This window comes from Sciurus carolinensis, unplaced genomic scaffold, assembly GCF_902686445.1.
Source record: "Sciurus carolinensis unplaced genomic scaffold, mSciCar1.2, whole genome shotgun sequence".
NCBI lineage: Eukaryota > Metazoa > Chordata > Mammalia > Rodentia > Sciuridae > Sciurus > Sciurus carolinensis.
In genome coordinates this window covers 283,757-355,845 of record NW_025920217.1, presented here as the reverse complement: position 1 = coordinate 355,845, position 72,089 = coordinate 283,757, and the positions used below count along the sequence as shown (strand labels likewise).

General features: G+C 37.1%; 3 pseudogenes; 1 reads left to right on the top strand and 2 right to left on the bottom strand.

Annotated features, from left to right (window-relative positions):
* Positions 1-29,549: 29,549 nt before the first annotated feature.
* Positions 29,550-29,889, bottom strand: LOC124975148 (renal cancer differentiation gene 1 protein-like; annotated as a pseudogene).
* Positions 29,890-34,520: 4,631 nt separating this feature from the next.
* On the bottom strand, positions 34,521-69,492 carry LOC124975147 (coiled-coil domain-containing protein 138-like; annotated as a pseudogene).
* Positions 41,314-41,952, top strand: LOC124975150 (THAP domain-containing protein 1-like; annotated as a pseudogene).
* Positions 69,493-72,089: the final 2,597 nt, after the last annotated feature.

Genomic DNA, 72,089 nt, shown 5'->3' with positions numbered 1-72,089 from the left:
AAACAAAAAGTTGGTTCTTTGAGAAAGTAAACAAAATAGACAAACCCTTAGCCACACTAACAAAGAGGAAACAGAAGACTCAAATTACTAAAATACATGATGCAAAAGGAAATATCACGACAGACACCACTGAGATACAGAACATAATGAGAAGCTACTTTGAAAATCTGTATTCCAAAAAAATAGAAACTACCGAAGACATTGACAAATTTCTAGAGACATATGCTCCTCCCAAACTGAACCAGGAGGACATTCATGATTTAAAAGATCAATATCAAGCAATGAAATAGAAGAAGTCATTAAAAATTTACCATCCAAGAAAAGCCCAGGACGAGACGGATTCTCAGCTGAGTTCTACAAGACCTTCAAAGAACTCATTTCAATACTTCTCAAAGTATTCCAGGAAATAGAAAAGGAGAGTACCCTACCGAACTCATTCTATGAAGATAATATCACCCTCATACCCAAACCAGAAAAAGACACATCAAGGAAAGAAAATTTTAGACCAATATCCTTGATGAATATAGATGCAAAGATCCTTAACAAAATATTGGCAAACCGTATCCAAAAACATATTAAGAAAATTGTGACCACAATCAAGTGGATTTCATTCCTGGAATGCAAGGATGATTCTACATTCATAAATCAATAAACGTAATCCATCATGTCAATAGACTTAAGGATAAGAATCATATGGTTATTTCAATTGATGCAGAAAAAGCTTTCGACAAATATAACACCCCTTCATGCTCAAAACACTAGAAAATATAGGGATAGTAGGAACATACCTGAAAATTGTAAAGGCTATTTATGCTAAGCCCATGGCCAACATCATTCTTAAAGGAGAAAAACTGAAACCATTCCCTTTAAAAATCGGGAACAAGACAAGGGATGTCCTCTTTCACCACTTCTATTCAACATTGTCCTTGAAACTGTAGCCAGAACAATTAGGCAGACTAAAGAAATTAAAGGGATACGAATAGGAAAAGAGGAACTTAAGCTGTCACTATTTGCGAATGACATGATTCTATATTTAGAGGATCCACAAACCTCCTCCAGAAAACTTCTAGACCTCATCAATGAAATCAGTAAAATAGCAGTCTATAAAATCAACACGCAGAAATCTAAAGCATTTTTATACGCAAGCAATGAAACAGCTGAAAGGGAAATGAGGAAAACAACTCCATTTGCAATAGGCTCAAAAAAAAAAATACTTGGGAATCGATCCAACCAAAGAGATAAAAGATCACTATGATGAAAACTACAAAACATTGAAGAAAGAAAAATTTTTTTTTTTTGCTGTGCTGTGGATCAAACCCAGGGCCTTGTGCATGCAAGGCAAGCACTCTACCGACTGAGCTAGATCTCCAGCCCCCTGAAGAAAGAAATTAAGGAAGAAGTAAGAAGATGGAATGATCTCCCATGTTCTAGGATAGGCTTAATTAATATTGTCAAAATGGTGATACTACCAAAAGTGCTATACAGATTCAATGCAATTCCAATTAAAATCCTAATGATGTACCTTACAGAATTAGAGGAAGCAATCATGAAATTCATCTGGAAGAATAAGAAACCCAGAATAGCTAAAGCAATCCTTAGCAAGAAGAATGAAACAGGTGGTATCGCAATACCAGAACTTCAACTATACTACAAAGCAATAGTAACAAAAGCAGCATGGTATTGGCACCAAAATAGACAGGTAGATCAATGGTACAGAATTGAGGATATGGCACACACGCAAATAAATACAATTTTCTAATACTAGACAAAAGTGCCAAAAATACGCAATGGAGAAAAGATAGCCTCTTCAACAAATGGTGCTAGGAAAACTGAAAATCCATATGCAACAGAATGAAACTAAACCCCTATCTCTCACCGTGCACAAAACTCAACTCACAATGGATCAAGGACCTTGAAATCAGACCAGAGACCCTGCATCTTATAGAAGAAAATGTAGGTCCAAATCTTCACCTTATTGGCTTAGGATCAGACTTCCTTAACAGGACTCCCATAGCTCAAGAAATGAAAGCAAGAATCAATAACTGGGATACATTCAAACTACATAGCTTTCTCTAAGCAAAGGAAACTATAAGCAATGCGAAGAGAGAGCCTACAGAGTGCTAGAATATCTTTGCCACTCATACTTCAGATAGAGCGCTAATTTCCACAATATATAAAGAACTCAAAAAATTCTACACCAAGAATACAAATAACCCAATCAACAAATGGGTTAAGGATATGAACAGACACTTCACAGAAGAAGATCTACAAGCAATCAACAAACATATGAAAAAATGTTCACCATCTTTAGTAATAAGTGAAATGCAAATCAAAACTACACTAAGATTCCAACTCACCCCAATTAGAAAGGCGATTATCAAGAATACAAGCAACAATAGGTGTTGGAGAGGATGTGGGGAAAAGGTACACTCATACATTGCTGGTGGAACTGCAAATTAGTGCAGCCACTCTGGAAAGCAGTGTGGAGATTCCTTAGAAAACTTGGAATGGAACCACCATTTGACCCAGCTATCCCACTCCTCAGCTTGTACTCAAAGGACTTAAAATCAGCATACTACAGAGATACAGCCACATCAATATTCATAGCTGCTCAACTCACAATAGCCAGACTATGGAACCAACCTAGATGCCCTTCAATTGATGAATGGATAAAGAAACTGTGGTATATTTATACAATGAAATATTACTCAGGTATAAATAATAAAATTATGGCTTTTGCAGGCAAATGGATTAAATTGGAGAATATCATGTTAAGTGAGATAAGCCAATCTCAAAAATCCAAAAGACGAATGATCTCACTGATAAGCAGATGATGACATATAATGGGGGGTGGGAGGGGGGCAAGAATGGAGGAAGGAGGGACTTTATAGAGGGAAAAGAGAGGTGGGATGGGTGGGAAGGAAGGAGAAAAATAATGGAATGAATCAAACATCATTACTCTAAGTAAATGTATGAATATGCAAATGGTATGCAAATGGTATGCTGTTAATGCATGTACAAACAGAAACAACATGTATCCCATTTGTTTACAATAAATTAAATTAAAAAAATAAAAAATAAACAAAAAATCTTTGATACCTTTGAAGGGATACACGCAATGTATATGTAAATTACAAAGTCTAATAATGAAATGAAGTCTGAGAACTTGACCATCAGACTTAAGGAACTGAACAAGGGCAAAATTATTGAAACACCTTTCTTACTTCTCCCAGATTCCATACGCTCATCCAAGAGATAACACCTAATTATCTATCTTTTCTACTCTGTATATATTCCTATGATTTTCAATTTTACATAACTACTTAATTTGGATAAGGGATGCCCATATAACTGGTACAACATTATTTCTTGGTGTGTCTATGACGGTATTTTCAGAGGAAATTAGCATTTCAATTGGTAAACTGAATACAGAGTTTCACTCTTACCAATGTGGGTTGGCACCATCCAATCCACTGAAGACTTGAATAGAACAAAAAGGCAGAATAGTGAATTCACTTTTTGTGCTTGAACTGAGACATCCATCTTCTGTCCTTGGTCATTACTGCTCCTGGTTCTCAGGCATTTGGATTTGGGACTTACACTACTGGTTCCCCTGTTCTCAATACTTTAGACTCAGACTAAATCATGAGACCTACTTTCTTGATTCTATATATCATGCAAATGATAGACTATATAACCTGTTGGATTTCACAACTGAATCAGCTGATTAATATAATCATATGAATATATTATAAGAAAAATAAAATGAGTATTTAAATTTGTATAATAAATCTCCTCATATCTCATATTTGTTCTGATTCTCTAGACAACTTTGACTTGCACGATGTGATAATACTAGATGTAAGCACTATTTTGTTATGCTTTTATTTTAAATATTTAAAATATTACTCTTTTGCAAAAAAAAAAGATACACTGGAGTGAGATAAGTGACTGAAAGTCATATCCTGGATCTCTCAATTCTTCAAGTTCATTATTTTCCCCTCTGAAAATGGTTTCCAGTGTTCCTGTTTCCTGAGAAAATAAGATGGGAGAGTGATTCTATTCTCAGTGGAAGGGGCTGGCTTCAGGCATGGCAGGTGTGAAGGAATCAGAGGTTCCAGGCTCCCTAGGATCACACACATTGTATCATTCCCCAGAGGCTTTATCCAGGCATTGGGCCGCCTGGATGTTGATGAGTGGCTTCTGTGACATCGTGCCTGTACCTCAGACAGCGCCTGAGGTCACAGAGGGGCGGCATGAGAGCTCAGTGGCATCATGGATCCCATGGCAAACCGGAAACGCTTCTGATCCTGATGGCTTTCAGATTGAAAAAAAGTGCCGGTTGCACAGTGATGGTAAGAGGATAGAGGAAGGTAGCCAGGGCCATGGGCCTGATCTTTCAAGAAATGGTATCCTAACCTGATGATCCAGTTGAAGTGCACCTATGGGTTTTGTGGTGTGAAGGCGAGCAAGACAGGAATGACTACAATTCCAGCAGGACAGTGAACCCCGCTGAAACCTGAGAGCTCCCAGTACACTGCAGCCCTGCTAAGTGGTGCTGTACTGGTTTGGCCACACTGGGCATCATGACACTGAGGTCACCTAGCTCCTGCTGTGGGTAGGGAGCCCCCAAGATATCTGGGAGACCAGGCAGTGTCGGAGAGCCACAGGAGGTCATGTGTTCACTCAGCTTAGCACCGGCCCCATTGGCATCACCCTCCAAAAAATCTCCTCCAGGTCTGGGCACACCTGGCATTTGGCCGAGCCAGGCAACTCAACTAGGCCCAAGGAGCCACACAGCATGATGGTTGCTGACATCTCAGGCCAGGGGAGTGTGCAGAACAGCTCCCTGACTTAGGTGCTCCTTGAATTGGTAAACATCACTGCCTGTCTTGTTGGTTGCCACTCATTTCTGATATAGCCCTAACAGGAGACAGCTGGAACCTGGGGAGTTGGTCTTTCAAGTGCAGGTGTGTGGCTGCTCTGATGGCTCATGAGGATTCCAGTGAGTCCCTCAGTCATCATGTTGGAAGGAGTACAGGGTGGACATGCTAGGCAAGGAGAGATGTTCTTTGCTCACTCCACTTGCCAGGGCCAACCACCTTGGTTGCTGCCTTACAACTGGACTGCATTCAGAATTTGTCCTGCCATGATTTTTCCTCATGTTTTCAACTAACCTTCAGAAGCAGAAATATCCAGCCCATCTCTGTTCACCCAAGGGTTCGTTCACTTGACAAGACTGTTGCCACTGTGGCACAAGGCCCACTGAGAAATGGTCAAGAGTTCTATTATCAGCCCTTGGAAGATGCAGAGCACAAGCCAGTGGATGAAACAAGAGCCTTCTCTTGGCATGGGGAACACATTTTCATAGGGCAGAATACCAGAGGTGAAGAGGCATTGGGCTGAAAGAGGAATGGCACAGAGTTTCAAGGCTGAATACTCTAAAAGGAAGAGTAAGGACATTTGAGGGGCATGAGAAGTAGATGGGTGTTGGTTTTGAAAACCAACATCAATGAAGGGACACTAAATAAATGTGCATTCCTTAAGGTCTGTGTCCCAATTCCCGGATATTTCTGTAGTTTCAATATACCATTCAGGTACAGTGCCAGGTCATTGTGTGGGCAAGCATCATGATTGACCCTGATTCCCTTTGCTGATTACTGGCTTTTCCTGTTGCTTGCAAGCCACACCTGATGATGTATATGCTGATTTTAGATTTTTCAGCACAAGACCTCTGAGGAAAGGCTTTCCTTTCATCGCACTCTCTTCTCCATTGACCTTCCATGTAAATGACTTCACATTGCAATATGCAGCAGAGAAGCATGGCTCCAGAAATCCTGAGTTCACCTCAATATCAGACATTTAGTGCAAACCCTCCTGTTGAAAAGCAAAAGTGAATACCCAATGGAATGGGCAAATCCTGAATATCAAAAAAGGACATGTTAAAGAACATGCAGAAGTGTGATAGTCTTTAGTGAGCAGGAAGAGTGTATTCTCAAACATCTTCAAATTGAAGCATCCTTATTATTTGCTGGACTGGCTATATCCACTGCCACCCCGCCAAGTGCCTAGTGTCTCTGCTTTCCCTCTTTCAGTGTGACTTCTTTCCTATGGGCTTCTTGTGTCATTCTTGAGCCTGCAAAGCACGAGCCACTCATTTTCAGAACCCTGGTGCACATGAGAACACCATAACCTTCAGCCAATTCTGCACTGCATCTGCTCAGATCCTCCAAACAAACTAACAATAGTCTAGAAAAGAGATTCATTCCTCTTTACACTGGACCTCCTATGATACAGGGAGACTATGTTGCACATTGCCCAGCTCCTCCTGAATGCTCTGTTGACATTGGGATGTCATAAGATGGTCGAATGAATCCCAAAATCATACAATTGAACTGCAATTCATTTGCAACCCAATGCCATAGAAAACTGAATGAGAAAAGCAAGAGCCAAGGCGGCTGTCTTTGGTCCTGACCTCTTCCTTTTCCAGATGACATTGAGTTTGACATGAAATGTGGAGAGCAATTCAAGTCCCCTTCTGTTGCACAGCATGTGGAGTGTGCCCACGAATCCTGATAATTGGCAAAGTCTTGTGCAGTTGTTGTTTTGAAGTTCCTGACATTTGCAACCTGGTAATCATCACCTTCTTGAAGAACTTGCTACTGATATAACCCCATGAGCTTGGTCGTGAGAAGGAGCTAATGGATGATTTCTTGTGAATTGACTGATGTCAAGTGACATCTTCTGCTAGGAAATGAAGGTGAAGGAGAAAGCACTACTATGTTTGAGCACAGCTCCATGCTGAATGTCTGATTGGAAAAGGCTTGGGTGTCCAACTGGTTCTTTTTCAACTGTACCGATTGAGATGACAAAAAGAGAAGAAAAGGTGAGAGGATGGCATATTCTGAAGTCTTTCTGTCTGACAGACTGGGGAAGGACTGGAATCATGGTCATTCTGTATGCTAGGTGAGCACTCTCCAAGAGGAGCCATCTCTTCAGCTTCCCAGGAGCCGCTTTTTGGTACCCTCTAGATCCTCTTGTGTTCTGACTCTCCAAATTCTCTGCTAACAACCCAGCCCCAAACAAAGCCACCAATTTCCTTAGAAAATCTTCATTTTCCTTTCCTCAGCAATCCTGCAAGGAACCTATTCCTGTACATCAAGACACACAACCAATTGGTGTCTTGTGGGGAAGAGTTGATCCCTATCTATTGGTGGAAGAAAAGGTTTGTAGCTGAGCACTGAGCAGAGAATGATATCAGTGAGCATGGAGGCTGGGAGGGGGGATGCAGAAGGAGTGGCAGGCACATGTGAGAATCAGAATATGCTCAGGTTGTCATTATGAAGGGAAACATTGGGGATTATTCACACCTGGATCCCTAGCCATTCTAATCACAAACCGCTCACTTCTTCCTCACTCCTCTTTTTCCTTCTGCCATTTTCCTTGAACAATTTCTAACCAGGAGATATCTAGGCAAAAGGCACAACCCAGTGGAGGTGCTGGATCTTGCCAACAATCTTATTTATGGATGAGGGATAAAAAGTTATTTCTCATGGGCAAACCCTTTTTCAACACCTGAGGGAATTCCTCAGGAGCTCAGCTAGAGCCTGTCAGTAAATCTAAAGAGGAAAGAGGAAGTGGTGATGTGTCACCAGTTCTGGGGTCCCAGTTTCAATATTTGCTGGCAGGAAGAAAACACAAATTCCTCATGCAATCTCCACCTGCCACTTCTTAGCTTTGTAGCTCGCTCTATCATGATACAGTGGAGTGAGATAAGTGGCTGAAAGTTATATCCTGGATCTCTCAATCCTTCAATTTCATTCTTTTCCCCTCTGAAAATGGCCTCAATTTCAGTTTACAGTGTTCAGGTTCCCTGAGGAAAAAAGATGGGTGAGCGACTCTATTCTCAGTGGAAGGGCTGGTGTCGGGCATGGCAGGTGTGAAGGACACAGAGGTTCCAGGCTCTCTAGGATCACGCACATTCTCTCTTTCCCCAGAGGATTTCTCTGGGCATTGGGCCTCCTGGATGTTGATGAGTGTCTTCTGCGACCTTGATCCTTCACCTCAGACAGTGCCTGAGGTCACAGAGTGGCAGCATGAGAGCTTGGTGGAGTCATGGTTCCCATGGCAACCATAGATGCTTCTGATCCTGGCAGCTTCAGACCAAGATTGACAAAAAGTGCCAGCTGCACCTTGATGGTAAGAGGATACAGGAAGGGAGCCAGGGCAGTGGCATGATCTTTCAAGAAATGGGATCCTAAACTGTCAACCCAGTTGAAGTGGAGCTATGAGTTTTGTGGGGGGTGGCCGAGCAGGCTGCGACTGGATATGGTTCCAGCAGGACAGGGTACCCCACTGAAGTCTGTCAGCTCGCACTAAACTCCAGGCATGTTAGGTGGCAGTGTTCTGGATTTGCCACAACAGGCATCATGACAGCGAGGTCCCTAGCTCCTGCTGTGGGCATGGAGACTCCACGAGGTCTGGGGGACCAGGCAGGGCCGCAGGTCTGCAGGAGTTCACGTGTTCACTCAGAACCTGCCCCATTGTCATTGGCCTCTGAAAGAACTCAACCTGGCATGGGCACACCTGGGATTTGGCCGAGCCAAGCAACTCAACTGGGTCCTAGCAGTCACAGAGCATGATAGCTGCTGACAACTCAGGCCAGAGGAGCATGCAGCTCAGCTCCCTGGCTTAGGTGCTCCTTGTATAGGGAAACATCACAGCCTATCTTGTCGGTTGCCCCTCCTTTCTGAGATAGACCTAAGAGGAGACAACTGGAACCTGGGGAGTTGGTCTTCCAAGTGCAGGTGTGTGGCTGCTCTGATGGCTCATGAGGAGACCAGGGAGTCATTCAGGCATCATGCTGGAAGGAGGATAGCGGGGAGCTGCCAGGCAAGGAGAGATGTTCTGTGCTCACTCCACCTACCAGGACCAACCACCTTGGCTGCTGCCATACAACTGACCTGCACTCAGAGTTTGTCCTGCCTTGATTTTTCCACATATCTCACAACTAACCTTCAGAGGCAGAAATATCCAGCCCATCTCTGTTAACCCAAGTGTTCTTTCCCTTGACCAGACTGATGCCTCTTTGGCACAAGGCCCACTGAGAAATGGCCAAGAGACCTATTATTAGCCCTTGTAAGATGCAGAGCACAAGCAAGTGGATGAAACAAGAGCCTGCTCTTGGCATGATGAACACATTTTCACAGGGCAGAATTCCAATGGTGAACAGGCATTGTGCTGAAACAGGAATGGCACAGAGCTTCAAGGCTGAATACTCTAAAGGAAGAGTAAGGACCTTTGAGGGGCATGAGAAGCAGAAGGGTGTTGGTGTTCAAAACCAACTTCAGTGAAGGGACACTAAATAAATGGGTGTATCTTAAGGTCTGTGTCCCAATTCCCAGACATTTCTGTAGTTTCAATGTGCCATTCCGGTACAGGAGGTAGTCAGGTCCAGGTCATTCTGTGAGCAAGCATCATGACTGGCCCTAATTCCCCTTGCCGATTCCTGGCTTTTTCCTTTTGCTTGTAAGTTACACCTGATGATGTATATGCTGATATTTAGTTTTTTCAGCACAAGACCTCTGAGGAAAGGCTTTCCTTATACTGCACCCTCTTCTTCTTTGACCTTCAATGTAAGTGTTTTCACATGCTGATATGCAGCAGAGAGGATAGGCTCTGGACATCATGTATTCACCTCAATATCAGACATTTAGTGTAAACCCTTCTGTTCAAAAGGAAAAATGAATACCCAATGGAATGGGCAAAACCTGAATATCAAAAGAGGACACGTTAAAGAACATGCAAAAGTGTGATAGGCCTTATTGAGCAGGAGGAGTGTATTCTCAAGCATTTTCATATTGTAGCATCCTTATTATTTCCTTGATTGGCTATATACAGTGCCACACCACCATGTGCCTAGTGTCTCCACTTTCCCTCTCTCCATGCAAGTTCTTTCCTATAGGGCTTCTTGTATCATCATTGAGCATGCAAAGCATGAGCCACTCATTTTCAGAACCATGTTGCACATGGGAATACCATATCCTTCAGCCAATTCTGCACTGCATCTCTTCTGATCCTCCATCCAAATTAACAATAGTCTAGAAAAGGGCATCATTCTTCTTGACACTGGAACTCCAATGATACTGGGAGACTAGGTTGCACATTACCCCAGTTCATGTGAATAGTATGAGCAGGAGCTAACACGTATACATCCCCAAATCATACAATTGGACTTCAAGTCATTGCAAACCGATGCCGAGGAAAACTGAGTCAGAAAAAGTGAGGGTCAAGTGTGGCTGTCTTTGGTCTTCACTTCTTGCTCTTCTGGAACATATTGAGGTTGACATGGAAAGTGCTGAGCAATGCAAGTCCTCTGCAGTTGCACAGCCTGTGGAGTGTCCCCAAGAAGACTGGTAATTGCCAAAGACTATTGCAGTTGTCATTTTGATGTTCCTGCCATTTGCAATCTGGTGAGCATCGTCTTCTTAAAGAACTTGCTGATGATATAACCCCATGAGCATAGTGGTGAGAAGGAGCTAAACTATGAGTTGCTGTGAGTTGACTCATGTCAATGACCATCTCCTGCTAGGAAAATCAGGTGACAGGGAAAGCACTGCTAAGTTTGAGCGCAGCCCGTTGCTGTAAGTCTGATTCGAAAAGGCTTGCATGTCCAACTGGTTCCTTTTCAACTGTGCCGAATGAGTTGATGAAAAGAGAAGAAAAAGATAAGAGGGGAGAGGGTTGACATATTTAAAAGTCTTTCCATTCTCTCCCTGTCTGAGGACCTGGGTTGGGACTCGAACCATTGTCCTTGCACATGCTTGGTGAGCGCTCTCAAAGAGCAGCATTCTCTTCTGCAATCCAGGACTCACTTTTAGGTACCCTCTAGATCTTCTACTGTGCTGACTCTGTCCAATCCTCTACAGAAAACCCAGCCCCAAATAAAGCCACCAAATTCCTTAGAAAATCTTCATCTTCCTTTCCACATCAATACTGCAAGGAACTTTTCATGCACATCAAGACCCACAATCAAGTGGTGCATCCTGATGGGAAATGTTGATCCCTATGTATTGAAGAAGAAAAAGTTTGTAGCTGAGCACTGAACAGAGAATGATGTCAGTGAGCTTGGAGGCCATGTTTGGGGAGGCAGAAGTAGAGCAATGTATATGTGAGAATCTGAATATGCTCAGGTTGTCAGTATGAAGGGAGATATTGGGGATCATTCACACCTGGATCCCTAGACATTCAAATCTCAAACCACTGACTTCTTCCTCACTCCTCTTTTTCCTTCTGGCATTTTCCTTGGACAATTTCTAACCAGCACATATCTGGGCAAAAGGCACAACCCAGTGGAGGTTCTGGATCTTTCCCACCATCCTATTTATGGATTAGGGAGAAAAAGTTGTTTCTCCTGGGCAAAGCCTTTTTCCCCAAATAATGGAATGCCTCAGAAACACAGTCAGAACCTGTCAGTAAATATAAAGTGGAAAAGGGAAGTGGTGATGGCTCATGGGGTCTGGGGTCCCAGTATTGATATTTGTTGGCAGGAAGAAAACACAAATTCCTCATGCAATCTCCACCTGCCGCTCCTCAGTTTTGTAGCTCACTCTATCAAGATAGAGTGGAGTAAGATAAGTGGCTGAAAGTCATATTCTGGATCTCTCAATCCTTCACCTTCAATCTGTTCCCCTCTGAAAATGACCTCATTTTTTGTTTCCATTGTTCCTGTCCCTGAGAGGAAAAGATGTGAGAGCTACTCTATTGTCAGTGGAAGGTGCTGGTGTCAGGCATGCAGGTGTGAAGGGCGCAGAGGTTCAAGGCTCCCTAGGATCACGCACTTTCTCTCACTCCCCAGAGGATTTCTCTGATTCTTGGGCTCCCAGGATGTTGATGAGTTGCTTCTGTGACATCACGCCTGCACCTCAGACAACGACTGATGTCACAGAGGGGCGGCATGAGAGCTCGGTGGCATCACGGTTCCCATGGCAACCAGAGATGCTTCTGATCCTGGCGGCTTCAGACTGAGATTGAAAAGAAGCGCCAGCTGCATGGTGATGGTAAGAGGAAAGAGGAAGGGAGCCAGGGCCAGGGGCCTGACCTTTCAAGAAAAGGGATCCTAAACTTTTGACCCATTTGAAGTGGATCTATGGGGTTTGTGGGGCGCAGCCTTGCAGGCCGGGGATGGCTCCGGATCCAGCAGGACAAGGTACCCCCCTGAAGCCTGACAGCTCGCACTATACCTCAGGAGTGCTATGTGGCAGTGTGCTGATTTGGCCGCATCGGGCATCATGACAGCGATGTCTCCTAGCTCCTGCTGTTGGCAGGGAGCCCTCAAGAGGTTTGGGGACCAGATAGGGATGGAGTGCTGCAGGAGGTCATGTGTTCACCTAGCTTATGTGGGCTCCATCGGCATCATCCTCCAAAACCACCAATCCTTGTCTGTCTACATCCAGGATTTGGCTCAACCAGACAACTTGTCTACAGTCCTAGCAATCACAAGGCATGATGGCTGCTGACAGCCCAGGGTAGGGGAGAGTGCAGCGCAGCTCTCTGGCTAAGGTGCACCTTGAATTTTGAGACATAACAGCCTGTCTGCTCAGTTGCCCCTCCTTTCTGAGGTAGACATAGCAGGAGACAGCTGGAACCTGGGGAGTTGGTCTTTCAAGTGCATGTGTGTGTCTGCTGTGATGTCTTATGAGGAGACCAGGGAGTCATTCACTCAGCATGTTGGAAGGAGGAAAGTTCAGAGCTTGCCAGGCAAGGAGAGATGTTCTGTGCTCACTCCACCTTCCAGGGCCAACCACCATGGTGCTTCCTTACAACTGGGCTGCACTGGGAATTTGTCCTGCCATGATTTTTCCACCTGTCCTGCAACTCACCTTCAGAGGAAGAAATATCTAGCCCATCACTGTTCACCCAAGGGTTTATTCCCTTGACCTGACTCCTGCCTCTGTGGCACAAGGCCCTCTGAGAAATGGCCAAGAGTCCTATTATCAGCCCTTGTAAGATGCAGAGCACAAGCCAGTGGATAAAACCATAACCTGCTCTTGGCAAGATGAACACATTTTCATAGGGCAGAATACCAAATGTAAACAGGCATCAAGCTGAAAGAGGAATGGCACAGAGCTTCAAGGCTGAATACACTAAAAGGAAGTCTAAGGACCTTTGAGGGGCATGAAAAGCAGAAGGGTGTTGGTGATAAAAACCAACTTCAGTGAAGGGACATGAACAAAATGAGTATTGCTTAAGGTCTGTTTACAAATTCCAGGATGTTTCTTTAGCTTGAATATATGGTTCGGGTACAGTAGGTAGTCAGTGCCGGGTCATTCTGTGAACAAACATCATGACTGACCCTAATTCGCCTTACAAGTACATCCATGCCCCTTGCTGATTCCTGGCTTTTTCCTGTTGCTTGTAAGGAACAGCTGATGATGTGTACGCTGATTTTCAATTTTTTTCAGCACAAAGTCTCAGAGCAAAGTCTTTCCTTACACTGCACCCTCTTCTCCATTGACCATCAATGTAATGACATCACATTAGGATATGCAGCAGAGAAGCATGGCTCTGGAAATCATGAGTTCACCTCAAAATCAGACTTTTAGTGCAAAACCTCCTGCTCAAAAGCAAATTGAATAGGATTGGAAAGAGCAAAGGTGAATATCAAAAGAGGACACGTTAAAGAACATGCAAAAGTGTGATAGGCCTTAGTGAGCAGGCTTAGTGTATCCCCAAGCATTTTCAAATTGTAGTTTCCTTATTATTTCCTGGACTGGCTATATCCACTGCCACCCCACCAGGTGCCTAGTGTCTCTGCTTTCCCTCTTTCAGTGGGACTTCTTTCCTATAGGGCTTCTTATGTCATTCTTGAGCCTGCAAAGTATGAGCCACCCACTCCCAGAACCATGGTGCACATGAGAACACCATATCCTTCAGCCAATTCTACACTGTATCTCTTCACATTCTCCATCCATATTAACAATAGTTTAGAAAAGGGCTTCATTCCTCTTGACACTGGACCTCCAATGATACTCAGAGACTAGGTTGCACATTCCCCCAGCTCCTCCTGAATGCTATCAGCAGGAACTAACAGGTATGCATTCCCAAATCCTACAATTTGACCTCAATTCATTTGCAACCTGATGCCGAGGAAAACTGAGTGAGAAAAGCCAGGGCAAGGGCATTTGTCTTTGGTCATCACCTCTTGCTTTTCAGGATGACATTGAGATTGATATGCAATGTGCTGAGCAATGCAAGTCCACTTCAGTTTCATGGCATCTGGAGTGTGCCCAAGAAGCCTGTTATTTGCCAAAGACTAGTGCAGTTGTCATTTTGAAGTTGCTGCCATTTGCAACCTGGTGAGCATTTTCTTCTTGAAGAACTTGCTGATGATATAACCCCATGAGCATAATCGTGAGAAAGAGCTAACCTATAAGTTGCTGTGAGTTGACTCATGTCTAGGAACATCTCCTGCTAAGAAAAGCAGGTGACTGGGAATGCACTGCTACCTTTGAGCACAGCTCCATGCTGAAAGTCTGATTGGAAAAGGCTTGCGTGTCCAACTGGTTCTTTTTCAACTGTGCCAATTTATTTGATGAAAAGAAGAAAAAGATGAGAGGAGTGTGTGTTGGCATATTCAAATATCTTTCTGTCCCTTCCCCACCTGAGGATCAGGTTGGGGACTCGAACCATGGTCCTTGCACATGCTATGTGAGTGCTCTCCAAGGGGAGCTATCTCTTCAACTTCACAGGACCTGCTTTCATGTACACTCAAGTTCCTTACTGGTCTGACTCTTTCAAATTCTCTGCAGACAACCCAGCCCCAAACACAGCCACCAAATTCCTTAGAAAATGTTCATCTTCCTCTCCACAGCAATCCTGCAAGGAACCTTTCATGCACATCAAGACCCACAATCAAGAGGTGCTTCCTGAGGGCAAATGTTGGTCCCTATCTATTGAAGGAGGAAAAGGCTTATAGCTGAGTACTGAGCAGAAAATGAAGTCAGTAAGCCTGGAGACCGGGTGGGGGGAAGGCAGAAGGAGAGGCAGGCATATGTGAGAATCTGAATATGCTCAGGTTGTCAGTATGAAGTGAGATATGGGGGATTATTCACACCTGGATCCCTAGCCATTCGAATCACAAACTGCTGACTCCTTCCTCCCACCACTTTCTCCTTCTGGTATTTTCCTTGGACGATTTCTAAACAGAAGATATCAGGACATAAGGCACAACACAGTGGAGGTTCTGGATCTTGCCTACCATCTTATTTAAGGATGAGGGAGAAAAAGCTGTTTCTCCTGGGCAAAGCCTTTTTCCCCAAATGAGGGAATACTTCAGGAACACAGGCAGACCCTGTCAGTAAATCTAAAGAGAAAAGGGAAATGGGGATGGCTCATGGGGTCTGGGGTCCCAGATCAATATTTGCTGGCAGGAAGAAAACACAAATTCCTCATGCAATGTCCACCTGCCGCTTGTTAGTTTTGTAGCTCTTTCTCTCAAGTTTTAATGGAGTCAGATAAGTGGCTGAAAGTCATATCCTTGATCTCTCAATCCTTCAACTTCAATCCCTTCCCCTCGGAATATGGTCTAACTTTTGGTTTCCATTATTACCATTCCATGAGAGGAAAAGATGGGAGATCTAGTCTATTCTCAGTGGAAGGAGCTGGCTTCAGGCATAGCAGTTGTGAAGGGCACAGAGGTTCCAGGCTCCCTAGTATCATGAACATTCTCTCTTTCCCCAGAGGATTTCTCCATATCTTCGGTCTCCTGGATGTTGAGGAGTGGCTTCTGTGACCTCATGCCTGCACCTCAGACAGTGCCTGATGTCACAGAGTGGTGGCATGACAGCTCGGTGGCGTCAAGTTTTCTATGGCAACCAGAGACACTTCTGATCTTGGCGCCTTCAGACTGAGATTGAAAAGAAGCACCAGCTGTGCAGTGATGGTAAAAGTAAAGAGGAAGGGAGCAAAGGTGAGGGGCCTGATCTTTCAAGAAATGGGATCCTAAACAATTTACCCAGTTGAAGTGGAGCTATGGGGTTTTTGGGGCGGAGGCATCAGGCTGGGGATTGCTTTGGGTCCAACAGGGCCGGGTAGCCCACTGAAGCCTGACAGTTCACACTATACTCCATGCCTGCTAGGTGGCATAGTGCTGGTTTGGCTGCACTGGGCATCATGACAGTGTGGTCACCTAGCTCCTGCTGTTGGCAGGTAGCGCCCATGAGGTCTGCTTGTCAGGGACAGCTGATGACGTATATGTTGATTTTTAGTTTTTTCAGCACAAGATTTCTGAGGAAAGGCTTTCCAATGATACTGGGGGACTAGGTTGCACATTCCTCCAGGTCCTTCTGAATGCTGTCTGTCAGAGCTAACACGTATGCATCCCCAAATCATACAATTGGACTTCAAGTCATTTGCAACCTGATGCCGAGGAAAACTGAGTGAGAAAAGCCAGGTCCAAGGGCGACTGTCTTTGGTCCTCACCTCTTGCTTTTCTGGATGACATTGAGTTTGACATGGAAAGTGCTGAGCAGTGCATGTCAATTTCAGTTTCACAGCATCTGGAGTGTGCCCAAGAAGCCTCATAATTGCCAAAGACTCGTTTAGTATAATTTTGAAGTTCCTCCATTTGCCTCCTGGTGAGCATCATCTTCTTCAACAACTTCCTTATGGTATAACCCCATGAACATAATTGTGAGAAAGATCTAACCTATGATTTCCTGTGAGTTGACTCATCTCCACGATCACCTCATCTTAAGAAATGCAGGTGACCATTGAAGCACTGCTAACTTTTACTGCAGCTCCATGCTGAAAATCTGAGTGGAGTAAGCTTGCATGTCCAACTGGTACTTATTCAACTGTGCTGATCCAGTTGATGAAATGATGAGAAAATATTGAGACCTGGGAGAGTTGGCATATTGAAAAGAGTTTTTTTCTTTTTCTTTAAAGAGATGGGTTTTTGCTTGACTTCCTTATGCATACCTGTAATCCTAGTGGCTTGGGAGACTGAGGCAGGAGGATCTCTAGTTTAAAGCCAGTGTCAATAATACCAAGGTTCCAAGAAGATCCTGTCTCTAAATATAATAGAAAATATGACTGGTATGTTGACTTAGTGGTTGAGTGCCCCTGATTTCAATCCCTGGTACTCTTCCATCTTTCCCCAGGAAATAGAAATGTTGTCTTTCTGTTGCCCAGTCTGGTCCTAAACTCCAAGATTTAAATGATGCTCTTATCTCAGCCTCCCCCATAGTTGTGACTTGCAGGTGCATGCCACTGCACCTGGCTATTGAGATTGTTGTTGTGTTGGCAAGAAGGGTGCTACAGATCAAATCCAGAGCCATATGTGTGCTAGACAGATGTTTGCTCTACCACTGGTCTACATTCACAAACAGGACAGCATTTTAATGACATACTATTCTTAAGTTTTTAATGAAAATAGTTATGATTCAGTGTCCTGAATAATGAAATATTTGTATAGTTTCGTGAAGATGTTTCATCTTAAACTTTCCATAGCAACCATTTTTACTTATATTAGGCCATGACTTCCATGTGATTTTTATATATCAGTAGATGTCCCAAATAGTTGAGAAATTTTTCCTGCTATCCCACACTCTACTCAAAGAAAATGCCCCAGCCACTTAAAAAAAAAAAAAAGATTCAAGAAAAAGAACGGAGCTGGGGCTGTTGCTCAGTGGTAGAGCTTTTGTGTCAGATGTTTGAGGCACTAGGTTTAATCCTCATTACCATATAAAATAAATAAATAAATATTAAAAGAAAAGAAAAGAAAATGACCCATTCTTAGGTTGTGCTTTATACAAGGATGGTTGTATGCTTTATTCTCTACCATAGGCCCTAACTTTTTATTGGTGGTCATAATTGATTTGATCAGGTTAAGAATTTGTTAAAGAGTCAGCCATTTTGTAGTCCTGCCAATGACCTAGGTGATTTGATGATGCCAAAATGGGAGGCTGGTTATCATATCTCAGATATTTGATGTAAGAATCCAAGAGAGTCAGTGAGTAATTACTAGGAAGTGGGGAGTAGAAGCTAAAAAAGACTCAGGTATTAAATGTCATTGTCACAAGGTGGAGGAATTGAGACAGATGTGATGGGGTACTTCCTAATGCTGAGGGCTGATGAGGCAATCCAGTTTTTAGGGTTGTGCTAGATCTTAGAACTCTCTAATCTCTGATGCCTAACTGTAGCTTTCCTGGGTGGTTCTAGGGAGTCATCTGCTGAGATTTCATTTGCATTTTTACCTCTTTCTGTCTTATGTATTTCTTTCCCTGTCCCTTTCCTGAACAAGGGCCTTTTCCTTGTGACTAATAAGGTCCATCCTCCTCTTGGACCTTCTAATTTCTGTATCTATACTACTAACTCATCTCGCACACATGCTTCATTTTTATCACCAGTCATTTGCTGAGTATTTTCACTGAAATGACTTACTCTCATCTCTCCTTTAACATATTCTAAAGAGAACTAATGATCTTTGTTTTTGTTATTGTTTTGGTGCTGAGGTTCTAACCCAGAACCTTGTGTGTGCTAATGAGCAATATCCCCAAGCCCAGAACTAATGATTTTTAACCTAAAATTCATACACATTCCCTATTTTAGTTTTGTTTGTTTGTTTGTTTGTTTTGAACTGGGCATTGAACTCAGGGACACTTAACCACTGTATTTTATTTAGAAACAGGGTCTTACTGAGTTCTTATGGCCTCACTAATTTGCTGAGGCTGGTTTTGAACTTCCAATCCTCCTGCCTTACCTCCCAAGTCACTAGGATTGCAGGCATGTACCACTGTTCCTGGCCCCTATTTTAGTTTTTAATATCACCATCCTCCCTTTTATTCAAATTAAAATTTTTAATATTATTTTTCAATCTCCATTTTCTTTGATCCTTTTTTTCAAGAAATGTTTAAAGAGGTTGAATAAAATTTGTCTATAAAATAACTAGTGCTGACATTATTCTTTTTTTAGGTACCTCACGATATCTTGTTTAGTGGTTGGCATATTGTGATTGGTTCTTAAGAATATTTGAATCGAATTATAATGAGAATGAAGAAATATGCTAGAAAACAAACCAAGTTGAAACTGATTTTTGGACTTAATCATTTTCCTAGTTCTTATATTGATGAAAAAGTCTTGGTCACACAACAGTTGGATTCTTTTGATGAGTTTATTCAGGTGTCTCTTCAAAGAATTGTGGAAGATGCTCCACCTATTGACCTACAAGCTAAAACTCAACTTGCTAGTGGAGAAGTCAAAGAATTGGTAAGATGCTTATTCTAATAAGTTACATGGATAAAAGATAGCTTGAAATTTCAGCCCTGCTTGCACTGTGCTTAAAGGTTAAAAGTCATTAAGAGTTTTTAGCAATGTACTTACAGCATCTTTAGTCAACTTCTGATTTTTTGTTACTAGAGATGTGTTTTTGTAAGTAAGTCAAAACCCTAATCCTTATGCAGATGGGGGTATTTAATTTTTGGGAAGAAGGAACTCAAAGATGAACAACTAAGAGAAGCAAACCAGAAATAGTTACTTTAGATAATTTTACTTTTTGTCTCTTCCCCCCCCTTCCAGTTCTGGGGATTGAACCCAGGACCTTGTATATGCTAGGAAGGCACTCGACACCTGAGCTATGTTTCAACCCCTCTTTATTTTATATTGAGTCACTCTTTATCATTGAAAAGGCTGTCCTCAAACCTGGAAACCATCCTGCCTTAGACTTCCAAGTAGCTAGGATTACAGGCAGTGCCATCATGCCTGGATAAGAAAAAGTGTTAGGAGGACTTTTTCTCCTGATTTTTGTTTATTACATGGGATGCATTATCATAACAATATGAGACTGAAAAAAGGAAAATCACAAGCTGAATGTGGGGGTGCCTGTCTGTAATCCTAGCTAATTCAGAGGCTGAGGCTGGAGGATCTCCAGTTTTAGCCCAGCCTGTGTAAGAAGGGGAGACTGTACTCAAAGTACAAATAAAAGACAAAAAGGAAAATCATCAAAACTTATTAGCCCTTTTTATTTTTTCAGTTCTTTAAAGTTTTATTCACATATGTGCATTTTTTAACATTGTTAAAATTATAACTTTAAATTATAACATTCTTAAATGTATGATTTTAGTTTTATATAATGATTGTAAAGTCCAAAATAATGCATTGACTGTTCCCAGTTTTAGAAATGTAGAGAGGCAGCTGTGGGATAATGTTGGACTTTGATTAACAGAGAAAACTGTAAAGCAAAATGAGGTAGAGTTAGATAGTGGGGAAAGTGGTTATTTCTAGCCATTTCAGTCTTATTTCTCCATAGGTTATATTAAGATGGCTGGTTTGTTTTCATTCTAATTGGACATGCTACACAGAATTTTGCTCTTAACAGCAAAATTAATTGACTTTTCAGGGACTGTGATGGGAAAAGAAACATAAGATTTTTTTATCATTTTATTCTTCATGGTTTATGCATAAATAGAGAGAATAGTATAACAGCATATTCAAAGTTCCAGTAGAAGTGATCTGTAAAACTTAGTTATCAGAGCTTAATAGAAAAGAAGAGCAGAGTAGAAAAAGGCTTAGGCATTTCCACAAGAAAGTATTTGATGTATTTGGTTTGAGAGTGGGATGGGAACCACTGCAATCAACCTCTAAATTTTAGTTTATCTTCCCCCACCTCCCACCCCATAATACTAGGTATTTAACCCAGGGCCTCGCCTATGGTGAGGCAAGTCCTCTACCACTGAAGCTATATTCCCAGCCCTCTTTATTTCATTTTGAGATAGGGCCTTAATGAGTTGCCCAGGCAGTCTTTGTCTCAGTCACACAAGTAGCTGGGATCACATGTGTGTGCCACTGCACCCAGCCCAGTTTCTGTTTTTGGTCTTATTGGATGATAAGATGGAGCCAGATTGTCAGAGATTTTGGATGATGTGAGGAATTGTTAAAAAATTATCAAAGAATATGCATAAAGCATTATTTAAGAAAGATCACTTTGGAAATGGTATTTACTTGAAAGGGAAAGAGGCTGGAAGTAGTTGAAAATCTTAGAATAGTCTAAGATAGTTTCCTAAACTAGAGCGATGATGGAAATAAGGAATGGAGGGTTCCTTCCCCTTGGTTCAATACTCCTACCAATTCTCTTTTCCCTTTATCTATTCCAGCTTGAGAGCCTTGGATATCAATAATTTTCCCTTAGGAAAGGGCTCTGCTTAGTTCCATCTTCTATGAGATTTTATGTAGAGAGAAATCCTGTATCTATTTCTCTCTGAAGAGTTATATTCATGGATCTTGTTTAGTTAGGCAGCAGATGTTTAATTGAGAACTTTTTGTTTGTATTTTGCTGTGGGCTGAGCTATAGTCAGCCAGGATTGGAAGTGCTTAGTACTTTATACAGAATGAGAATGATTAGGATTTCTCTTTTGGTGTGTGTGTGTGTGTGTGTGTGTGTTTGGTAATGGGAATTTAACCCAAGGGTGCTTTACCACTGAGTTGTATCCCAAGCCTTTTAAAATATTTTGTACAATTTTGAGAGAGAATCTCACTAAGTTGCTTAGGAGATTGCTAAGTTGCTGAGGCTGTACTTGAACTTGCCATCCTCTTGTCTCAGCCTCCTGAGTCACTGGGGCTATAGGCATGCACCAATGTGCCTGCCCTTTCATTTTTTATTTTTTTGGTTGTTTAATGGAAGAGTTAGGTTTATTTTTTCTAATATTCTATTGATTAAATTTGAGAAGTTCTAAATATCAATTTATTTTTGTTCTCTGGTCATTTTGTACTTTTGACCTTAACCAGAGAGAGGGGTATGAAATTGTATAGATCATTAATAAAATTTGTTTTGACTGATATAAACCTGTATGCAGTTTTTATGTACCTATGGCATATTAAGTCATTTTATTTCTACCTTAAGAAAGCAATTAGGTGTAAAACTATACATATATGTAGTGTGTATGTTGACTTTGAAGAGTCCTCATATCAATAATAGACTAATTTTGCCAGTTTGAAGAACTAATTTTACTTAAAATATTAATGTCATTTATTAACATCAGAATCAATAAAGTGTTTATGGAAAAAATTATTTGCCCTTTCCCTGTTTCTTGTTTAATTTTAGCCAATGTATTTGTTGAAATTTGAGCAAATTTACCTCTCCAAACCTACCCATTGGGAAAGAGATTGTGCTCCTTCACCAATGATGCCAAATGAGTCAATATTAAGAAATCTCATGTAAGAAATGTATATTTTTTGTCATCATTGGTTACTGAAATAGAATTCAGAAAATATATGTTAACCAGGTGAGGATTTATGTTTTAGCAAATACCCTACTATTGCTCAACTGTGACCTACTTCTATTTTCAAAGGTATTCTGCTCCACTTTATATTTATATTACAAAAACAGTCATTAAAGAAGGTGAAGAAAACTTCAGACTCAGCATCAGAAAACTTTTATAGGAAAAATTGCAATTATGTTGCATTCAACTTGCTGCCTGTTGAATGACTTAACAGATCATGATCTTTGTGAGTTAAATGAATGTCCCTTGGACCCTGGTGGCTATTTTATTATTAATGGATCAGAAAAGGTATAGTAACATTATTTTAAAACATTACAAAATGATAGTTAAAGTTTAAATTATTAAATTTGAAATGAAAAAGTAGACTTTCATACAGGGTGACCAGAAAGTGGATTTAAAATTATTTATGGTGTGACAGCTAAACTTAAGCTTTATTTAGAAGAATATAACATAAACTAGCATTTCATCATTTGTTAGAGTTATATATTTTTACAAAGCATTTAATGCAAAATGGAGTTTGCAAAGTTCAAGAATTGCTATTTCTCTGCAAACCTTTATGATCAAGTTAAATTAAGGTGCACATTTCACTCTTTGTACTTCAATGACCTTTTGGTTTCATGGCTATAACTTTCTTATTGCCCATATTGGTTGATTGCCCAAGAGAAAATGGCAACAAAACACAGTCTATGTGTTTGCCAAAAGGATTCTAAATTTGCCTCCACAGGAGAGTGTAGGTCATGTCTGGAGAATTCTTCCTGATCTACTAGTACTATATGGGTTAGCATGCTGGCAAGAGCAGGGCAGGTACGGTCTGGGATATGATGTTTTTTTTTTTTCATTCCTTTGTGTCTTGTTTTGCATTCTTAGTCAAAAAAAGCTTCTCTGGGGCATGTAATTTGTATTATGTGTTAGGTATTATTATTATTACCATGTAACAGATTACTTCAAAAGCAACATTTATCATCTTGTAGTTTCTGTGGATCAGGAATCTGGGTGCAGCTTAACTAGGTCCTCTGACTGAGGGTCTCTCATAAGGTGATAGTCAAGGTGTTTGCCTAGGCTGCAGTCATCCCAAGCGTATTCACATGGTTGTTGACAGGATTCAGTTCCTTACTGGCCATTGGACAGTTTCAGGTCTTTACTGGCTGTTGGTTGGAAGCCTCTCTGTTTCTTACCATGTGGTCCTCTCCATTCAGTAGCTGACACAGAGAGCAAGCACAAAGAATGATAGAGTCAGGCACAGTGACACATGTGTATAATTCCAGAAACCTGGGAGGCTGAGGCAGGATGATCATAAGTGTGAGGTCAGCCTGAGAAACTTAGCAAGACCTTGTCTCAAAAATAATAAAGGGGGGAGGCTGGTGCTAAGGATGTGGTAGAATGCCCACAAAGGCCCACATAATCCCTGGTATGGGGAGTAGGGTCTGGCAGAAGAGCTAGAGAGTATAAGCAAGATGGAACCACTCTTTTACAGCTTACTCAGGAATTCTATCATAAGTTTTATTTTTCTTTGAGGTACTTGGGAATGGACCCAGGAGTGCTCTACTACTAACTACATCCCCAGTCCTTTGGAAGAAATTGGAAAAGAGAAGCTTGTATGTAAGAGGCTCTTTGTTAGTTTTGAAGCGGTATTCAAACTAGAAGGTACTTCATTATTTTAGTCAGTTTTTTTTGCTGCTGTGACTAGACTGACCAGCACAATTGTAGGGGAGGAAAATGTTGGGGACTTATGATTTCAGAGGTCTTAGTCTGTAAATTTCTGGCTCCATTCCTCGGGGCTTGAAGTGAGGCAGAACTTTATGGCAGAAGAGTGAGGCCAAGGGAAACATCCTACATGGTGATCAGAAAGCAGAGAGAGAGACTCTACTCACCAGATACTCAAAACCACACCCCTAATTCCTGCCTCCTCCAGCCATACCCTGCCATTTCAGTTACCACTCAGTTAATACCTATCTGGATTAATTCACTGATTAGGTTAAGGATATAACCCAATCATTTCTTCTCCAAGCCTTGCATTGTCTCACATGTGAAGTTTTGGGGGACATCACATCTAAACCATAGCACTCACAGATTGGCTCTGATTTAATATTTAGTTTTTATTCTGTATTTACCTTTTTCTATATTTGTCTATTCATGTCCTTGCTCTTTTACTGCTTGTCTATTTTTTTCTTCCCAAGACACCCCAACCCCCAGGGAGGAGGGGATAGAAAGATATCAATTGTATTTGTATTCTTTGTCAGTCAAAAGTCATTTTCAAGTGTGGTATTTATTTAATTCTTAGAGGATCTTGACAGGCAGATGGATGAGAATGGAAGTTCTATATGGTTTAAATGACCAGGTTGTCTGAAAAATTATTAACTTACTTAAGCAGTTTTGAAAAGAATTTGTAGGAGGTTCCTCAGAGTATGGGGAGACATGATTTTATGACATATATGAACTTAAATGGTTTGCTTGCTGTCTCCCATTTTTGGGGGGATTTAAAAATTTTTTTGTTTGTTTGGTGGCATTGGGGATTGAACTTAGAGGTACTTTAACACTGAGCTATACCCCTCTCCCTTTTTATTTTTTATTTTGAGACAGGGTTTTGCTAAGTTGTGGAGACTGGTTTGGACTTCACCAAGGCTGACCTCAAACTTATGAACCTCCTGCCTCAGCCATCTGAGTAGCTGGAATTTAAATGGTTTTCGTGGTGCTTTTATATTTCTCTGAGCTCTTGTATATTTGTGTTCTAATGGTATTTTATTTTTCTAGGGTGCAAAAAAAAGTGCTATTGGTCAGCGTATCATGGAAACTCTACCATATATCAAGCAAGAAGTTCCCATCATTATTGTGTTCAGAGCATTAGGTTTTGTGTCTGATAGAGATATCCTAGAATACATTACTTATGATTTTGAAGATCCAGTGATGATCAAAATGGTAATGTGAATACAGAATATATTCATAGTGTCTGATAAGAAATTTAGAGGTACTAACTTTTGCTAACCTTAAAACATAGAAGAGCTGGGCATGGTGGTGCATGCCTGTAATCCCAGCAGTTCCAGAGACTGTGGCAAGAGGATGGCAAGTCCAAAGCCAGCCTTGGCAACTCAGTGAGACCCTAAGCAACTCAGCAAGATCCTGTCTTTAAATAAAGTATAAAAAAATGACTGGGGGTGTGGCTCAGTGGTTAAGTGCTCCTGGGTTCAATCCCTGGTACCAAGTAAACAAACCCTAAAACACCAGAAATGGGTGCTGAAGAGCTATTTGACTGTCACAAATTTCATGTGTAGTGAAAGTATTCCCTGTCTAGTCCTCTCTGCTGACAGTTCCATACAAAATAGACATGAAAAGTAGAGACAGTCAAAAGTTCAATGGCAGCCTCATGAAGAAAGCAGTAAGAAAAATTATAAAAGTACACTAGTCTAGTGTAATTTAGTAAAAAGGGAAAATGAGTAGTTGATACCTTTATTTCTTTTTATTTTGAGGAAAAGAAAAATCTTTTTATTTTGTAGGAATTTCAAACTTAGAGAACAGTTGCTAGAGTAGTGCCAAGAATTCTGTATTCTTCACTCAGATTTAGTTGTTAACTTGGCTTCATTTGCTTTATTATTCTATCTATACATACACATGACTTTTTTTCTGGACTATTTGAGAGTAAGTTAACAGGTATTATGCCCCTTTACTCCTAATACTTTAGTCTTTTTCCTAAGATCCAAGATATCACTTACATAATCATGGTATAATTACTAAAATCAAGAAATTTAATGTAGATGTAACAGTATGAATATGCAGATCTTACTCATGTATTTGCTAGTCATATTAGCTAGTTCTTCCCCTCACTTATGTAGGGGATTGAATTCAGGGACATTATACTATTGAGCCACAGCCTCATTTGTGTGTATGTGTGAGTGAATGAGTGAGTGAGTACGTGCAGTGCTGGGGATGAAGCTCAGGGCCTCGAGCATGATAGGCAAGCATTCTACCACTGAGCCACATACCCAACTCCCATATCTTTTGTATATTTTGAGACAGCCTAGCAAAGTTGTCTAGGCTGACCTGGAACTTGGAATCTTCCTGCCTCAGCCTCCTGAGTGCCCCACCACACCCAACTCCAACAATATTTTTAATAGTATTTTTTTTCTTAGTTCAGAATACAATTCAGAATCATTCATTGCATTTTTGTTGTTGTTGTTTATTTGTTTTGGTACCAGGGATTTAACCCGGGAGTGCTTTACCAGTAATCTACATCCCCAGTCCTTTGAGATGGTTCTTCTAATTCTAAGGTTTTTATAATTCCTTGATTTTCTAAAAACACTTACATATTTGATTAGGTTTATAGGAATATTTGGCATGTTATTAAGTTAAATGAGAGCTGACTCATTTTGAGGTGAAAATATGAATTTGAAAATTTCTATATAAATTATTTAACAGGTTAAACCTTCTCTTGATGAAGATTTTGTCATTCAAGAGCAGAATGTTGCATTAAATTTCATTGGTTTAAGAGGGGCAAAGCCTGGCATTACTAAAGAGAAAAGAATTAAATATGCAAAAGAAGTCTTACAAAAAGAAATGCTTCCTCATGTTGGTGTTAGTGATTTTTTGAGACCAAAAAAATATATTTCTTGGGATATTTTAAATTTTATTGTTTTAAGTTCTCTACTAAGATATAGTTGAGATAGAGTGTTTTTCTTAAAGCTAAATGTAAAGAATGATGTTTTCTGATAAATATTATTGGGGGATAAAACAAAAACAAATGCTTTTTTCACTTCTTTTTTCTTTTTTTTAAGATATATGGTTCATAGGTTACTTCTAGCCACTTTGGTACAAGAGAACTAGATGAAAGAGATCACTATGGAAACAAAAGATTGGATCTTGCCTGGCCACTACTTGAGTTCTTTTTTAGAGGGTAAGATGTTACAGAAGAAATTGTTGAAATAAGATTGATTATAGATTGTTTCATTACACTTGGAGTTTGTAAACCATCTTGGTACCATATTATGTACCTCTGAAACTTCCTATGTTCTCTTTGTTACTTGCTCAGATTTAGTTTGTGTTCATATCTGGGAATGATGTTTGTAAGCACAGTGTATTTCTTGTTTATGTTTGTTTCTTTATATTTTTTAATGCTAGGATTGGACCTTGGGATCATTTTACCACTGAACTGCATTCCCAGTTCTTTTTATGTTTATTTTGCTAGCTGCTGAGGCTGGCCTTGAACTTGTGATCCTCTTCCTTCAGTCTCCAAGAAGCAGGGATTATAGGCATGTTACACTGTGCCCAGCAGTGCATATTTTCTTTATTCCTCTGGTAACCTTGAGGAATGTGTGAGAAAATAATACATTGCCTTGATTTTCTTTGTTCTTTTTTTTTTTCTTTGCAGTGCTGAGGATTGAACCTGGGGCCTTGTGCATGCAAGGCATGCACTATAACACTGAGCTATATTCCCAGCCATGTGTTGATTTTCTAAGTGCTGATACTGAAATTTTTATTAGTCTTGTTTTGTATCTTCTCTTAAAGTATACACACCTGAGCTAGAGGAAAATGTATGAAAATGTTAGCAGTGATCATTTCTTTGAACATTGGGATTTTACATTTTTTTTTCTTTTTTCTTTTGGTACTGAGAATTTAAGACAGGGGACTTTTACCACTGAGCTATATCCCCAACCCCTTTAATTCTTTGAGACAGAGTCTTACTAAGTTGTCCAGAGCATTGCTAAATTGGCTAAGGCTGACCTCAAACTTGTGATCCTCCTGTCTTAGCCTCCAAAGTTGTTGGGATTATAGGCATGCACCACCACACCTGGCTTTTCATTTTTTTCCCTACATTTATTTATTTATTTATTCATTATTATTATTATTATTATTATTATTTGCTTTTAATAAGTTTATTTTTGTATATTTTAAAACTGCAACTTTCAGAAATTTAAAAGAAAAATATTTTTATGATACTGAAATGAGCATCTCTTTGGTATAAAAATCACACAATATGTGTGATCTTGAACTAAAAAAAAGAAGATCTATGATGTAATATGCTGAACAAAACTATTCTTTGCCCATTCATATGTCCCCTTGCATTGACCCCACTCTGGAGCTTAGGAATATACTTCTGGACACATCTCCATATCTACAAAGAATTAAGATGCCACATCATATATGTTTAAAAAATTATAATAAAGTAGAGCATCAAAGTTGGCTTAATAGTTGACACATGACACAAACCACCAAAAAGCAATATAAGATACAGGACACATAAAATAGAACACTGTCACTGAGATCAATACATCATTTAAATTTGATACACTGGAAACAAAGCAATTTCTTTAGAATTATTATGTAAATAACTTGCAACTTAGTACTGAGTCACAAATTTGATAATGTTTATTATTTATTTATTTATTTATTTATTTATTTTTGCGGTGCTGGGGACCGAACTCAGGGCCTTGTGCATGCAAGGCAAGCACTCTACCAACCGAGCTATCTCTGCAGCCCCTGATAAGGTATTTTAAAGCAAGCAGTCAAACATACAAAAATGTAAAATACAAGAAATATTAACAATGAGAGTAATTAACCATAGAAGTAAATAGGGCAAAAGCATGCATTCTCTCTTGACATGCTTTCATTTTCTGACATGCTTTTTTAAAAAGCATCTTCATAGGTTAAAAAAATGACATTTTTAAAAACTACTAACAAAGTTCAAATCCCCATTAAAAAAGAGAATGTTTACCTTCAAGTCAATGAAATTCAGATTCATACATTTTAGAGAAACAATTACAGTCTTCATGCTAAAAATATGAAGGAAAAAAGCTTTTAATTATGTTTGTCAAGTCTTTTATTCAACAAGGATTTAGCAAGTGTTCTGTGACACTGTTTCAGGTGCTAAGGATATAAAAGCAAGACTCAATCATAGGTTTTAGAGAATTTACCCCAATGGAGTTGGATCTAGCATAGGCAACCTTAGTTAACTGCTTTGGACCATAAATGAAGCTAAACTTCAAAGTCTACCATTCTTGTATCTTGATCTGTGTAGTATGCTACTGGTAGCACTATTAACATTAATTATCTACTGATGGAATTAACTTCCATAAAGGATTCTACAGAAGTTTAGAGGGCAGAAAGTATTTAAGATTAAATGAATACTGGTCTGCATCAAAAATATCAGTATTCTTCTTTCATAAAATCCAGAAAAAATTCATTCTGAGTATTCAGAACTGCTGAAGAGATCATCCTATTTTGCAATACATGTGCAAAAAATTTATGTTAAGAAGGATGTTACACTGTCCAAATCAGGCCCAATCAGTTGTTAGGTTTTAAAGAATCATAGTCTTCTTTCAAGAGGTCCTGACAAGTTTTTAAGGAAATGTGCATTTTCTGTACATTTGAGGGCAAGTTCTTCCATTTGAGTTGATCCTGCAGATGTGGCTTCAAAAAGTTTAGTTAGAGAAAATGCTGCATCTCTGATCTGCAGCTCCACTTCCCCCAGTGGGTCCACAGTTTGGTCGCTGCTCCTGCTTGAAATTGGCCAGCCCAAACTCACTGGGACTCTGGGGGAGGATGCTGATGAAACATCTGAAGAAGGAGAGGAGGGAGGTGGTGGGGGAGGCAAAGAAACATGAAACTCCTCACGGTGAACCATGGGGAAGGGCTGGTACCACAGAGCTGAACCTAAACAGCAGAACTGACACCCTTTCGCCCATGATTAAAAAATATTTTTAGTTGTGGATGAACACAATAACTCATTTATTTTCTTATGTGATGCTGAGCATACAACCCCATGCCTCACATGGGCTAGGCAAGCATTCCACCACTGTGCCACAACCCCAGGCCTCCCTATATTTTTTTGTTGGTGCATTACAGTTGTACATAATCATTTTTGTTGTTACATATTCCTTTATGAACACAATATAACAATGTAATTTGGCCTTAAATTTTATTCTTGATGTTTCTATATTTCCAATATATTCTATAGTGAAATTTCAGAAAAATTATTTTTAACAGCAAAATATGTAGGCATTACAAAAAGATTATTAACATTAGTATTTTGCACAGGTTTTGTCAGTTTGTTATAAATTAGTATTTTTCAGCCTTTTTTGTTATTGTCCTACTGAGACTCTTTTGACACATTTTCTTAATTGCCACACAGGTGTATATACTATATATGTGTGTGGGTGTTTTGTTTTGTTTTGGTTTGGTTTTGTGCCCTGGCACAACCATTTTCAACCCCTTGTGGGCAATATTGTCCTTGTTAAGAATGAATTTTGTAGATATTAACACATTTAAAGCAATACCATTTTGTCAGTATGTTTAGGAATTTGCTGAAAGAAGTGGGAATCTATGAACAGAAGTTTATTGATCGAGGAAAGGACTTTAACTTGGAGTTGGCAATTAAAACAAGAATAATATCTCATGGCTTAAAATAGTCTTCAGCTGCTGGAAACTGGGGTCACCAAAAGAAAGCTCATCAAACCAGAGCTGGAGTATCTCAGGTGAGGGTGTCAACTATGACTATAGGATTCATAGAAAAAAATGTTATAGGACTAGTAGTTTCTTTAATTTATTTGCTCTAAGTTGTTTTGATTTTTATTTTGTTCTCAATATGAAATCACTAGAGGTTTTAAATTATGAAACTGATATTTTTCTTTAGCTGTTAGCATAACAAAGAGGAACCAAGTTTTTGACTTACAGTTTAGAAACTCAAGATAGTTAATAAGAGTAGCTACATAGGAGGTGAGACAGTATGTGTTAGCAAAGCTTTGTGTATTTAAAAAATTCCAAAAAAGAAAAATATTAAACATTCCATATTAGAAGCTGATCCAGAGAAAAAAATAGGTATCCCCTTCATTTGTTGAAAATGCATGGTACTTCAGAGTTTTTAATGTAGTGAATGCAGTCCCTAATCTCAACTGGAATATTAAGAAAAAAGCTTTTAAAAGGCTCATTAGGCATTTTTTAAATACATTTTTATATTTGCTTTACTTTCTTCATTTTTGTTAATTGGAGATTGCATCCAGGGTGTCGAACTATATTTCAAGCCCTTTTGTTTTTTATTATGAGATAGGGTCTTGCTAAGTTGCAGAGGCTGGTCTTGAACTTGGGGTCCCCTGACTCAGCCTCCCAAGCCCCTGGGATTACAGGAATGTGACATTACACCCAGTGTCCTTTTTTATTTTAATTTGATACAGGGTCTTGCTAAATTGCCAAGACTGGCCTCAAACTTGAGAACCTCCTGTCTCAGCCTCCCAAGTTGCCACAATTACAGGCCTGCACCACCATGTCATATATATTTTCTTTTCCTGTGAGATTTTTAAAGCTATAATGTACTTATCTAGCTTTATGGGCTTATGGGGTATATAATCCCTTTTGGGGTATATTGGCATTACCTGATTGATTTGGCATTCAGATAGCAAATTCAAATTCCTAAATTCTAGATGCTCTATGAAATTCTAGGATACTGCAACATAGCAAAGTTAAATTTCTAGTTCCTTTTAATTCATTAAAAATTTCAGTGGTATAGTTGATGTTTTGGATGCTGAGTTCAGAACTTGAATAAGTCTGTGTACCAACCTTCAAGTAGTTCATCAGCATCTAGCAGATTAACATTCATTTATATAAAACTCCTATACCCTGAGCTTTGATATGATAAATGATGCCACACTGCAATGTCAGTTCAGTGAATTATTATTGGGATGTGTCAGGTACTCTCCTACACTGTAGAGCTGGAAAGATGAATAAAACAAGATCCCTGATCTTTGGTAGTTTACTACCTACACTTGTAGATGGATGTGAGCAGGTAATTACAACATGGTACAGTATCATAAGAGACCCCCACACCTGTTCTGTTGGAATGCTGGAGAAAGGTTTTATCACAGCTTTAGAGGGTGAAAAGAAGTCTTTAGGTGGTAACATATGAACTGAATCTTGAAGCATAACTGGGAAACAGCACAAGGTGGAAAGGGGGGTAGAATCAGCAGCTCACAGAAAAATTTTAGAAAATTTTGTAACATCTTGAATACATTTCTTAATGAACTGGCTTTTTATAAGATACCTGGTTTAAAAAAGAACAACAACAAAAAGTCCAACTGTATAAAAAGATATGCAGTCCCCAGCACCACAAATAAATCCTTCATATAAACAACAATGAAGTCTATTGATATTGATAATAGATAGCTACTATTAGGAGGATTGTAAATTCAAAGTCAGTCTGGGAAGCTTAATAAACCTAGTCTCAAAATTAAAAAAATAATCTGTTCTTTAAGTTCTCTCAGTTTTTGCTTCATGTTATTGGTAAATAAAGGATTATGATATTTTCTTGATAATAAGGCCACTTAGTCACTATAATATGACACTCATCTCCAATAACAGTCCTCACTCTGAAAGTTACTTGGTCATCCAAAGAGACAACCTTATTAGTCTTTTTTTTTTTTTTGGTACTGGTGATTGAACTCAGAGCTTTGTGCTTGCAATGCAAGCACTTTACCAGCTGAGCTATCTTTCCAGCCCACTTATTAGTGTTTTAATTAAGGTGTTTATTATCTCCTTTATGGCATTTTAGCTATACCTCTTTCCTTTAATTGACTTTTATTAAAAATATATTTTAAGATGTTATGGACCTTTATTTTATTCATTTATTTATATGTGATGCTGAGAATCAAACCCAGTGCCTAACATATACTAGGCAAGTGCTGTACCACTGAGCCACAACCCCAGCCCCTCACTGGCTCTTTTATTGGTTGTTTTAGGCTTTATACATGAGCATTCTTGAATTCATAGTTTTCTCTACTCTTTTCCAATTGTCATACTTCATGGCTCTTTAAAGATGATCAGAATGTCCAATAATGTACTGAACAAAAATGGTGACAAGGAGCACATAATTCCCTTCTGTTATTTCCCCATTTTAAATAAATATTCCTTGCTGTATTTTTGCCTTTTACAGAGTTATTAAGAATGAACATGATAGTTTATCAAACTATACTATTCATTGATATATGATTTTGAATTTTTCTTAATTAAATTATTAATGTTTAAATTTTTTTCTTGTACTAATGTGGCACTGAATTTCTGATATCAACCTTATTGGATCTCTGATGAATATGTACATTTGTAAATGTGTGGCTATGGTCTGATAAAACTTTATTCATCTATGTGTGCATGTTAACACATAAGTTTTTGAAATAGGCCTGAAGTAAACTTTACTTTGGGATAATTGTGTCTTTCTTTTCTTTGTCATTTTTTGATACTGGGGATTGAACTCAGGACACTTTACCACTGAGTATACCCATGTCTTTTTAATTTTGAGACAGGGTTTTGCTAAGTTACTGAGGGTCTTGTTAAGTTGCTGAGGCTGCCTCTAATTTGTGATCCTCTTGCCTCAGTCTCCTGAGTTGCTGGGATTATAGGCATGAGCCACCATGCCTGGCTCATAAATGATCTTTCAAACAGTTACCAGTCTATTATAATTTTAGAACCAAAACCAAGCAAAAATAAGTAAGAAGGAAGAATTATGACTTCTTGTTTTTCCATTAGTTCACTTACTGCTGGGAGTTACAACAGATAACATACTTCAGATAAAGTAGCCATGTTAAATTATTGTCATTGCCCATTTAAAGAAACCACCATTCTGAGTCATATAATTTAGCAAACACAATAGATATAAAAATTTATTGCTTGACTACACTGGCATGACTCACTTTAACAAAAATTCTCATATTTAATGATTCAGAATGACAACTGTTAAAGGTAATAATTTAAAGTATATCAATTAAGTTGACATTACATATAATTAAGCTGCACACCTGTAAATCTCAGCAATTGAGGAGGCTGAGATAGGAGGATCACAAATTTGAGGCCAAGTTGGCAACTTAGTGAGACACTGTCTTGAAATAAAAAATAAAAAGGGTTGGGGTAGAACACACCTGGTCTCAATCCCTAGTATTAGAGGGAAAAATATTATGGTCATCTTTGGTTGAAGCATTTCCTTCTTTCTCACTCTTTTGCCCCCTCCCTCCCTTCATTTCTTCTTTCCTTTGCAATGCTGGGGATTGAGTCCAGGTCTTATGCATGTAGCATTATTTTTAATGGATTTATTTCTTTATATATCAGTAAATTCACTCTTATATACCAAGCACCATGCTAGGTATGGACAGATAAACAAAATAAATTTTTATTCTCAGTAAGCTAATTAGTGCAGAATTTATAAGCTTTTTTGGTATAGAACCAGGTAATAATTTTATAAATTTTAAAGACTACACAGTCTCTGTTGCCAACTACTCAAGTCTGCTGTTCAAAGGCTAAAAGAGTCATAGCTAAGACAAAACAAACAAGCATGGATGTGTGAGAAAATTTTATTAACAAAAAGAGATGGTGGACCCAATATGTTCTATAAGCTATAGTTTGCCAACTTGGTTGTCTAACAGAAAATAAAAACTAACTAACAATTCCAATTTATGTGACAAATAAGCCAACAATTGTAAGTGAAGGGTGCTATTAGAAAATGATCTAAGAGAATCAACACAGGCTTCTGGGAAGAAGCAACAATACATAAGACATAATTCTCTCAAATTCAGCAAACAAAAGTTGATTTTAAATAATGTGCCACCATTATGAAATAAGCCAAAATCTCATGCTAAAAATTTAAAACATATTTTATTATAAAATAATTGCTTTATTATATGATTACCTCTCCTAATTACTAAAAATTATTCTGTAAGCATGCTTGAAAGCTTACCTTGAGTGACTGTTTTGAGAACAATTAAGGATGACAAAAATCTCAATGGCAAATTGGAGTTCTTGAAGAAAGCAACTGTCTTTGGTTTATTTTCCACAGAATGTTCTGAAGAATTATCCTGAATTCCTTTAATTACCACTCCTTTAAATATGTCTTCACCTAGTCTTCTCAATGTTGATGTCATTGTTGAATGCTGTTAAAAATATGTAGAATCTTAGGGTATTTGTTCATGCTCAGGAAACATTTATTTTAAATATTGCAATCAAATAAATGAACTAAAAGTAAATAAATTTCATGTTAATTAAAAAATGAAACAATTGAAAATATGCAAGACTAGAAGGTTACAATCAACTGAAAAGAAACTTAAGTATGTTTATTTTTCTAAAACACATATTTTTCTAAACACATAAGATCAAGTTTTATTTCTGGAACAGAGAATCATCAAAGGAAGAGAGGTGAACTGCCTATTCTCTTTTCACCATTGCTCCACCATCGCTGATTACCAATTTCTCAGGTGTATCTTATTGTATTTGGTTAGGAAATGATCATCTCTAATCTCACTATTTTCAGTTTAATCTGACTATAAATGTCCTCAGTGACTCTGAAAACTGAACAATTTCAAAGGAATAAAATACTAGGTTAGAATCATAGAAAATTCACATGGAGAACAAACTGAAACAAGAAAGAAGGCAAAATTGGAATAATGGCATAGAAAAAATTACCTCTAAAATAAAAGAATCTAGTGGTATTTCATATATTCACCAAGAATCAAATGAAAGAAAGCCATTTCAGACTGCTGCAGAGAGTATGCTTTGCTAAGCAAGACTGAGAAATAACTTAAAATTTTCTTTGTTATGATTCTAATTCTTCAATCCTATGTCACTGAGTTTATAATAGTTACCTGCCTCTGAATGGGGATTTGTGAACAATTCCTGACTTAATATTGATCCTGCAATGCATATAACAAGCTTCAACTTTTAAATTACAAACAGATATACTGAGATTTTGTGAGTATCTAATGCCAAATGACTGGGTGGCACAAGCAGTGTAATCTAATTCAAATACATTGCTAATAAGAGTATAATATAATTAGAAAAAAGTAATACACAGGTTTAAAATCTCAATTTAAAATTAAATATTTCAAGATTAGTGTGGTAAAAATGTTAAAATGACAAGAATAAGGAATTCTACTTATTTTTGCTTAAAAAATTTCTAATGCTTTATACTACTTTTATAATAGGAAAATAAATTGTTCTTTACTTTTCAAATAAGTGTGTGGACACTATTTCTCTTTAATTGGAAAAAAAGTTAAAAAAAAACACAAAAATTTTATTTTTTTAAATTATTATTGAGGCTTCACCAATATCTGCAATCAATATTGGCCAAATATGTATGCTCACCATACCAAAAATAATAAAGTCACATAACCAAATGAAAAAAAGAGAATAAAGACCTGCAAATCCCAATATATGACAAAATATTACAATTATCCAACAAAGAATTTAACACAGCTCTGATAAAATGAGTATTTATAAATACTTTTAGAAAATCTCATTGAAGAACTGAAAAGTCTTACCAAAGAAAATATAGAAGAAAAGTCAAGTGGAAATTTTAGAACTGTAAATAAAATAAACACAATAAAAATTTAGTGAATAGCCTGTGTAGCAGAATGGAGGGACTAGAGAAAGAATTAGTTAACTAGAAAGTAAAAAACAGAAAACAGTTAATCTGAACAACCAAACTAAACTGAAAAATGAACAAATAGGATGTTAAGGAATTAAGAGTATAACAAGAAATTTAATAGTCATGTCATAGAGTCCTCAAAGGAAAGCAAGATCAGGTAGCTAAAAAAATATTTGAGAAACAATGACTAAAACTTCGCAGACATGGCAGAAATATACATAGAGATTAAAGAAGTTGAACAAATCCCAAACAGGATAAATCCAAAGAGATCAAAACTAAGACCTATCATTGTCAAACTTATGAAAATTAGCAAAAAAAAAAGAGGAGAATGAGAAATGATACTCTATATTACATGTATGGGGAAAATAACTCAAATGACAATAGACTTCTTATCAGAAACCATGGAAATGAGAAGGATCTGGAACATTTCTAAAAAGTCAAAGGTTGGAGAAAACCAAAAGTCTCTAACAAATCCAATTCCCAGTGCAAATATACTTCAGAAATGAAAGAAAAATCAGGATGTCAAAATGAAGAAAACAGGAGGATCTGTCATCAGCAGATCTACTATAAAAATATAAAGTTCTATTAACAGAAAGGAAAGGCTAAAAGAACATCAGGAAGAAGAACACAAAACACAAAAATACACAGTAGACTTTTATTCTCTTCTTGAACTTATAAACTGTTTGATGGGTGAAGCAAAAACAATAACATTATCTCATGCAGTTCTTTTTAAAAAAAATTGTTTTGTACCAGATCAGTGGTACTTAACCACCTAGTCACATCTCCAGGCCTTTCTTTTATATTTTGTTAGAGACAGGGTTTTACTAAGTTGCTTAGGGTCTCTCTAAGTTGCTGTGGTTGCATTTGAACTCAAGATCCTTCTGCCTCAATCTCTCAAGTCCATGCTGGGAATACAGGCATAGGCCAAAGTGCCCAGCTACAGAAGAAATATTTAGCATAATTATATTATAAATGAGAGAGTTTAAGATATGTCATATCTCTCTATTTTACTCAAAGCTGGTAAAATGATGGTACTAGTTAGACTAATAAGTGATTCATATATAATATAATACCAAGAACTACTAAAAAGTTAATCAAAGAGATATATGCCTTAGGGGCTGGGGACATAGCTCTATTGGTATAGTGCTTGCCTCACATGCACAAGGCTCTGGGTTCAATCCTCAGAACCACAAAAATAGAGAGAGAGAGATACCCAAAAGATTATAGATAAATAGATAAATGAAAATGGAATTCTAAAAAATGTTCAAGTAACCCACAAGACAGTAGGAAAAAGAAACCAAAAAAAATGAAAAACAGATAAAAACAAGAAATATGGTGACATTTTAAGCCCTACCATGTACAAATTAAATACCAAATAAAATACAAAGATTGACAAAACTGATTAACAATCATAACCCAATCCTATGGTGTCTACAAAAACTCATTTCAAATATAAGAATATATGCAGGTCAAATGTAAAAAAAAAATTGGAAAGAGATATATCATGAGATATGAATCAAAGGAAAGCAGAAATGGCTAAATTAATATCAGTTAAAGTGATTTCATGAGAAAAGAAAATGATCAAAAAAGGACTTTATATAAAAATAAAAGGGTCAATCTATCAAGAAGACAAAACAATCCTAAATGTATATGGACTGAGCAACAGAGATATACTATGTGCAGTAAAAATGGATGGAAATAACAGAAGAATCACAAATTTACTACTAATGCTAGATACTTCTTTTTTCAATATTTTAAAATTTTATTTGTTCTAATTAGTTGCATATGAGAGTAGAATGCATTTATACATTTTGTGATATTCAAAACCACCTTTTAACATTTGATAGAACTAGATAAAATATCAATGAGGATATAAAACAACTTATGATTATCTACAAAACAACCAAACCTGAAGAACAGAAAGATCTACAACAGACTAAATAATTCATGGGTCATGTTATGAAAATAAAACATATCAAAATCTGTAGGACATGATTAAAGCAGAAAGGATGGAAAAATAGCACAAATTAATAAATATATATATATATTAAAAGAGGCAAAGTCTTGAATCAACAAGTTTTCACTTCAGTAACCTAGAAGAGGGAGAGCATAATAAACTCAAAGCAAGGAGAAGCAAGAAAATAATAGCAAGAAGAAATCAACAAAATTGAGAACAAAAACATGAAAGAAAAATCAACAAAATGAACAGATAAACCTCTGAAAGAACAATGAAAAAGACAAACTTCTAGGGTAAAAAAGAGAAAATCCAAATTTCCATATCTGGAATATACTAGGGCTATCACTATAGACACTGAAGATTTCAGAAAGATAGTATTGTGATAAACTCTACACAAATAAATTTGTGTAGATGAAATGGTTCAGTTCCTCAAAAAGCACAAACTAGAAGTCACCAATATGAATTATATAATTATAATTCTATAATTATATAATTAGAATAGTTCTATAACTATTAAGGAAAATAACTTCAAAATTTAACTCCCCCCCAAAAAAAGAAATCTCTAGATCCAAACAGTTCACTTGCAGAAGTCTATCCAAAATTTTAAGAATTAACACTAACTCTACAAAATTGCTTACAGATGAGATAATTACCATTTTTATAAACCTAACATTACTCTGAAACAAAACCAAAGCTCGAAACAAAGAAAACCACAGACCAATATTCCTCATGAATGTAAATGAAGAATCCTTAACAAAATACAAACAGAATTCATCAATAAGTAAGAATTAAACATCACAACTAAATGGGCTTTATGTCAGGAATGCACAGCTGATTCAATGCTTAAAAATCTATGTAATCCACCATATTAAGCAGTTAAAGATGAAAATCATTATATGACCTTACAAATCAATAAAAAAATTCATTTGAAAAAATTCAATAATAAACCCATTCATGATAAAACCTCCGAAAAATAGGAATTGAGTGGAATTAACTCAAATTGAAAAAAATCATCTATAAAAATACTATGTTAATATTTACTTAATGACAACAGACTAAACGGTGCCCCTTAAGGTGGAGAACAAGGCAAAGATATTTGCTCTCACCACTATGTATAATCAGTATAGTGATAGAAATTTTAGCTAATGCAATAAACCATGAAAAGGAACTAAAGTTATACATATTAAAAAGGAAAACAAAAACAAAAGCTACTGTGTTTCTATTTGAGATAACATGACTATCTATGTAGAAAATCCCAAGAAGTCTGTTAAGAATTTCCTAAAACTACTAAGGTCTACATCACAGGACACAAAATAAACAAAAAAAATTCAATTATATTTTTATATGCTATTGCAAACATATGGACATCAAAACTTAAAAGAATGCTAATTAAAATCACATAAAATTTACTCAGGTGAAAACTCATAAAGAGGAATTCTATGCAGAAAACTACAATGTCAATGAAAGAAATTAATGTTCTAAATAAGTGAAACGATGATTTGTGTTCATAAATTGGAAGATGCAACACAATAAAAAGTCAATTCTCAATTTGATATACAAGTTTAATACTATTCTTATCAAAATCTCTGGAAGACATTTTATAAATACAGTTTATATATATAAACTCTCTCTCTCTCTCTGTATATATATATATATATATATATATATACATATATATAAACACTCACTCTCTCTCTATTAGAGAGAGAGAGAGAGAGAGTGAGAGAAAATCAAGGGAACTAAAACAAATTGAAGTAGTACCTGAAAATAGGTTCCTATAGTCATTTGCCTGTGTTCCATCATCTAGCTGCCATAGAGACCAATATATAAATTGTATAAAAGGCTCATGAAGTTTGGCATTCACAAATGGCATCCACTGTAGCTGCTCTGTCATCATAGGTAAAAGGTAACATAAAATGATAAAAAAAAATAGAAAGACACAGCAGTTTTAGATGTCTGGAATTAACTACCAAAATTTTCCAAAAATTAAAGAAAAAATATTTTTTATTAAAATTCTCTCAAAATCCACATATGCTACAGAATTTGGCAATGTGCACTTGAAATTTTAAGTATGTACTGAGTACAATGACAAGTGCCTGAGTCCCAGTGATCTGGGAGGCTGAAGCAAGAGGATTTCAAGTTCAGGACAGCCTCAGCAATTCAGTGGGGCTATAAGCAACTCAGTGAGAACCTGTTCAGAGAAAAAAAGGAGAAAGGTCTGGGGTTATAGTTCAGTGCTAATGTGCTCCTGGATTCAATCCCCGGTTACTATCCCCTCAAAAAACTTAAGTACGCATATTTACTCTCATCCAGCAATAGCACATCAAGGGATTTAAAAAGCTTAAATTTAATATACATACTCTTTGAAGTTTAAATGGTAAAATAAACATATATCTTTTAAAAATGATAACATAGATTTATTCTTATCATAGAATATTCCATAGCAAGCATAATAAATAATCCAATTTAGACCTCTGCCATCTTGGAGATGAAAGGTGGCTGATGACTGTGGTCCTTCTGCTAATGCAAACAACAAAACAGGCATGGTAGTTGCTCCCTAGTGAGGCTTTCATCATTGTAACTGTTGACCAAAACTACAGAAGAAGTGAGAGTGTCAAAACCGAGCTAAGCGACACTGTGAGCCCTTTCAATTTCCTTCTGGTGTGGCTTAGGTGAAGTGACTGAGGACCAGAAGGATGGTGCAGTCCTGTTCTGCCTACAGCTGCAAGAACTGATATGATAAGGATATACCTGTTTCTTCCCACAAGTTTCCTCTTACTTGATCCAGTCTTTGTGAAAAGTGTGAGGCAGCTGTCAGAAGAAAAAACTTTAAGCCCACCAGGTACAGCAGTATTTGTTCAGAACATTTTACTCCAGACTGCTTTAAGAGGGAGTGCAACAAGTTACTGAAAGAGAATGCTGTACCCACAATATTTTTCTGTACTGAGTCACATGACAAGAAGGAAGATCTTCTGGAGCCACGAGAACAGCTTCCCCACCTCCTTTAACACCTCCCATTTCCCAGGATGATGCTGCTATTGGGTTATTAATGCTGCCTCTTCAGACCCCTGATAATCTTTCAGTTTTCTGTGACTACAACTATACTATGGAGGCTACAATGCACCAGAGGAAAAGGATTCATCAACTAGAACAACAAGTTGAAAAGCTCAGGAAGAAGCTCAAAACTGCCCAGCAGCAATGCAGAAGACAGGAACAACAGCTTGAAAAACTAAAGGAGGTTGTACATTTCCAGAAAGAGAAAGATGACATATCAGAAAGAGGTTATGTGATCCTAGCCAAATGACTTCTTTGAAATCATTGAAGTACCAGCATAAAACAAAAAAATGTATATTGATTTTTAAAGGGGCAAGACCACACATCCTCTTTTAGCTTATATAGGAGTTTCATTTGAAAAAAATAGCACTTGATTACTTGTATAAAAACAATTCAGAATATTTTTTAAAAAATAAATTTAAAAAATCTAAATTTATTAATTTATTTTAATAAAATAAATTAAAAAATAAAATTGTAATTTTTTGTTTGTAATTTCAGCAGTTTTACATTTTAAAAATATTTTAAAAGTTATTTTAAAAAAGCCTCAAACTGCCATTGTAAGTCGGTTTCAAGATTGGAGATTTTTGTTTGAATATTTATAGAAATAACATAAAAATAAAAAAGCACAGTGAGAACAGTGAAGATGATTTGTTTCAGTTTTAAAAATTAATGCTCTTTATTGAGAAAACTTAGTTATATTTTAAATCAGAAACATGGATTAGATCATAGGGTATAACATCTCCATGTATGTATACAAATATTCATATCTGTAAAGTCAGAAGTTTCATTTATCATTCTGAATCACTTGTCAAGGAATAATTGGCAAATAAATTAAAAGATTTCACTGTCTTCAGAACAGGAAATCAAGAGTCATTCTGTATCTAATCAATAAATATAAAGGTGAGTTATTAAAAAATCCAATTTATATAAAATGGCTATTTAAATTTATATTGAAAAAGATATGTGAAAGGATATTATCTAAAATATTAACAGATGGATTTTAATAACTTTAGTATTTACTTTCCTCTTTTTACATCTATATTATCATAATTAATGTCAATTTGTAAAAATAATTTAAAAATTTTAAAAGACGTGATGACCTTTGCTTCAAAAGTAGGTCATTTTGCTAAATGACTTTAAAGACCATGAAGATATATCCTAATGCTCTGATAAAACAACACTACTTCTGGAATTTTAACCAATCTAAGAAATCACCTAAAATATACCCTGCAAAACCACATGTACAAAGATCTTTATTTATAACAGCATAAACCTGGAAATATCATAATGGTTAACAGGGAAATTTTAAGTTAACTTTATGTCCAATGGACTAAAGATTATGAATGTATTGTATGTATACTTATTTTCTGTATATGTATTATGATATTTCAATATCTTTTAAAAAGCCCTCTAACTGGGGAAAGACTGCCCCTCCCTGAGCTAGCCAATGCTTAGAGACAACAAAAAGCATACTTGAAGATGCCTTTGATCTAACCAATCCAGAGTCAAACCTCCTCTGTGTGATCCATGCCTTAGGAAAATTATTCTAGCTAGCCACTCCTATTCACCCTGCCTAGTCTTGCCTTCTAATGCTTTCCCCTTGTTTCTATCTTCCACCTCTTGACCACTCTGGTGTCTCTCATGTGACTTTGCATAACCTGCAGTGCCTTCTGTCTCTAAGACCTGTGAATATATAAACTATGTTGTTTTTCTTCCTCTGAACCTCTCTGCTTTCTCATGTAGCTGCATCTGAATGAGAACATCATAAAAGAATGCAAATGTTGTGTGCCTGTAATCCCAGCAGCTTGGGAGATGAGGCAGAAGGATCCTGAGTTCAAAGCTAGCCTCCACAAAAGTGAGGCACTTAGGCAACTCAGTGAGACCCTGACTCTAAACAAAATACAAAATAAGGCTCGAGATGTGGCTCAGAAGTCAAGTACCCCTGAGTTCAATTCCTGGTACAAAAAAAAAAAAAAAAGAAGAATACAATGAGCAAATAGAAACACATTATTGATAAACTGAGTAAAGCAAATTCAGGATACAAAATCATATATACAACCACAAACATGATTAATAAGCTATGAAAATAAACCTGTGTTTCAAAATGCATATTTGATCTCTTGAAGAAAGATGTGGTACTTTCTCCTTTTGAAATACTCTCCCTCTTCAGATTTTGTGATATCAATTTCTCCTGGTTTCCCTTCTAATTCTCTGGCTACTACTTACCAATCACTTTTGCTTATTTATTCTCATTTGCCTGAGTGTTAAATATTGGAGCTACTCAATATTTGATATTAGCTACTATAAGTTGATGACTAATGAATGAATATATATATATATATATATATATATATATATATATATATATATATATAAAACCTCTCCAAGAGTTTTGGGTCTCTCATGGCAATAGCTTCTAGACACAACCCATTTTGCTGTTTCAAAGCCATCTCAAACTCAACATATCCAAAATAAACTTGTCAGGTTACCCTACATATTGAGATTCCCCCAAATAGTTCCTACTCTGTGTTACAGCTATCAATACTCATACAGTTGCAAAAGTCTTAAACCTGGATATCAACCTTGACACTTCAATTCTTACATGGAATCCATTAACAAGTCCAATCAATTTTATCTCCTTTCAAAATAGTGCAGTTCTAATTCTATACCCACACTCCCAATCCAAATTGATACCTTATTTCACCTAATTACATAAGAGTTGCCTAATTATTCTCCCACTACAGTCATGTGATTGACTCCAATCCTACCTCCATGTAACAGTCAGCACAATACTTTGAAAGAATAAGCCTGATACTATGTTCCCCCTCAAAGTTCTTCACTGGCTTCCTACTAGTGTTAAGGTATCATTTCCTATAATTCAAACAATAAAACCTCAAACAAAAAAAAGAAAAAAAATTACAGACATTTCATAATTTGAAAAATATTCAAATAGTACTTTTATGGATACTTTCATGAATAAATGCAATTTGATAACCACATACTGTGTTAAGATCACAATCTCAGTAAAATTTTATGAGTTACCTCATTTTAATATGTGACTATAAAGCATTCCTTCCAGGAAACAGGTTACATATCTCTACAAGAAAGTGTTCAGAATAATTAAGACTACAAGATATTCAACAAATTCAGACTCTTCAACATAATAACATAAAACATGAAGAGAAGAAGAAAGAAGATGGTAAAGTGTCCAAAATATAGAGACTTAGGAGACACAAAGACCAAAAGCACCATGTATCCCTGGTTATATTGTTTTTGTTGTGGTAGTGGATTTTTTAACAATAGCTTTTTTGAGACATAATTTGTAACTGAGGGAAAATCTCAGTAAACTCTCCAGTTTCACTTACTTCCAGATGACTTTAAAAATCACCAATTTTGAACGTCAAACCACACAGCTGATCAATATATGATTATATTAGTCTTTCACTAGCTCTGCTGCAGAGAGTGCCTCTGACATGTGGGTTTATGATGATAACTGTTGCCTATATTACCTTTCAAGGACTTGAAGGCTGCATTTGTCAAAAGAATTAACTATTGGGTGAGGGTTGTGGCTCAGTGGTAAGGCACTTGACTAATACATGTGAGGCACTGGGATCTAGCCTCAGCAACACATAGAAATATATAAAGGCGTGATGTCTATTTATGACTAAAAAGAAAAAGAAAAGCACTAACTGTTCACTTGGGCCTATGCAGATATCCAAAGGGTGACTAAACATGGTGAAAAGTCTGGCATCTTTGCCTTTGAATTTTATCTGTCTCCTTTGATACCTTAATTTTCTGGATCAGGTTGTTTCTGTTCAACTCTACATATAAACACATTAGTAGCTTAAGGAATGTTTGTTCAGAACTGGTATTAAAAGGTTGATTTGCCCCAAATTTCTCTAATGTTTCTTTTCCCATTTCAACACTAAAGGCAACAAGAAAAGGGTATCTAAGATATTTTAAGTTTTACAGGGGCATCATGATGAACAGATTTCCAACTACCAGATTTTGCAAAATCCAACTCCAGACCATTAAACAGGTGCCTAGAAGTTCCCAGTCATAGATCCATTCCTAACCACACCACTCCCTCCTTTCCCCTTGTCTAAAGATAAATAGAGTCTGAAACTTGTGTCAAGATGATCTTTTGGGGTAGTAGTACCATCTTCTCAGTTTTGCTGGCTTATGGAATATATCTTTATCCTCACTCCAATAACTTGTTCATGGTTCATTGAACTTCTTTACCAGAGGTGAGTAAATGGATTTGGGTTCAGTATCTGATTCACCCACAAACTTTCAAACTGTATAATTCAGTGATTTTTAGAATATTAATAAAATTGTGCAACCCATCACCACATCCAGTTTTAGAACATTTTCCAACTCCAAAAATAAACTTACCATTAGCATCATCCCAACACTTTACCCCAAGTGTCCCAGTCAACCACTAACTACTTTCTGTCTCTAGATTTTTCTTGATTTTTCATACAAATTGAATCATACCATATGGTCTTTTGTGAATGAATTATTTCACTTATAACATTTTCAAAATTCATGGTTTTTTTTACAGACTGCATTTTGATTCATTGTACACAAATGGAGTACAACATTTCATATCTATGTACATGATGTAGACTCACACTATTCATATAATCATACATGTACATAGGGTAATGATGTCTGTCTCAGTTCACTATCTTTCCTGCCTCACCCCTCCATTTTCTTCTACACAATCCAAAGTTACTCCATTCTTCTCTTACTGGCCCCCACACCACCTCCTCCATTACATATCATAATTCACTTATCAAAGAAAACACTTGGCCTGTTTTTTGGGGGATTGGCTTATTTCACTTAGCATGACATTCTCCAACTCCATTCATTTACCTGCAAATTTTATTCTTCTTTATGATTGAATAATATTCCATTTTGTATATATACCACATTTTCTTTATCCATTCATCTATTGAAGGGCATCTAGTTTGGTTCCACCATCTAGCTATTGTGAATTGATCAGTTATAAATGCTAATGTGACTGTGTTACTGTAGCATGCTAATTTTAAGTACTTTGTGTATAAATGGAGGAATGGGATAACTGGGTCAAATGGTGGGTTCATTCTAAGATTTCTGAAGAATTTCCATAATGCTAAAATTTATGTTTTAACATGCCTAAAACATCATTCCTTTTCATAATGGTAATATTTTTATGAATATAGTAATCCACTATAATAGATATAAAAATCTATTGATTATTAGTTGGTTGATATTTGGGCTAGTTCTATTTGTTGGCTATTATAAGTCATGTTACTATGAACAATCACGTGCACATTTTTATGGCTACAAATGCCTTCATTTTTCTTTACCACACACCTAGTAGAATTGGTAAGATATAAGGTAACCTGACAATCCTTTTTTGAATGAGCAGCTGAATTATCTGTCTATGTAGTTATAACATTTTATAATATTATTAGCACTGTGTAAGAGTTTCAATTTCTTTAAATCTATAATCATTTGGCTTTTTTATATAAGCCATTCCTGGTGAGTGTAAAGTGGTATATCATGGTTTCCTTTTACATTTTCCTGATGACTAATAATGGTGAGTACTATTTCATGTGCTTACTGACCATTTACCCATCTCTTATACATAAATGTCTATTCAAATTCATTGGGCATATTGAGCATTTTTATTACTAAGTTTTTTTTAAATACTCAGAATGGAAGTCCCTTATTCAATATGTAATTTGAAAATATTTTTTATATTCAGTGAGTTGTCTTTTAAATTTTCTTGATATCATTTTCTTTTTAATTTTTTTGGTTGTTGATGGACATTTATTTATCTATATGTGATGCTGAGGATGGAACCCAGTGCCTCACACATGCTGGGCACTCTTCCACTGAGCTACAACCCCAGCTCTTTATATCTTTTGAAACAAAGAAAATTCTTATTTTTGAAGGTCTCATTATTCTGTTAATTTTTTTTCTTTACTTGCTTATGCTTTTAGTTATACTTAAGAAAACACTGACAAATCCAAGGTCACAAAGGTTTACTTACATGTTTTCTTCCAAGTTTTATACATTAACCTCTTTACACATTGAGACTTTTGATGCATTTCAGTAGGTTTTTAATATATGGTTTAAGGCAGGAGTGCAACATCATTCTTTGTATGCAGTTCCCCACCTGTCTCAGCATCATTATTTGAAAATCTATCCTCTTCTCACTGGACACTTTTAGTACTATGGCAAAAATAATTTCCTTGTAAACATGAAGGTTTATTGCTGACTATGATTCTAGTCCACTGATCAATATGTCCAACTTCAAGTCAGTACCACACTATTCACTATTATAGTGGTATTGTTAATTTTAAAAATAGGAAGAGAGTATACTTCTTTTCTAAACTTGATGTTGATATTCTGGGTCAACAATTCAATATGAATTTAAGGACTGCCCTTTCAATTTCTGTGTCGTGTCCCTCGCCCGCAAGAAAGCACGACACAGGAATCTTCCTTCAGCAATTTAATAAGGATCTTATTATTATAAAACCATGGTTTTTCTTCTTCTTTCTTAGGGCCAAATTCATACACTTTTATACTCTTGCAATAGCCAATCTACTCCTGCCACTTGGCCAATGTTCATAGGTGCTCCCACTTGCAACAGTTGGCTCAACCATATATGGGCTTGTTTATCTAGAAAGCACTTCAGGAAACCAGCGCCATCTTATCATGGTGGTGAGACGGCTCGCCACAGCTCCCCCTTCTTTATTTTATAAGCACAGGTGAAGGTAGAGGCCCTATCCTACTGTGCAAAAGTGGCAAATAGTGAACGTCAGTCCCAGAGTGGCGCCTTCTCTGGGCCTTATAAGTGGCTTGGGACCGTGCCTGTCTTAGGTTGAGGGGTCAGCCCGTATCCTTACCCGTCATCAAAGACTGTAGATCATGCTACAGCTTCTGTCTTAGGTTGGTATACGGCCACCTCCTACATTACCCGTCTTTGACTACCAGTCCAGCATACTCAGCCATACTTGAGGGGAACTGCCGGCCTCTAAGTCTGTCATGACTTGTTGAAGGATGATTCGATCTCTCTATTGGGTGTTCGTAATTAATAAATTAAGCAAATGAGATATAAAACACCTAAAATATTAGTCCTAGGGAGCCAAGGCCTGCCCATTGTTTTACAAAACCTAGAGCAGTAGAGAACCATTTGAGCATTTCAGATACAGGTGCCACATTTACCCTGGTGGTAGTGACTCTCATAATTTTAGCTCTTAGTAGAGGGGTTAAATTGTCAAACCCATATGACAAAGTACAAATAAGATAGTGAGAAAGATTTCTAGACAACATAGCTGCATGGCTATCATTATAAAAAGTGATAGGGGCAACATAAACTGCTCTTAAAGAAAGAACACATCCCAGACCCATAAGTTCTTGTAACAAGTCCACTTGTTCTTGTAATAAGTCCACTCTTTGATTTACTAGGAAGATGCCTATTCTTAAATGTTGATTTAAGGTCTCTTGAGTCTGTAAGGCAGTGGCAGTGTTTTCTGCCAAATGATTAACTGTAGTTGTTGTCTCTTTCCTGTTGAAGAAGAGTCCTAGAAATAATTGGTATTAGACATTGTTTAACATCAACATTCCATTAGTTTGACCACCTAGAGACTTGCAAGTTATTTTTAAAGACATTTCACTTTTATAGTTTACTCAATTTAAATTGAACCCTTTTAAATCACGTGAATAAGAGTATTTGGATCCATTTTTAAATTTTAATTTTAGGAGCGCTCAGTTTTGATGCAGACAAGACATGACACCAGACAGCATGACATACAAATAACACATAATAAAAGGTCTTGTAACTTTATAGGTGAATCTCCATTGCAATGTAACAGATGTTCAAAAACTTTAGTTGAATAAAAAATAGAACTGATCAAAAAGAGAGAAAAAAAAATCATTAACCTAGGTATGCAAGATCAAAATTATGAGCTCAAAAATACAGCATTAAAGAAAAACAAAACAAAACAAGAATCCTGGAAAATGAATTAGTTCTGTGTAGCAACCCAGAAGTTTAAAACAGACACCCTTTTGTTTTCTTTTTCTTATCTTCAGGTTACCCCCCTTTTCTCGCTGAGACTGTTGCAGTTTACATTCCAAAGCAGGCTTCAGCAAGGCCAGGCAGGGGGGAGGGAGGATCACCCAGGATTTTTTAACCCTTTTTCTTCCTGGTTGAGAAATCAAGTTAGGTTTGAATGCAGAAAATCACAAAACATTATTTCTTACTACTTTTGAGGAATGGAGCTGCTGAGATCTCTGCCTAGGGGGAGGACTGCTTCAAGGACATGGGTGTTCCCTCCCTAGGTGGCCATGGAGCTGCGTGGAAGGGATCAGGAGGGGGGCCTTTTTCTGTCTCTTGTGATAGTTTCTCTTGATCCAACATTATTGTTATAGCTCAGGATCAAAGGTGGAAGTTACAAGACAATTGAAGTCTTAATTAGTACAAGAGATCCCCAGGATGCAAATACACAGTCCTCAAAGAAAAGTACATAGTAATTACGGCAATACCCTGCAGAAACCTAGTGTAAATGATAATTCTAACTCTAACAGAGATAAACTAAAAAATGTCACTTATTCCCGTGCCAGATTAGCCAACCACACAGAAGGTGACACCCCTTGCTCAATGGCCAGCACAGCCTGAATTAACACCGCCTTTTCATGTGCTTGACGTACTCTTAACTTGCAAATAAACCAAAGGCAAAGGCAAATGCCTGCAAAACAAATACATCCAAAGATCCCCACACCAACCCATTCTTTAAAATAACTAAAGGCAGAGGTGAGCCAGTTAGAGAACTGACTCAAAGTAACAGGCTCAACACAGGTGTCATTTAAAATCGCAATCTGCAATAATTGTTGATTCATCATCTTCTCAGCTTCTAGGGACCAGTTGCCTGCAAGAAAGGCGGAAATCAAGTGGCTTTGATTCTTTGCTTCTTCATATCTTACTGGAGTTATACACATGTGTTTATGATTCCCGATGCATCCAACTTGTGCAATGTTGAAAAGTTCATCCAACTGTACTTGTAGTAAATTGATCCTTTGATTTGCCACCAAAATCCCAGATAAGATATGTCTGTTGACGCGGTCCTGGGATTCTAACACCTGTGCAGTTTGCTGTATGACTTGATTAATGGTTTGTGCTGTTTGAACTTGATTGGTCATGGCTAGAGCAGCGGTAGTGGCTGCAGCAGCAGAGACAGCAATAGCAGTTATTATTGCTGTGGTAATGCCAAAGTCTCTCTTTTCTCTGAAGAGGTTCACCAATGGAAAATTATCTGGATTGACCTCCACTGGGACAGGTACAAAGGTGGGTACCTTTACAATCACAGCAACAGATTTACTACCGTTCCAACACTCTGAAAGCAGGCAGGTAATAATGTCATTAGAACAATTTAAAATCACTTCTGAACTGTTTGATAAAAGAAATAGAAAAGGGGGGATAAGCATACTGGAGCAGGGGGAAGAGTAGCATTATATAGCTGCTTATGCAACAACAAGTTTCCTAGTCGATGTCCTTTTTGTATATCTTCCGTGACAGTACCTGTTGCATTATGCAAAGAGAAATTGCCTCCTTTTAATAAGGCTAAAGCAGAGATGTCAGCCGTGGCTCCGGCCCGATTACCTATCAGCCACTGATAAAAAGGCCACCCTGATCCGGTAGAGGTACCATTTTTTGTGAACTTATAGAAAAACTTCTTAAGGGATGGAGATATAGAGAATCCCAGAGCCACCTCTTTATAATCCCAATTTCTGTCTTGACAATGAGTAAATATTGGGGGGAAGCTTTTGTAAGGGGTACAAGCGGGTGAAGCAAGAAACCATGTGGCATTTGTCGCATTTTTCCTTGCCCATGGAAAATGACCGGTACTCACAGTAACCAGGGTGGTGACATTTACCACTACACTATTATTTCCCACACCAGATCCAGACTGCAATCCCTGCGAGACCTGCGTGAGGGCAGCAGTCAGTATGTTTAAGGATACACTGTTATGTCGCAAGGGATTGTCCTAGGAGGTAACATTTTTAAGGAGCAGACGCACACAGTGTTGACTGCTACCATAAAGGGAAAAACAAAAGACTTCAGTCAAATTAAAAGATGTAAGATTAAAGACGGAGGTTTCAGTAGACATAGGATCATGACATGGCATTTCCATCTCACAAGTGGTGGCGAAAAGGGTTGGCAAAATATTGGAATCAGCATGGATCGGCATAGGTATCGGTCATGCCCGAGTAACCGCCCAGAGCCTTATCTTAGAAACTGGCTTCTGACTGGTCCATTGGATCATCAGGACCAGACACCACAGGATTAGTAGATTCTTCATTCTGTTCCTTCACACCTTTAGCTGAAGTCAATGCTAACAGACTCCTAGGTATCCTACGCACGAGTCGCTCAGGCACCCAAAGCGGTTCCATTCGATCCTGTGGAAAAATACAAACAGAACCTCGTGCCCATATCAGCATGGGATCAGGTACGTACCACTGGCCTGAAAGCACATCCTTCCACTTCACTTTCCCTAAGGAAGGGGGGGCAGGCAGCGAACAATGTCTGTCAGCTGCAGAATTATCATTTGCATCCAAAGTTAAAAAATTAATGGTAAAAAGAGCCAGAGACAAACGCTCTTTAGGAGTACGACTTGCTCCTATTCCCCCTTTTTGTCTTTGTAAAAGTTCTTTAATCGTTCTATGAGCTCTCTCCACAATTCCCTGACCTTGGGGGTTGTAAGGCAAGCCATGAGTCAGTTGCACTCCCATAGTGGAGCAGAAAGAGGTGAATTGTTGACCAGTGTACGCTGGCCCATTATCTGTCTTCAAGGAGCATGGAAGGCCCCAGGCGGCCCAAGCCTCTAGGCAATGGGAGATGACATGATGGCCTTTTTCTCCTGACAAAGCAGAGGCATGCATAATTCCAGAGAAAGTATCTACTGAGACATGAACATATTTTAGGGAACCAAACTCTGCAATATGAGTTACATCCATTTGCCAAATCGTAAGAGGTCGCAAGCCTCGGGGGTTAACACCAAAAGAAGGGAGATGATGAAATGGAACACAATGAGAACAATCTAAGACAATCTGTCTCACTTCTGCTCGAGGAATAGAGAAGCGCTTACGAAGTGTTTGGGAGTTAACATGAAACTTATTATGAAAGTCTCGAGCACTGTCAAGAGAAGAAAGAAAACAAATTGTGCGGTAGCAGCATCTGCCCTTGCGTTTCCTTCAACAATAGGTCCAGGGAAAGACGTATGAGCTCTTATATGTACAGGATAAAAGGGTGCAGAACGGCCCAAAATCAAATTTTGTAACTGAGTAAATAAAGATGAAACCTTGTTGTTAGGATTGATGGCACCTACAGATTCTAACACCTTAAGTGCTCCTATTACATAATTAGAATCTGATATCAGATTAAAAGGAAAAAGACAACTCTCAAAAACCTTAATAACAATTTGTAGCTCTACCCATTGTGGGTTTCCTGGTTCAAATTGATGTTGGATGGGGAACTGACTATCAATAACATAGGCTCCTATGCCCATCTTAGAACCATCAGTAAAGATATTTGAAGCCTTCAACAAAGGAACAGTAGATGTTATTCTAGGAAATATAATCGGATGTTCCCTAACAAATGCAAGGAGTGGATGAGAGGGAAAATGATTTTCAATTTCCCCTGGAAAGGAACATCTCAAGATGGCCCAATTATCCAAAGTAGCACTGAGTATCTGAATTTGTTTGGTTGTATAGGGAGTAATTATAGAATTTGGAAGAATACCAAAAAACTGAATACTCTGCTGAATGCCAAGTAGAGCTAAAGAGGCGACAGCATCAGGGTAATGTTCTAAAGAACGTCCAGGAGAAACATGTGGATGAATCTATAACAATGGACCTTCTTGCCATAAAACTCCAGTTGGCTGCCTGAGCGCGGGCAATATACAAAGCTGCACAGGCTTATCTCCTTGTAATCTAGTAAAACTGGCATTTTGAATAGCCTTTTCAACCTTTTGGAGTGCCAGTCTGGCCTCAAGAGTTAATTTCCGAGGAGAAGAGAGATCAGGGTCACCTTTAAGGATGTCATATAAGGGAAGTAAATCAACATTGGGAATATGCAGATAACTCCTGATCCAATTTATGTCCCCTAGCAGTTTTTGGAAATCATTCAATGAGTGAAGATCCTCAGTCCTAATAGTTATTTTTTGGGGAGCAATACCTTGTGAGGAAATTTTTGCTCCAAGAAAGTTTACTATGCTTCCTGTTTGAACCTTTTCTGGAGCAATATGTAATCCTCGCAGTTCTAAAAGCCAAATTAACTCATAGTAGATTTCAGAAAGCAGCTCTTCCGACTTAGCTGCTAATAAAATATCATCCATGTAATGAATACATTTAAACCCTGTAAATTTCTTCCTGAGTGGTTCAAGAGTCTTACCAACGAACAACTGACATAAAGTAGGACTGTTAGCCATGCCTTGAGGCAACACTATCCACTCAAATCAGAGATCAGGTTTTCCATGATTGCAGGCTGGGAGGGTGAAACAAAGCGCTCTGAGTCTCGAGGATGCAGTGGAATAGAAAAGAAACAATCCTTAATATCTATACACATGACTCTCCAGTGATCTGGAATAGTGGAAAGTAGTGGCAACCCTCTCTGAACTGGACCCATTATCTGCATCTGTGCATTAATTGCTCTTAAATCATGTAACAGATGCCATTTACCAGACTTCTTTTTAATAACAAATATTGGAGTATTCCAGGGAGATGTGGAAGGTCTAATATGTCCTAAATCAAACTGCTCTTGAACTAATTCATGTGCTGCAGCCAGCTTGACAGAGGGTAAAGGCCACTGAGACACCCATACTGGTTCCTCTGTTTTCCAGGTAATGGGTATCTGCGTCTCAGTGGCCCCTATGAAAAACCGAAACCCTTTCCATCCGTATCTTTCCTGGCTGGCACCGGACTCTTCCTTCCCTGTAAGTTTTTTCCTAATCCTAGACTAGGTTTAAATCCCATTTTCAACATCAGTTGACGAGACTCTGGAGAGTAAATATTACTGAGCTGATATCCCATATCACTCAAGATATCCCGTCCCCATAAAGAAAATGGGAGGTCAAGTACATAGGGAATAAACTGTCCAGCATGTCCCTCAGTGTCCCGCCAGGAAAGTAATCTGCAACTAATTTGAGGAGCTTGAGCATATCCAAGCCCTCTGAGTGAGTGATCAGAAGTCTGGACTGGCCACCCCCTAGCCCAATCTTTTTTAGAGATAATACTACGATCTGCCCCTGTATCCATTAACCCCAGGATAGGTTTGCCTTCTACGTTTAGAGTTACCAAAGGGTGTGTGTTCAAATCTAGAGTTAAATAAGCGCTATTCCCTTCTGTACTCCCAATCTGTTCACTAGTTCTATTAATGACATCAGCTTTGAAATATTTATGTAGGCTAGGCAGCAAGAGCAGCTGAGCAATCCGATCTCCGGGGGAGATGGACACAATGCCTTTTGGAGCTTCCACCATGACTTTAACAGAACCCACCGCATCTGGATTAATCACTCCAGGAAAGACATGAAGACCTTGTAAGATTGAAGAGGCTCGCCCAATGAGCAAACCTACAGTGTCCTGTGGCAAAGATCCTTTAAAATCAGTGTCAATCACCTGAACACCCATTTTAGGTGATAAAATGAGTCTGGTGGTGGAACAGAGGTCAACTCCTGCGGAACCTTTAGTGGCTCTCCTGGGCTCTTGGGGTGTCTCAGAGACGGCCAATACTCGTCCGGCCTGGTTACTTCCTCTGTGGCCCCATATATTTGCGGGCCCTGAGGACAGGGGCCCTTCCAGCTGTTTTTTGAATCAATCCTTTCAATAAACCGGCCATGGATATCTTTCATGGACCTACATTTATGAGCCCAATGTTTTCCTTTCTTACACTTAGGACACACCCCCGGGAGGCGATTTGGAGGAGCGTTATTTATCCTTTCTACCTTATGTATACTAGGACACTCTCTCCTGAAATGTCCTTCTTGTCCACAAGAATAACACCTCCTATCTCCGGAGGAAGTCCTGTTAGAAAGTTGAAGGAAGGCAGCGGCTAAGCCTGCATTTGTTAATGGGCCGCCTATTTCTCTACAAGCTTTCATCCATGCCTCTATGCCTTTGCTTTTAAATGGATTAATAGCATTTCTGCATTCTCTTGTGCATTGCTCATATACTAATTGTTTAATTAAAGGCATGGCTACATCAGCATCCCCAAAGATCTTCCCTGCTGCATCTACCATTCTAGCCACGAAATCTGAAAAAGCTTCTGTGGGGCCTTGGACAATTTTTGTTAGGTTACCTCGCACTTCTCCTTTATTAGGAAGTGCTTTCCAGGCAGCAATGCAGATCTTGTTAATTTGTTCATAAACCTCTAATGGAAAGCCTGTTTGCTGATTGGCAAATCTACCCTGCCCTAGAAGCATATCCACATCCCAGGCAGGTTCGCCCATAGCTTGGTTGCATGCAGCCTGTTCATTAACCCCCTCTAACACAAAGGCTCTCCAGTCTAAATATTTACCTGGGGAAACACAAGCTTTCACTAAGCTGGCCCACTCCGAGGGGGTCATGCAGAATCTATTGAGCCCCTCTATTTGGGCAATAGTAAAAGCAGCATCCACACCATAAGTGCGGACAGATTCTGCTATATTCTTTATCATTTTAAATTCTATGGGTTCCTGATGTCTTCCCCCATCATTGTCCTGGAATACAGGACAGGCAAACCCCAACTCTACATGGGCAGCCCTCCAAGCTGCAGAGTTAAAAGCTCTACCCGTGCCTGGAACCCCTCCCACATATGGGGGAGGATCATAGGCTAGAGCTGGCTTTTGTTCTTCCTCATAGTCCTTTTGTCTAAAATCTTTTTGCCTTTTAGTTCCCCCTTCTTTTATCTTCATCTTCCGTAAGTGCTGCGTTAGCTCTTTCACTTCCTCATCACTGTCTGATTCTGACTCCCCTGTATCTTCTGGTGTTCTAAGGGCTTTTAAATATGGGTATAGTCTCCTCTTTGGAATAGTTCCATAAACCTGTTCTCCTGCACTAAGTTTGCTGGAAGTACTCATAGAATCCTCGGACTTCTCCTCATGTAGTTTGTTCAAGAACTTCCTGTCCTTTATGAATAGCTTCCTGACATCTACCATCAAGAATACATCCTTTTATTAATTTCCATAGCGGTATCACCCCTTTCTCCAATTGTCCCTGCTCCTGAAGGAAATCCAAATCTTTTCCCAACTTATCCCAGCTGGCAGGAGTCAAGCTTCCAGAGACAGCAAACCATGGGGCTGCCTTATCAATTCTTACAAGGAATGTTTCTAAAGTACTGCGTTTAACCTTGAGCTCTTTAGAGCGCAACAAAAAATCTAAAGGCTGTACTAATGAACTAGATGGAGAATTGCCCATAATGAAAGCAGCATTCAGAGCAAGCAGAATGAAAGCGAAAACAAAATATCTTTCTTTGTTGACCGACTACACAAAGTCGGTTGAATTTATCTTTGCTGACCGACTACACAAAGTCGGTTGAATTTATCTTTGCTGACTGACTACACAAAGTCGGTTGAATCCAAGTCCACAGACCCCACTTACCTGTGGTACTTACCGGTGCACCCCCTGACCACTGAAAGTTCTGATTCCCGGGTTTCGGCACCACTTGTCGTGTCCCTCGCCCGCAAGAAAGCACGACACAGGAATCTTCCTTCAGCAATTTAATAAGGACCTTATTATTATAAAACCATGGTTTTTCTTCTTCTTTCTTAGGGCCGAATTCATACACTTTTATACTCTTGCAATAGCCAATCTACTCCTGCCACTTGGCCTATGTTCATAGGTGCTCCCACTTGCAACATTTGGCTCAACCATATATGGGCTTGTTTATCTAGAAAGCACTTCAGGAAACCAGCGCCATCTTATCATGGTGGCAAGACGGCTCGCCACATTTCTGCAAAGAGGCTAGCTGGGATTTTGATAAAGGATATAATGAGGCTGTAGATTAAATTGAGGAGTACTGGAATCTTAAGAATATTGTCTCCCTGATCATGTCTGTTCATTATTTAGAGATTTTTATTTTTTTTTATTTTATTTTAACCAGAGTTTAGGACTTTAAATTTTTCCTAAAGTCACTGAAGCAAAACTCACAAAACATTCTGCTTTCCTTTACACTGCTCCCAATGCAAACAAAACAAAACAAAAAATTATTTGTAGGAAAAAAAAACAGCTTGTACATGGGATGAAAAATATAAATTCAAAACTTACATATAAGGTTTAATTTCTTTCATAATCTTCTGTAGTTTTCAGAGTACATGCTTTGCACCAAAATTACAATACAACTACTTACTATATTTGTCCATATATTTACCTTTACCAGATAATTTTGTTTTCATATGACTTTATATTTGATGTCTAATGTACTTACATTTCAACTGGAAGGATTTCACTTAGAACTTCTTGTAGGGCAGTTCTAATGTTTTTGTTTATCCAAGAAAGACTTACTTTCTCCTTTATTTCTGAAAAATGACTTCACTGAATAAAGTACCCTTTGTTTGACATTTTTTTTTTTTACTTTCACTTGAAATATGCTATTCTACTGTATTCTGGCTTGTAAGGTCTTTGCTGAAAATCTGATAAAATCCTTACACAGATTTCTTTGTGTTTGACAAGCTGTTTTTCTCCTGCAACTTTGTCTTTGACTTTTAAGATCCTTTTGTCTTTGACTTGAAAATTTGATTATATTGTATCTTGATGTAGTTCTCTGGATTTCATAGCTGGAGTTTCTTTAGCTTCTTGAATTTGGATGCCTATTTCTTTTCTCAGAAAAAGCACTCCTCAGTCATTAATTCTACAGCTAAGCTCTCTGCCCCTTCTTCCTCTCTCTTCTTTTTTGTGACTCCCATAATTTGTGCATTGGTCCACATGATGGTATCCTATGAGTCCTTTAAGTTCTCTATCTTCAGATTTTTTCTTTTACAGTTCTTAATTTATTTTAAATGACCTGTCAAGTTTCCTGATGCTTACTTTGGTTTGATCAAGTCTAATAGTGAATTTTTCATATCAGACATTGTTTTCCTCTTATGTTCAGATATGCAGTATCACTCCAAAAAATTCATGTGTAAGGCAATACAAGTAAGTTTACCAATGGGGTTTAAAAGCATTAACCTAATCAACATGTTAATCCACGTGGATGGATTAACTGGGTGGTGATTGTAGGCACTTAGGATGTGACTGGAGGAGGTAAGTAACTGGGGGTTTTTCTTTAGGGTATAATTTTCCCCCTCATGAGTGGAGCTTTCTCTGATTTCTGATTGTTATGTGCTGAACAGTTTGCCTACTCCACACCCTTCCACGATGGTGTTCTGCTTTAGCTCAGGCCCAGAACAATGAAGTCAGTTATCTGTGAATCAAGACCTCTGAAAATAGGCATCCAAATTCAAGTCTAGACCTGAGTGCCAAATAAAATTTTCCTCCTCTAAAATTGCTCATCAGGTCTTTTGGTCACAGTGGTAAAAAAGCTGACTGAAACAGATCCTTTCTTATAATTTCCATCCTTTCGCTGATACTCACTTTGTTCATACATCATTTTCCCAATTTTGTTTTGTCTGTGTTCTCTTTTGATCCACTGAGTATCTTTAAGACAGTTTTAAAATTTTCAGAAACTTTAGAGATCTGCATTTCCTCAAGGTCAGGATTTGGAACGTGATTTTTGTTCATTTAATTGAACATTAGTTCAAGGACATTGAACTAATGTCCTTGTTTCTTTGGATGACTTGTGATTCTCACTAACCCCAATGCCCCACCCCCAGTTTGGGTATTTGAAAAACAACCACCTTTCCAAGTCTATACAAGTAGCTTCATGCAGGGAATAATTTCATCTATCAGCCTGGCTAGAGACTGTAAGACCTCTCGGATTTTTCTGAGAGATATGTCTTCTACACTTTATATTGTCTTGAATTCCTCAAACAGTCTTTCTTGTTTCTTCTCAGAAGCCCATGATTCTTCTGACTTCTTTGTGCAAAAGTACACATCTCTGAAGCTCTAACATGGTATGGCATTCACCTGTTTTGTTCATCTTCCAAACTATGCCATCATTTTCTTCAGCAAGACAAAATCCAATAGGCAAGACAAGACACCAGTACTGGGAGCAGTCTCTAGATAAGTCAAAACATTGACTGCACAGTCCATACTTTTGCTTCCATTCCAAAGGAGGATATGGGATATGGGAGATTCTTCCTGGTTGCATTTGTACTGTGGGGGGGGGGTGGGACATGGACATGCAAAATCCCACAATTTTTCCTATTCCTTTTGATGGATTCCTTTTTTGGCTGCACATTGACCTGTTTGCTACAGCATTTCAACTGGTCTCTGGAGTCTTCCCAAACATGTCCTGGTCTACATATTATAGTTAGTTTTCTGTTTCCAGGGGATTATAAGAGTTTGGATATTCCTAGATTAACATGTTGATGCATAGTTCACAATTTTGTAACCATTAGCTGTAATATATCTATTCTTTTCAGACTCTACTTCATGCTACAACATTTTTCCATTCTCAATTTCTTTGGAAATATCCCACTCATCTATTCTTGAATCACACAAGAAAATTAAGTTTTGTAAGGCATATCCAGTCTGATCATCTATCTAATTGACTACCCTTAGTTCCCAGAGGCTTTTTGCATTTTTAAGTATTAAACCCATCCTTAAATGATAATGGGTCACAACTGTGGTAAAATACATAACCAAATGTGTCAGAAGGATCCAAAGGTTAATTTCTAAAGAGATTACTCTTTGGGATGGGGAGATAGCTCAGCTGGTAGAGTGCTTGCCTCACAAGCACAAGACCCTGAGTTCAATCCCCAGTACTGCAAAAAAAAGAGATTACTATTTGAAATTACTTTTGAGTTATAGTAGTATTCTTATAATAAATATAAGACTCACCAAAGTGGTTTACACTTTCATCTTGTTATTCTCATACCAAAGGAAAAAAAAATTTTAAAAAGGATAACATTATTTTAAAATCAGAAAATATGAATGATATAAATACTTGCTTATGTTGGTCATAAATATTCAATTAACTAATTCATTAATTTGGTACTATTTAACCTTTTCTTATTCTATTAATACTTTTTTTAAGCTTTAAGATTGCTTTACCTTTATTAACATATCAGTAAGGTGAAACATTATTTTAGATATAAGAATCTATGCTCAGCAAAAATTGCAAATTCCAATTAAATCAAGACAACCTAGATGTCCTTCAATTGATGAGTGCATAAAGAAACTGTGGTAAATATATACAATGGAATATTGCTCAGTCCTAAAGAATGATATAGTTATGGCATTTGCAGCTAAATGGATGAAATTGGAGAATATCATGCTAAGGGAGATAAGCCAATCTCAAACAACCACAGGACAAATAATCTCACTGATAAGCGTATGATGACATATAATGGGGGGTGAGAGGGAGGCAAAAATGGAGGAAGGAGAGACTTTATAGAGGGAAAAGAGGGGTGGGAGGGGTGGAGGAGAAGGAAAAAAATAACAGAAAGAATCCAACACCATTACCCTATGTAAATGTATGATTACACAAATGGTACACCTTTACTTCATGTAGAACCAGAGAGACAACATGTATCCTATTTATTCTCAATAAAAATAAATAAAAAAGAATATCTATAAAGATGACCAAGAAAATCCCAAGGTATATGTTATAAATATTACATTCTTTTGCCATTAAACTGATGTAGTTATATATGATTCAGATTCCATTTTTTTAAAATTGCCAATTGTTAGCTTTAATGTCTTATGACCGTGCCTTCACATAATCTAGTCCTACAAAATGGAATTTCTCTCCAGAACTTAAATACTGCAGGCCTTCATAATTAGCAGATATTCTAAGTTAAGGTTAGCATTGGCATAGGGGAATACTTGATTTGGTGATAAAATTCTATATAAAGGTTCATTTGTCCCCATCACCACCATAACAATTTACCACAAACTTAATATTTAAACAACCCACTTATGTTATAGTTCTGTAGGCTGTAAGTCTGATCTGGATCTCAGACTTAATTGGTCATGATGATCATGATGTCTACAGAAACTATGTTCCATTCTGGATGTTGGAAATGATCCAGTTCCTTGGTTATTCAGGTTGTTGGCAGAATAAAATGCTTTCAAGTGGTAGGACTGAGATCACCATATCTTTGCTCACTTATAAGATAAGGGCAATTTCCAGCTTCTATAAGTCACGCACATTCCACCATTCATGGTCATTCATTGTCAAAGACAGAAATAATGATAGGTTGACTCCTTGAATTCCACTTCTTTCTTTTTAATTTTTAATTTTTTTTTATTCTTGCATTATAGTTGTATATATCTTGGGATTTGTTACTACATATTTGTGCACACATAGAATAAAGCATTATAGTTTAACCAATATCACTCATAATTCCAACTCTTCAACTTTTTCATGTATTTCTTATGGAATCTAACCATCAATCTCTAAATATCTTTTCCTATTTAGAAATCATTAGCACCAATATTCAATTTAATGTCAGTAATATAAGGAGTTCTTTCTCATTAGTTGTGGAGCGAGTTGAAGGGAGAGTCAGGGTGCTTGCATCATGGAGGTAGCAGGTGGGCACCCAACCTGTCTGCCTTCTGGAGTGGGATGGTGGGTAACCAACCTGCCCAACCACCAGACCAAATAAAGACACAACCACTGAACAACCCAGCCTGACCACCATGCTGTGGTTTGTTGCCATCATGGAGTTAGGCAGAGGATTCTTTATAGGTTGGACCAGGCATTTTGAATTACCTGAGGGCATGGCCATCATTATTGGAAGGGCAACTCCCTTCCTGAGAAACCTACAGGAGGCTAGAAGACCTTTGACAAGACCCAGAAGCCAAGAAGAGGAGGTATTGAGGGACTCGGGAGCAAATCAGATCCACAAGGGAATATGCCCCACCTGAAGGCCACCACCTGTACAATGCCAGCTTCCTAGTGGAGCACCACATTACCAAGTTCCTTCAAGACTTCAGGCTTCTGAAGGCTAAGAGGTGAGTTATTGGAAATCTACAGAGGAAATATTAGTCAAGAGAGAAAATCTGCAATATCCCAGAGTTTCTCTACTAGCGGGATAGATACCTAAACAATATGAGAAAACAGGGAATAAAATGTCCCAAAGAAACCTAGATGGTAGAGCAATAATATCCAATGACAGCATGGCAGAAGAAATGTCAGAAAGGGAGTTTAGAAAGTACATAATCAAAATGATCAGGGAAGCAAATTAGGAGATGAAAGAGGAAATGCAGGCATTGAAGGATGAGATGAAAGGGCTAATGCAGGCATTGAATGATTGCACCAATCAACAGTTAAAGAGCAAACACAGGAAGCAAAAGATCGTTTCAATAAAGAGTTAGAAATATTGAAAAAAATATCAAACAGAAATCCTTGAAATGAAGAAAATAATAAACCAAATTAAAAATTCCATAGAAAGCATAACCAATAGGATAGAACACTTGGGAAGACAGAGCATCAGATATTGAAGACAAAATATTTAATCTTGAAAACGAAGTTGACCAAACAGAGAAGATGGTAGGAAATCATGAACAGAATCTACAAGAACTATGGGACATCATGAAAAGACCAAATTTAAGAATTATTGGGATTGAGGAAGGCACAGAGAAACAAATCAAAGGAATGAACAACCTATTCAATGAAATAATATCAGAAAATTTACCAAATCTGAAGAATGAAATCGAAAATCAAGTACAAGAGGCTTATAGGACTCCAAATACACAAAATTACAAGAGACCCACAACAAGGCACATTATAATGAAAATAACTAAAATATACAAAATAAAGACAGAATTTTAAAGGGTGCAAGAGAAAAGAATCAAATTACATTCAGGGAGAAACCAATAAGAATATCAGCAGATTTTTCAATCCAGACTCTAAAAGCTAGAAGGGCCTGGAACAACATTTTTCAAGCACTGAAAGAAAATGGATGCCAAACAAGAATTTTATACCCTGCAAAACTTACCTTCAGATTTGACAATGAAATAAAATCCTTCCATGATAAACAAAAGCTAAAAGAATTTACAAAAAGAAAGCCGGCATTAGAGAACATTCTCAGCAAAATATTCCATGAGGAAAAGATAAAAAACAATGATGTAAATCAGCAAAGTGAGGAACTACCCTAAAAGAACAACCAAATAAAGGAGAAATCAAGTCTTGTCAAAAAAATAAAAATGAACCAAATGACCCAGAATACAAATCATATCTCAATAATAACCCTGAATATTAATGGCCTGAACTCATCAAACAGAAGATATAGACTGACAGATTAGATTAAAAAGAATGATCCAACAATTTACTGCCTGCAAGAGACTCATCTCAAAGAGATTCCCACAGACTAAAGGTGAAAAGATGAGGTAAAACATACCATATACATGGACACAGCAAAAAAGCCGGAGTATCCATCCTCATATCAGATAATGTGGACATCAAGCAAAAGTTAGTCAGAAGGGATAAAGAAGGACATTTCATACTGCTTAAGGGAAGCATAAATCAGCAAGATATAACAATCATAAAAAACTATACCCCAAAGAATGGCTCATCCATGAACAGTAAACAAATCCTTCTCAATGCTAGAAATCAAATAGATCACAACACAATAATACTAGGTGATTTTAACACATCTCTCTCACCACTGGACAGATTCTCCAAACAAAAATTGAACAAAGAAACCATAGATCTCAAAAACACAATCAATAATTTAGACTTAATGGACATTTACAGTATATATCATCCAAAAAAGAGTGAATACACTTTCTTCTCAGCAGCACATGGATCTTTCTCTAAAACAGACCATATAATATGCCACAAAGCTACTGTTAGCAAATACAAGAAGATAGAGATAGTACCTTGTATTCTATAAGATCATGATGGACTGAAATTAGAAATAAATGACAGAATAAAAAACAGAAACTACTCAAAAACCTGGAGATTAAATAATATGCTATTGTATGATGAATGGATAAGAGAAGATATCAGGAAGGAAATATAAAAATTCTTAGAGGTAAATGAGAAGCAAGATACTACATATCAAATCTCTCAGACACTATGAAAGCAGTTCTTAGAGGAAAATTTATTTCATGGAGCACGTTCAATAAAAGAAGAAAAACTCAACAAATAAATGCCCTAACACTATGACTCAAAACCCTAGAAAAGGAAGAACAGAGCAGCACTAAAAGTAGCAGAAGACAAGAAATAGTTAAAATCAGAGCTGAAATTAATGAAATTCAAACAAAAAAACAATACAAAAAATTGACAAAATAAAGAGTTCATTCTTTCAAAAAGTAAACAAAATCGATAAGCACTTAGCCACACTAACAAGAGAAGAGGAGAGAAACAGAAATTATTAAAATTCGGAATGAACAAAGAAATATCACAACAGACAAGATTGAAATACAAAACATAATTAAAAGCTATTTTGAAAACCTATACTCCAACAAAATAGAAAATCTCAAAGACATCATCAGCTTTCTAAAGACATATGAATTACCTAAACTCAACCAGGAGGTCATACACAATTTAAATAGATCAATTTCATATAATGAAATAGAAGAAGTCATCAAAAGCCTATCAACAAAGAAAAATCCGGGACCAGATGGGTTCTCAGCTGAGTTCTACAAAAACTTTATAGAAGAGTTCATTCCAATACTTCTCAAATTATTTCATGAAATAGAGGAGGAGGAAACCCTCCCAAACTCATTCTGTGAAGCCAATATCACCCTGATACCTAAACCAGACAGAGACACATCAAGGAAAGAAAATTTCAGACCAATATCCTTAATGAACATTGGTGCAAAAATTCTCAACAAAATCTTAGCAAATCACATACAAAAATATATTAAAAAGATACTGCACCACGTTCAAGTGGGTTTTATCCCAGGGATGCAAGGTTGGTTCAACATATGGAAATCAATAAATGTAATTCACCATATCAACAGACTTAAAGTCAAGAATCACATGATTATTTTGATAGATGGAGAAAGAGCAATTGATTAAACAGAGCATCTCTTCATGCTCAAAACACTGGAAAAAATAGGGATAGTAGGAACAATCCTTAACATTGTAAAGGCCATCTATGCTAAGCCCATGGCTGATATCATTCTAAATGGTGAAAAACTGAAATAATTCCCCCTAAAAACTGGAACCAGGCAGGGATGCCCTCTCTCACCACTTGGTTCAACATTGTCCTCGAAACCCTAGCCAGAGCAATTATAGAGACCAAGGAAATTAAAGGGATATGAATAGAAAAAGAAGAACTCAAACTATCCCTATTTGCTGATGACATGATTATATATTTAGAGGAACCAGAAAATTCCCCCAGAAAACTTTTATAACTCATAAGTGAATTCAGTAAAGTAGCAGGATATAAGATTAATGCTGATAAATACAATGCATTTTTATACATAAGTGAAGAATCTTCAGAAAGAGAAGTGAGGGAAACTACCCCATTCACAATAGCATTGAAAAAAATAAAATACTTGGGAATCAATCTAACAAAAGAGGTGAAAGAATTCCACAATGAGAACTACAACACACTAAAGAAAGAAATTAAAGAAAACCTTAGAAGATGGAAAAATCTCCCATGTTCTTGGGTAGGTAGAACTAATATTCTCAAAATGGCCTTACTACCAAAAGTGCTATACAGTTTTGATGCAATTCCGAATAAAATCCCAATGATGTACCTTACAGAAACAGATCAAGCAATCATGAAATTCATCTGAAAGAATAAGAAACCCTGCACAGCTAAAGCAATCCTTAGCAGGAAGAGTGAAGCAGGGGATATCGCAATACCAGAACTTCGACTATACTACAAAGCAATAGTAACAAAAATGGCATAGTATTGGCACCAAAATAGACAGGTTAGATTAATGGTACAGAATAGAGGACACAAACACAAACCCAAAGAAATACAATTTTCTCATGCTAGACAAATATGCCAAAAATATGCAATGGAGAAAAGATAGCCTCTTCAACAAATGGTTCTGGGAAAACTGAAAATCCATATGCATTTAAACCCCTATCTCTCACACTGCACAAAACTCAACTCACAATGGATCAAGGACCTTATAATCAGACCAGAGATCCTGCATCTTATAGAAAATAAAGTAAGTCCAAATCTTCAACTTGTTGGCTTAGGATCAGACTTTCTTAACAGGACACCCATAGCTCAAGAAATAAAAGCAAGAATCAATAACTGGGATACATTCAAACTAAATAGCTTTCTCTCAGCAAAGAAAACTATGAGCAATGCCAAAAGAGAACCTACAGGGTGGGAGAAAATCTTTGTCACTCATACTTCAGATAGAGCACTAATTTTCAGAACATATAAAGAACTCAAATAACTCTACACCAAGAATATAAATAACCCAATTAACAAATGGGCTAAGGATATGAACAGACACTTCACAGAAGATCTACAAATAATCAACAAACATATGAAAGAATGTTCAACATCTTTAGTAATAAGAGAAATGTAAATCAAAACTATCCTAAGATTCCATCTCACCTCAATTAGAAAGGCAATTATCAAGAATACAAGCAACAACATATGTTGGAGAGGATGTGGGGAAAAAGGTACACCCATACATTGCTGGTGGGGCTGCAAATTAGTGCAGCCATTCTGTAAAGCAGTGTGGAAATGCCTTAATAAACTTGGAATGGAAACATCATTTGTCCCAGCTATCCCACTCCTGGGCCTATACCCAAAGGACTTAAAATCAGCATACTACAGAGATACAGTCACAACAATGTTCATAGCTGTTCAATTCACAATAGCCAGATTGTGGAACCAACCTAGATGCTCCTCAATTGATGAATGGATAAAGAAACTGTGGTATATATATATATATATATATATATATATATATATATATATACCATGGAATATTACTCAGTCATAAAGAATAATAAAATTGTGGCATTTCCAGGCAAATGGGTGTTGGAGAATATGCTAAGCATGATAAGCCAATCTCAAAAAATTAAAGGATGAATGATCTCACTGAGAAGCAGATGATGACACATATAGGGGGTGAGAAGGGGCAGAAATGGAGGAAGGAGGGACTCTATAGAGGGATAAGAAGGGTGGGATGGATGGGGGGAGAATACAATAACAGAATGAATCAAAAACTACTACCCTAGGTAAATGTATGATTACACAAATAGTATGCCTCTACTTCATGTACAGAGAAACAAGATGTATCCCATATTTTTAGTATAAAAATGAATTTAATGAAAAGGAGTTCTTTCTCCTTGATTTTAGAATGCTCTTGAAAATAAATCTTTATAACCCTTCATGATAACAGACCAAGTAGGTTCTAGTAGGTTCTAAATTCTAAAATTATGGAAAGGAATAATTATCCATACAACTGTATATTTATAATTCTAACATATAATTATTTCAACACTAATGTCTAATCTCTACTTTTGAAAAGAAAAATTCCTATCACGTTAAGAAAAATATGTGAATTAGTTTGATAGGGTCCAAAATGAAACTTTTTGAAGTGACTATGACTGTGGTCATTTTTCTATCAAAGCTACTTTCAAAATTTTTCACTTATACGATATCCAAGGCTTTTCCTTATTCAATTTTCAAAACTACTGAAACCATATATTTCAAATTTAAACATCAAAACTTTACACAATTTTCTTTAATATCATTTTGCTGAGAAGATTTGAGTAACGGCTATTCACCATCCATACCAGATTCTTCATGTTTTACTTTGCTATGATGATGGTGTGAAATCCAGTCCATGAAGACCATTAGAAGTTTATATACTTGCCCATTAAGTGATATCTATATGTGAAAAATTAAATCAAACAATTATGTCAATTTATAATCTCATCAAAGTTATAGAAGAATTCACCTAATGTGCTTTTAGCATATTTTAGATATATTTTTAAGGATATAACTTCTCCAAACAAGTAAAAAATATTCCAAATCAAATATGACCAACTAATATTGAAAACATTAATGCTGGCTAAGATAAGCAAGAAACTCATAAAAATGAAGGTAAAAAACTGAACTTTATTATCAAAATAAGGAATTTTCATGAATGTTCTTGATTCATGTTTGATAAGACAGAAAAGTAAAATTGGCTTTAACTCTACAGTATAAATCATCATATATCTAAGAGACTCTAACAAATCTGAAGGTTTCCAAAGGTAAAGAAATACCACTAGAGGAATTCATATTTTCTTCTTTCCAGAAAAGTTACTGTCTTTATACTATAAATTCTAATAACATGATATGCAAAATTATAAAGTCATTATTAACAATAAGATCTTATGATTTGAGTTACTGTACCTGAAACACTGCTAAAATATTTTGTTTTTGCAAATAAAAATGTATTTGCAATATTCTAGAGATATCTGTCTCTAAAAGAATATCAAAAAGAATGCTTGCTAAATGAAAGAAAAAGACTTGAGGACAAAATAAATTTTTCTCTGAAGAAATTTTCAGTCACATCATACCTTAGAAGTTTTAGAAACTGGTACTTATTCTCATTTTATACTTTTCATTTCATGAGCAGCATGGGAATCCTCTTTCAATCTCTTGTTGTCATAAATTCATACTTCCTCTGTAATAGTACATCTCCATATATTAAAGAATGATTGTATGAAAAGTAAACAAATCCAAATGTAATTATTTTGTGAGGAGCAGACAATCTACCTGTAAGTTATTGAGATGAGCTTGAACTCTTTTAACCTGAAGTTCCATCTTCCTGTTTTCTTCACTTACTTTATTTAACTAGGGAGAAAGAAGTTAAATATTTCAAATATAAAACTAAAACTTTTTCATATTAAAAAAGTTTATCAATCTGGTCTACCTAACCAAACAATGTAGCAAAACAGAGGCAGCATTCATGATTAAGTAGGTCACAGCTAAAAATCACCATATTCTAGTAAACATTAGTAGTGTCCAGGAAAGTTTTCCTTCATTCTGTGAAAATTTTGCAAGATCCCTAATATCTTAAAGGCACTTATTGTAATGAGAAATGCTTTTCAAGTAAAATTTCTATTGAACAAATATATATATATATATATATATATATATATATATGTTACAATTGTTGAGTTGCATACATGGTAATCCAATTATAAACATGTATCTAATAAATGGAAAAAGACCTGAATTTATACAACAATGAGTATTTCATTCATGAACATAACATACCTCTCAAATTAGGTTTTACTTTTTAATTTACTGTTTGTAACTTTCAGGATAGATGTCCTACATATCTTTCTTTAGATTTACTCCTGGGTAGTCAATTATTTTTTTATGATACTACATATGGGACCTTTCAGTAAATAGCACTTAATATTTCATTTTTGCTGTTGGCATATAGAAATACACTTGATTTTGTATGGTAATCTTACTTCTAGGGTCTGCTAAATTTGATTTATTCATTTCAGAGTGTAGTTTCATATATACTTCTTGTGAGACACTATCAAGTAATGTTATGAATTACTATAATCATAGGCATCGGTGAACTGCTTAATTTTTTCTTATCTTTCAATACTATTCTTGTTCTTCCCTTTACTTTTTGATCGTAAGATAGAAATTATTTTGTTGTTGCTGAATTTCATATCAATTGAAATTATCATATGTTTTTTTCTCCTTTAATCAGATGTTAATTTTCAAGTGTTAAACCACCCATGTTTTCTTGAACTAAATACCATTTAGCTGTATTATTATTTGTATGACTGGATTAAGCTTTGTTAATTTAAAAAACCCAGGGCCTTGTGCTTGCCAGGCAAGCACTCTACCAATTGAGTTATATCCCCAGGACTGTGTGTATATTCTTAAGAGACTGGTCCCATTTTCTTTCCTTCTTATAATGTCAAGATTTAGATTGAAGGCTGTGCTGGCTTTAAAATTAAGGGAAATTGTCTGTATTCTTATTCTAGTTTTAAGATAAGTGGTATTTCTTTCTTAAATGCCAAAATTTGGTTTTACAACTTTTTAATTCTTTCCCCTCTAACCTACATCTAAAGTTTCCAGCAGTTTTAAAGTAGTGTGACTGTGTATAATTTCTTTCTTTAAAATTTATCCTTCTCAGTAGTATCAGTTTCTTGAATCTTTCACCAGTTTTGGAAAATTCTGGGCTATCATATTTAGCTTTTGCTCTATTATCTTGTACCTCTCTTCCTGGAATTCTCATATGTTAAAGTTAACTATGTGCCATATATGTCTATTCAAATTTTCTATTCTTTCTTTACTTAATGCTTCAAATTGAAGTCTTTTTGTGAAAGGCTTCCTGTTCCCTAATCCTACCTACTTCTGTGTCTCATCTATTAGGTGTGTATTTACAGTTAAATAGCAAGATTTAAAGCCAGAAATCAGTGTATAAAATTTAGTTATTTCAGCTTATCAGGATTTTTTCTTTAACTTATTTTTAATCTAGTAATATAGTAACTACAAAAAAATTTAAATTTTAAGAAAATTTTAGAGTTGGGCACAGTGGTTGTCCCAGCTCACTCAGAAGGCTGAGACAAGCAGATCATGAATTTTAGGCTAGTCTGGGAAACAGGAAGATTATGTCATAAAGAATAAAGAAAAAATTTCAAATTTTCAAGCATCTAACTTGCTTTCCAATATAGAAGGTATACAAGAGCAGTTTAAGACTATTTTATTTATATTTGTAAGTGTTTCAAAATAAAACTAACATTAATCAAATCAAAATTTTCTCTAGCCAAAATGTTCTACTATTTACTTATTCATTATATAAAAATACAGTTTTTAGAAGGTCTTACTACCTAAAATATATTAAAATAGATCTTACCTGTTTTTTTAAAGTTATCACTCAATTCTTTCAATGCATCAAAAGGATCTAAGTCTCTTGCTTTCATTATTCCTTAAGAATTTCACTTATGTATTCAACTTCTGCATCATGTTGCTAAGAAGGAAAAAATACAATCTAATAATCAGATAAGGAACTCATATCACTAATGCTACTGAACATAAATTAACTAAAAGTAGAACACATTCAGTCACAAAAAATGTTAATCAGTGGATTTAAGCATAGATGAATATTGTGGCAAATAATTTATAAAAATTGTGAAATAAGCCAAATTAACAGTAAAATATCAAAAACATTTGTGAAAGACCCAAACATATTATCATATAAATTAAGTAGAAAAAAGTCTATTTTTTGATTCTGCTAAGAGAAATCCACCCAAAGTCATCAATGTATATTCTTTTTCATATCAAGGAATAATAAAACAACAAAGGATTTAGATGTTTTTTCAGGAGACTAACAGGCAATTCTTAGCTTTATAGATTAACATGTAAATTTAGCTAGTGTGTTACCATAA